This window comes from Candoia aspera, chromosome 1, assembly GCF_035149785.1.
Source record: "Candoia aspera isolate rCanAsp1 chromosome 1, rCanAsp1.hap2, whole genome shotgun sequence".
Lineage (NCBI taxonomy): Eukaryota > Metazoa > Chordata > Lepidosauria > Squamata > Boidae > Candoia > Candoia aspera.
Genome location: NC_086153.1, coordinates 232,774,771 through 232,845,324, shown reverse-complemented (window position 1 = coordinate 232,845,324; position 70,554 = coordinate 232,774,771). Strand labels below are relative to the sequence as shown.

General features: G+C 42.5%; 4 protein-coding genes across 4 annotated transcripts in view; 1 reads left to right on the top strand and 3 right to left on the bottom strand.

The window, feature by feature from the left end:
- The first annotated feature begins 15,099 nt into the window (after positions 1 to 15,099).
- LOC134489941 (olfactory receptor 9G4-like) lies at positions 15,100 to 16,041 on the top strand. The gene has a single exon (XM_063292820.1). It carries the CDS (start codon positions 15,100 to 15,102, stop codon positions 16,039 to 16,041), a length of 942 nt encoding a protein of 313 aa, XP_063148890.1.
- Positions 16,042 to 32,020: 15,979 nt separating this feature from the next.
- On the bottom strand, positions 32,021 to 32,962 carry LOC134489930 (olfactory receptor 9G4-like). Its single transcript, XM_063292810.1, has one exon. It carries the CDS (start codon positions 32,960 to 32,962, stop codon positions 32,021 to 32,023), a length of 942 nt encoding a protein of 313 aa, XP_063148880.1.
- Positions 32,963 to 41,361: 8,399 nt separating this feature from the next.
- On the bottom strand, positions 41,362 to 42,303 carry LOC134489920 (olfactory receptor 9G4-like). Its single transcript, XM_063292799.1, has one exon. It carries the CDS (start codon positions 42,301 to 42,303, stop codon positions 41,362 to 41,364), a length of 942 nt encoding a protein of 313 aa, XP_063148869.1.
- Positions 42,304 to 66,329: 24,026 nt separating this feature from the next.
- Positions 66,330 to 70,554, bottom strand: part of LOC134506356 (membrane-spanning 4-domains subfamily A member 8-like) — a 14,617-nt gene continuing 10,392 nt past the window's right edge. The window contains exons 4-5 of the mRNA XM_063316557.1: positions 70,377 to 70,433; positions 66,330 to 66,576 (exon numbers count right to left, since the gene is read on the bottom strand). Coding sequence (XP_063172627.1) covers positions 66,376 to 66,576; positions 70,377 to 70,433 — 258 coding nt within the window. The 3' untranslated portion in view covers positions 66,330 to 66,375. The remainder of the gene's footprint in view (positions 66,577 to 70,376; positions 70,434 to 70,554) is intronic.

Genomic DNA, 70,554 nt, shown 5'->3' with positions numbered 1-70,554 from the left:
GAGAGACACTTTGGGTCTTGGGAAAGATGGACACTTATGAATTAAAGTTGTACTTAATTATCTCCCAAACTCTACCCACAATTTGAAAATTACTTTGGGGCTTTTCTCACAGCCATGTCATATGCTTGTTACTCCACTCCTGTGATCATAAAAAGTAGTATTCCAGCCAAAATTGCACTGCCCCAACACCTGAGTCCTATCCTGCCTCAGCAGACTGGGGAGCAAGCCCTTCCAGTTTCACATGGGATAATTTAAGGGCAGCCTTTGGTGGATTCCCCCAGCTTCACTCCCTCCTCACCAAGGGTCACCCAGTGGCAAGAGAAAAAAAACAATCAATCACTGTATTAACTGGGGGGTGGAGTGGGGCTGCTTAACTGAAGGAAGGTACCTGAGATATAGGGCTTAGCCACCTTTCAGGTTACCAGAGTGGCAGAATAGAGCCATGTCCCTTAATTATGTCCCTTAATCTCTGGCCTGACACCTTTCAGTTTAAGGTTAGAGCCACAGTGTGCTCAGTGTCTGCAACCTGTCCCTGAGTCCATGATGAACATGGTGTAGCACCCTTTCTTTTGGGTGAAGCCGGAGGGAGCCTCCTCCAACTTTTCCCTGCACCCTTCCTCCTTCCCAGAGACCGGTCAGCCTAGCTAGGCCGCTATTGGGGAGGGGGGTTGAGGAGGTATTTTCCACCACTTACAGGTAGTCCTTGACTTACAATGGCAATTGGGACTGGAATTTCTGTCGCTAAGGGATGTGGTCGTAAAGTGCGACTGCATCGCTTAGTGATGGCAATCCCTGCAGTCCTGGTTGCCATTGTTAACTGAATCCCACGGTTGTTAGGCGAGGCAACTTCCTGCTGGCATGTGGCACATGGAGAAACCTTCCAAAGGGAGAAAAGGGGAGAAAGTTACAGGCAGCACCTCCATCTCTCCACACATACCATAAGCACACACACTTCCATGGACAACAGCTTCGCCAGGAGAGGGCTAGTCCTGTTTCTTTAACTACAGATCTCCCACTCTTTGAAAAGAACAGGAACTGGGTTTATCAGGAACCCACTTAACATACAACAAGTGTGTCACAAAGCAAGTGGCAGGCATGACACAGGCAGATGCCACAGTGAAACCAGGCACCCCTCCCTCCTGCAACACAAGACAAAATGGCTGCAGAGGGGAGATGCCAGTGGCCAAAGGGGAAGGGCAGCCTGAAGGAGGCAGAGGGGGAGGGACAGTCCCCAGCCCCTACTGCCTCATCAACCAGGTTGGTGATCAAATGCCCTGGATCACATTGGTGGCCAAATGGTGTCAGAAGAGGAAAACCACTACTTTTAAACCAGAGCTGCTGAAGACTAGTTTTAGCTACCTCTTTCGAGCTGGGGATGGTGCAAGGGCAAGATCATGAGTCAGGGGTGAACAGCCCTTTGGTGGCCGAGAGCTGCTTTTAACATTTTGTGGGAGTCAATTCAGACTTTTAAAATTGTTTTTGCAAATTAATTTTGTTGCTGTCATTCTTACTGTTGTTGTTGCATGATTGTTATTGCTGCTGGTCTGGGATTGTGAGCCACTAGACATGTTTGGCCCTGCTAGGTCATAGATCCAGTGTTGGTGTTCAGGCTCATGAATATTTAACTTTATGTGAAAACTCCACTTTCAAAGTAGGGGCAAAATGTTCTTTTGGAAATTGTGGGTGGAATGTGGAATACATACTTGAAATAACTGCTGTGCAATGATTATTTTAACAATTTTCTTTTTTTTACTATAAACAGGATTTTGCCACCCTAATTCATAGCGTTGGCAATAGAATCATCTTAAGCATCTTTTATTTATTTATCAAACTTCTTTATTGAACTTTATCACACCCATCTCCCCCACACAGGGGGACTCTGGGTGGTTTACAATAAAACAGGATTAAAATTCAAAACAATTCCAAATACGATAATACAATAAAAATAGAAATATAATAGAATCTAAACAGCTAAGAGATTTTAATCAGTCCATGAGTGTAATAAGCCCATCAAAATCACTTTAGGGCGCTAGCCATCCCCAGGTATAACTGTTCCCCCTCCCATTCCAAGCCTGCTGACAAAACCAGGTCTTTACTCTTTTTCAGAAGTCCAGGAGTGAGGGGGCCTGTCTGACCTCTGGGGAAAGGATGTTCCAAAGGGTGGGAGCTACTGCAGAGAAGGCATGCTTCTGAGACCCTGCTAGGTGAAATTCTTTTATAGATGGGGTCCGTAACATGCCCTCCCTGCATGACCAGATGGGGTGGGTTGATGTAATAGGGATGAGACGGTCCCTCAGATATCCTGGTCCCATGCCATGTAGGCTTTAAAGGTGATGACCAACATCTTGAATTGGACCCGGAAGCAAACTGGAACCCAGTGCAGCTCACGCAACAAAGTTGTTACATGTGCAAACCTTGGGAACCCAAGATAGTCCGTGCGGCTGCATTCTAGACCAGCTGTAGCTTCCGGATATTCTTCAAGGGTAGCCCCATGTAGAGAGCATTACAGTAGTCTATATGGGAGATGACCAGGGCATGAGTGGCTGTTCGAAGGGCCTCTCACTCCAGGAAAGGGCGTAACTGGCACACAACATGAAGTTGTGCAAAGGAGCAGGAGTCGTGAGTCCAAAAGGACCCCCAAGTTATGCACCAGGTCTGTCTGGGGCAGTGCAATCCCATCCAGCACTAAAGATGACAAGTTCCTGGTACCCAAGGTGCCGTTAATCCACAGCCACTCCATCTTACTAGGGTTCAGTTGAAGCCTGTTGCTTCCCATCCAGCCCCCACAACCCCCAGACATTCAGAGAGGGTGGTCACGGCATCACTTACTTCACCTGGGATGGAGATATACAATTGAGTATCAACAGCATACTGATACCTCAACCCATGGTGACGGGTGATCTCACCCAGAGGTTTCATGTAGATGTTAAAAAGGAGTGGAGAGAGTACTTAGCCCTGCGGCACCCCACAAAAAAGGGGCCGTGGGCTGGATCTCTCACTCCCTATCAACACCGACTGGGACCGGCCCTGGAGGAAGGAGGTGAACCAGCGCAAGTCTACGCTGCCCACCCGCAACTCCCTGAGCCGACCCAAAAGGATACCATGGTCGATGGTATCGAAAGCCGCTGAGAGGTCAAGAAGAGCCAGGATGGATGCACTGCCCCCAGCCCGCTCCTCCAGAGATCATCCATAAGTGCGACCAATGCTGTTTCCATCCCATAACCGGGCCTGAAACCTGACTCTTTTGATGGCTAAGTGTGGACTGGATGATTTGGCTGCTTCCAAGGAACCTGAGAAGCTCTCATCTTTGATGGACTCCATGTCTGAGGCTAAATCCACCTCATATTTCTATCAAAAACTTAATCATATTATGTATGTATGTATTTGAAAGACTTGTAGCACTGCCCATCTTATGTATTACAACTTTGGGTGACTCCCAAAACCATAACAAAGCCAAAGGAAACAATAAAACTAACTTCCAGAACAGCCAAAAACAAATCACAATCACAAATCCCATCACCAACCAGAAACATAATTGTTGGGCTCCAGCTTCACCTCGTTGCAGCAATATTCTTAAAATTGATACTTTAATTTTTTTTTTTTTAAATTAACTAAATGTATAAAAAAATGAAAAAGAATACACACAATTATAGAAGAAGAAAAAAACTGAAAAAAAAGAAAAACATATATATATTTACAGACATATATATGTTGATAAATTTAAGCCACAATTCATTACAGTCATCCATGGTTGATCTCTATAAATAAGTTCTGCAAAATGCTGACTAGTTGGTGTTGGTGTTTCCAATGCTGAACAATACATCTTTTGATTATGTATTCATTTTTCTGTCCAAAAATGTGATTGAGATCAAATATAAATATCTAAAAATATTAAATCTCAAGGTTGAGTTAATACATGAAATTGTCTCTTACCAAAATGGAACAATATATTTCAATAAAGTGTTGGTTTCACTGCATCTCTAAAAACATAAATGCAGTAATATCATTTCTGAAATTTGGTTTCTTGTTGAAAAGGATGCAATCAAAAAATCTATTGAAATTTTTGTTTTTTTTAAACTCTTTTTTATTGGTTAAATAAAATGTACATGCAAAAGAAAGCGAAAACAAAAAGAAAAGATACATATATACATACATACACATACTTAAAGGGATTTGAGGGAAAAAAAATTAAAAAATCAAAACAAACAAAAATTATAAAAAGGGCATTCTGGTAGCCCCCCTTTTCTTTCTCCCCTTCCCTTCCTCCCCACAGCCATTATTTGGATATTTTTTTATAATTTAATTTGGACATTATTACTCATTTCTGTTTGGATCATTTTAATTGCTATCATCATCATCATCATCATCATCATCATCATCATTAAAAACAGTTTCTCTTTTTCTTCAAAAAACTTGTGGCTTAAACTGTCTTGCTGTCTGATACATTGTAGGGAACCATTCCTGTCTGAATTTAGTTAGACTTCTGCTGTGAATGTACTGTATATCATCAGTTTTCTATTGCGGCATATTCTCCAATTTTAGTCTCCCAATCCTGTGTGGTTAGCAAAGTTTCTGTTTTCCAGTATCGTGCCAGATGGACTCTTGCCACTGTCAGCATATATCTTCATAAATTGTGATGCTTTTCTTTATATTCTCTGGGATTATACCTAATAAAACTATTTGTGGTTTTAATTCAAATTTTATTTTCAGAATTTTCTGGATGTTTTGGTATATTTCTTTCTTGTACTGTTGAGGAATTTTTGTATAACCCCCACACATGCTAAAATATTCCTTCCTTTTTCTGGCATTTCCAACATTTATTGTCATATGATTTGTCCATCAATTGTTGATGGAGTTATATACCATCTGTAGAACATTTTGTACCAATTTTCCCTCAGATTGTAGCTTGGTATAAATTTTACTGATTTTTTCCATAAATCTTCCCATTGATTCATTATTATTGCTTCTTTGAAATTTTGCATTCATTTTATCATACAGTTTTTTATTTGTTCTGTTTCTGTATTATATTTAAGTAGCAATTTGTAAATTCATCCTATTAAATTATCTTGATTCAGTTTCAGTATTTCAAATTCTAACATATTTCTCAGGGTCCCTCCTTTTTCTTTTGATTTTTATTTTCCCAGTTTTTGCAAATACACTAACCATGGTACTAACCATTTCTTCCTTTAAAATTGATATTGATGGCACTTATAGCTCATGTATGGTTCAAAGAATTGGAACATCCAATAATGGAACATCAATAGTTACAGGTCTTTCAAAATGTCAAATTTGTTTTTAATTCAAGATTAAAACTGATTCATCAAAACATTTTGAATATATTGGACACCCAAAAGAATACATTTGAAAGGATAAGCATCAGATTTTTTAAACTGGCAATATAAAAAAATTAAGGGGTCATTGATGTTGGAATTATGAGGGGGTCAACTCAACATTGTCTCATAAGCATAAAAAAGGGGGGGGGCTCTGGTAAATGCATCTCTATTGTGCTTGTGGGATGTCACATGGGTCACCTGATTTCCACTTCCTTCTTCTTGAGTTTGGGGATTAACAATCTCCATTACCTTCTGGCACACCTGCAAGCAGGAGGTGCTGCAGAATGCAGCTCTCATCCTTTCATCTCGCTTGCATGCAGACATTTCTATTTCCATAGAAAATGTCTACAAAGAACCAGTGATGAATAAGTGCTTTCTACTATGAAGTTACTTGTATCCAGATCTACTGAATAAATGTAAGCTACCTTTTTTTTCTCTTCATCTAACTACTTTGTGAAGACTGAATTCTTTTCTGAACATTATTAAGTTGAATGTGCAAGTTTCTTTCTTTTTTTTTTGGTTCATGCTTCTACTTTGCAAGATTGTTGTTAGCTGCTTGGAGTTCTTTTATTAACCTTTAAAAATTCCATCAATTGAGTCATTTGGTTTCGTCAAAATATTTTAATGTTTATAAGTAGATTTATGGGTACATCTTTTAATGTAAAAGATGTTAATATTATATTATATTATGACCCAAAATTTTGGAATAGGATTATTTTAGAGGTATTATGGTTATATTGGGCCTGCGGTATTGCTGAGAGAATTATTTTGAGAAACTGGAAAAGTGGTATTATTTCTAATATCAAGGACTGGATTTAAGAGATGTATAACTTATTTATTTTTGAAAAGACAATTTTACCCATTAATGAAAAATAATGCAGTAGGTTTTCCTCTGACAAAGATTTCATGACATTATATAAAAATAATTATTTATTATTCTCTTTAATTTAGATTTAGAAAAGTTTACATATTGATTAATATTTGATGAATATCTAATATCTGTAGTAAGTTAGTCAATCTTGTATTATTTTATATCCTTTTATTGATTCAATACATTATGGTATTCTTTTCTTTGTGTGTATACTATATATATATATATATACACACAAACACAAACACACACACATACTGTATATATATTGTTTTCCATTCTTTTTTTGTATTTTGTATTTTTTAAAAAATGTTTTCAAGTAAATAAATAATGATAATTTTAAAAGGCTCACTATGATCAAATCTATATTTCAGAGCTTTTTTTTTTCAGAAAAGGCCCTGAGACAAGCGATGATTGCAGCTGAACTTCTAAGGGCCCTCTGATGATTGTTTACCTGAAGAATTCAGTAGCCTAAGGGAACACTTTTTTTTTCTTCTTACATGAAACTCCCTTTGGAGGAGTTAGGAAAAAACTTTTGGCATGATACTAATATTCCCATTTCAGATAATCAAGAGGAACAACTTCATCTAAGTGCTTCCACAGGGAACTGAGATTGTCTAATTTAAGGGTGTGATGTGGACAACTTATTCAGGAAAAAACAAGACTCCCATATAGGCTGATCTGTTGACTTCCCCAACAGACTTACCAGGAAAATGTACTTGGCTTCATTCAGGTAAGTCTGGCATATCTGGGAATAATTTGGAGAGATGCCTACAAAGATTCTATGATTCCCACAGTTGGGACTTGACCAATGCTCACATGGCCCTCTTTATCACATCTGACTGCCAAGGCTATCACAGCCATGCTCAAACCCATCCATTCTTGTCCTTCTGTAAATAGAAGTTCCAAGGTATTCAGAAGTGGTCCATTTTTCCAGTTACTGCTTCCCTCCAGAGCAGCTCCATGTATCATGTGCATGGTGGCCACTTCTTCTCACTTTCTCTAAAAGAAAGCAGGAATTAATCCTGCCACTGACAAGGGCCTTAGAATGAGAGATAGAAGACAAAGTTCAGGTGTATCTCTGAGAACAAGACAGGGAGAGCTTTTCACAACACTTCCTTTGAAATGGTTAATTACCTAAACCGCTGGCCTCCATGAAGTGGAAAGAGAACTGTTCGCACCTCTCAGGAACGGGGATAGTAGCCTGGATGTAAGCAGAAGATGGCAACCCCCTGATGAGATGAGTCTCAGGAAGAACATTGGCTTGGCTGAAAACATGCAGTTGCACAAGGGGGGTGAGAGCAGATCTTTTCTGCTGCTCCACTGGCTGGAAATGTGGTCACTGAATGGCACCAGGGAGGGGTGTGGACATGCTCTTTGGGCCACAAGAAAGGTATGTCAAAGAAGGAAGCAGTTTACAAAACCACACCAGGCACCGTCCCCTGTTACTGCTTGTCCTTAAGCGATGTATTTTCAGGGATAGTTTGAATGGCAGCCAGGTAGCAAAGCCAACTTCAGGTAGCCAGTTTGGGACTTTCATTAAAAGGAAGAATATTATGAATGCTTGGGTAAAGTATTTGTTTCTTCAACACTGGAAAGATAATAGTGCAACAACAGAACATTAACTGAATGAAATGTTGCTTATGAAATAAAGTTGTATATAAAGCTTAGCTGATGTATGAATGTCCAAACATCATTAATAATAGTGATATTGGCGGTAAATTGGAGGATGTTTGATGATGGAACACGGATGGCAAGGTTGAATGTATGGAATCCAGTACTAATGTTGCCAAAGCTGATTAAGGGGAGGAGAGCCATGAGCCAAAAAGCAAAGGCTGAGGATGGGGACTGGGAGCATCTGCACATACTAATTCGATGCAAGTTGCCAGTTTTGAGTGCCAGCTCCTTGGATGAGCTAATTACAGAGGAGTAGCAGTGAAAATCTCCTCTCAGTGAAGATGCTGGATAAGAGGATGTACATCCTCCCAATCTGAGAGTTCAATTGGTCTATAACTGGCATGGAATAGACTGTCAGGGTGCCATATGAATACAGCTAACGCAACGATCCAGGTTCATATCTTATTCAGTTATGGAGTTTACTGGCTTACGTTTAATTCTGTCACTTCCCCATAGTTTGTCCTACCTCACAAGTTTGTAGTAAAAATATATTGAGAAGAAACAGCTGTGCTACCTTGAGCTGATTGGAAAGAATTTAACTCAACCAATAAGTAAAATAAAGCAAGAATTCCCAGTTAGTACAATAATCAGTGGAGGATCATTTATGCAGATACAGACATTATTGAAATGATTAGAAGGTCATATAAATCTAGACATAAACTGCTAGCAGAACAACTTTTTAGGAAGATATGCTTATCTGTTTAAAAAATTATGTAATATTCACATACATTCTTTGCAATTTATGGGGAAATGTTCCTTCTGGTGGAGGGTTGCCACAATACATGATGGTCAGTTGTTTTTAAAACAATTTAAATGTTTTAAAACATTTAAAACAATTGCGCTAGTTTAGTAGCATTTTTCTCTATTCCTATGGGCTAAAGCAGTATTTATTTCTACAGTTTGGAAGTGCACTTCTTCAAATTAGCAATTCTGAATCATTCCAGAATAGAGTACATTTTTGACCTGCCTTGTAAGATGCTGATAGAAATATAGTGAGATCAAAGGGTTATACATCATGTTTTCCCTCTTTGTCTCTTGCAGACTGAAAATTCATCCATCATTTTAGAATTTATAGGTGCAAACCCGGGCCATCATAACTGACCAGGTATTTATCTATGACTCTGTTCAACAATTACTTCAAGCCAATAAATACATATAATATGCATGCTTTGGACACCTATGATTATTTGGATCGTTTTAATTATTTTTTAAACAGTTGCATTTTTTCTTTCAAAACCATATTCTAAATGTCTTAGATTGCCTTGCTGTGAGATTTATTTATTTGTTTGTTTGTTTATTTTTATTTATGAAATTTCTACCACCACCCATCTCCCCCCCAAGGAGGGACTCTGGGTGGTTTACAATAAAAATAAAATTTAAAATCCAATACCATCTATAGATAATACATTCAATATAAATACAAATAGAAGGTAAAAATATAAAATGCAATAAAATCCAGATGGCGATAAGGTTCAACTTCAGTCCGTGAACATATAAGGGGCCTTTCTAAGGTGCTAGCCATCCCCAAGAATGACTATTCCCTGTCCCGCCCCAGATGTGCTGACAGAACCTGGTCTTTGGCTTTTTACAAAAGTCCAGGAGAGAGGGAGGGAACCATTTCTGCTCAGATGTGATTAGGCTTCTGCTATGAATATGTACTGTCAATTTTGCCATTGTACTTATATACAACATTAATTTTTCTATTGCTGCATATCCTCCAATTTTAGTCTCCCAATCCTGAATGGTCAGCAAGGTTGCCATTTTAGAAATATTGTGCGTGATGGATTCTTGCCACTGTCAGCATACTGTATATCTTCACAAATTGTGATGCTTTCCTTTTATATTCTCTGGGATCATGCCTAATAGAAATATTTGTGGTTTTAATTCAAATTTTATTTTAAGAATTTTCTGGATGTTTTGGTGTATTTCTTTCCAGTACTCCTGAATCTTTTTGCATAACCACCACATATGCTAAAATGTTCCTTCTTTGTTGTGGCATTTCCAACATTTATTGTTGTATGATTTGTCTATCTTGACAATCATTGACAGAGTATATACTAACTGTAGAATGTTTTGAACCAATGTTCCCTCAAATTGTAGCTTGATTTAAATTTAATTGATTTTTTCCATAGTTCTTCCCATTGTTCCACTGTTATTACTTCTTTAAAGTTTTGCATCCATTTTATCATGCAATTTTTAACTGGTTCTGTATCCTTGTCACATTGCATAAGACTTTGTAAATATGTCCTAATAAATTATCTTTATTCTGTATAAACCTTTCAAATTCTGCCATTTTCCTCAGGGTCATACCCTCCTCCTCCTCCTCCTCCTCCTCCTCCTCGATTCCTTTTTATTTTCCAGTGTTTTACATACACATTAACCAGGGTAGATTCCTACCTTCATTAACCAATTCTTATCACGTCTTAATTTGTTTCTTGAGTCGAGATATATCGTATTGGTGTATGTGATCAGATTTTTCTTAATATAATTGTCCTTGAAATAAAGTGTTTGACCGTGATGCTGGTGATGCAATTGTTGGACTGATTCTTGCATTTAACAGGCTTTCTCATATAATACATTCTTGTCTTCAGATTCTTGTCTTCTTTTGTCTCCTTATATCATACATATCTCTCACTGAGCCTGCTCCTTCTGTAGTTGATATTCTGCTGTTAGGAAATTTTATCCATTCTCTTATCCATGATAGACAGCTTGCTCTGTAATATAATCTGAGACCGGGAAAAGCTAGTCCACCTTTCTCTTTCAGGTCTTGCAAAATTTTGAATCTTACTCCTGGTTTTTTCCTACTCGGTGTAAATCTGTTAAATGTTCTTTATCAATCCTGCAGTTTTTTTTATCTGGGATTTGAATTGGTGCCATCTGAAATAAGAATTTCTTCTTGGGTAATACATTCATTTTTATTGTCACCATAAGTCCTAGCCAGGAAAGATGTAAGCTTTTCCACCTCAAGGTCTTGTTTTATTTCTTTTCAGAATTTGCTGTAATTGTTTTGAAATATGTATTTCTTGCATCCTGTCAAGTAAATCCTAAATATTTTACTGGATCTTTTGTTATCCCACAGCCAATCTCCTTTTTGTAAAAATTTCTTCCTCAGAATTTAAATGCCTCATTATTATCTTTGTTTCCTTTCATTGATTTTATCAACCAAAACCTTTGATTATTTTCATCAACTATCATATAGAGCTTTGTGGTTTCATAATTGTTAGTACTACATCATCTGCGTAACATTTTGCCTTACATTTCTCTCCTTGAATTTTGATCCCAATTATCTGTGTATCTTTTCGGAACTTGTGGGCCCAGACTTCGGGAACAATTACAAATAGTAAAGGGGAGAATGGACGTTCTTGCCTTGTGCTTTTGCTAATTAAAAAACTTGCAGAGAGTGTTCCTTTCATTGTGATCTTTGATATTTGCCTTTGATATATACTCACCACCCATGGTTTTAATTTTTCTCTGGGATTCATTTTATTCTTTGAATTTCATTCATTGTCAGTCCATCTGTGCCTGGTGCCTTACCCTTTTATATTTTCTTTATTGCTTCTTTGATCTCCTTAGTTGTATAAATCTGCTTAATATTTGCCTATGTTCTTCAGTAAATTCTTTAGAGACTCTGAGTTTTCAGTACAGGTAGTCCTCGCTTAACATCCATTCATTCAGCAACCATTGGAAGTTGCAGTGGCACTGAATGAATGGACTTACAAACGGTCCTTGAAGTTCCATCCATTGCAGCACCCCCGTGGTTACATGAACAAAATTTGGGCATAGCCCGCATTTACAACCACCACCCCACCGCTGCTGTCACCATCTCCCCAGCTGTCTTTCGTCATCGTCTTTGCCTGCCTGCCCTCTGCTGGGCTCACCATCCTGGCCACATGTGGGGGAGGCACCGTGGAAATGTCCTGCGGGCCAGTGGGGAGAGCTATGGGTGGGGGGTGCTATGGGCAGGCACTAGGGAGCATGGGTGGATGGGTGTGTGCTACACCATGTACTGCACACTACACACCACTACCGGCTGGGGCATTATTTTTTGCTGCCTTCTTTTGTAACTGACTTCTTTCACATGCTGGCTGGGGCCTTGTTTTGCACACCGACCAGGGCCTTCTTCATGAAAGGACCCGGCTGGCACTGGCACAAAAGAAGGGCCCAGCCAATGTGTGAATTATAGTTATGACTGGCCATTGCAGCACCCCCGTGGTAACATGATCAAAATTCAGCCACTTGGCAGCCTGCCTGTCTTTATGTCTGTAGTGGAGGCATCGTGAAGGACCAGCAGCTGCCTCTGCCGGGCACACCTCAGCAGCAGCAGGAGGAAGAAGATGATGAAGGACAGCTGGAGGGGTCAGGGGGCAGCAGGGGTAGATGGCAGCAGCTGACTGCAGGGCAGCCAAAAGGACAAATGGGGAGAGATAGGTAGGTGGGGGGAGTTGAAGCGGAGGCAACTGCAGTAGGGCGGCAGGGCCTTGTCTGCTGAAGGAAGTTCGCTGACCTGGCCAGGGGAGGAAGCAGTAGTACAGAGCTAGCAGTTCATGCAAGGCAGAAGTGTGAGGTCCTTGTCTAACAACTACAACAGGGACTACTGAAACTACTGTCGCTAAGCAGTGCAGTCATGTGATGTTTCCCCTAATGACTGCTTCACTTAGCGATTGAAATTCTGATCCCAATTGTTGGAGATCCTGGCAAATCCAGCATGCCTCATTAGCATGCAGGTTAAACCGCTGAGCTGGCTGAGAGGGTCCTTGACTCCTCCAGGTTGCACTTTATCATCAAGCATCCACACAGAAGTGGGTTTTTTCTTCAAAAGCTGACTGCCTGACTCTCAATGCAGTCATCCCCACTAACCCCCACCTTTTCTGGCAGAGGAATTTAAAGAATCTGTAAAAGTACTAACCATTGGATTATTGTTGTTTTGGATTACACAGTCAAAACCACCTACCTGTTTTGGATTACAACTATAACAATTTTGATTACCTTCTTAATGATTTCTGAGCTGTGCCAATGTAGTGGGAAGGGAAGAAAAAAGGGAGAGAGGACTGGATTGCAGCAATAAATGGCCATGGTGAAAACATTGCTTTTACAAAGGAACTTTTGGATAAGATGAGCTCCAGAATTGACAGCATTTGATCACAGATTCTGTTGAGCTCTCACAGCAGCTAGATGAACAACTGAATAATGAAGATTTGGACAATTAACACCATTTGTCAATTGGAGCAATTTTTGAGTTTTAACTAATTGCTTTTGTACATGATTATAATGTACAGTGAACTATGATACTGGAGTCAACACATATAAACACAATCTGTGTATAGTTTTGTATGTGTGAAAGGTGAAAGGTCCCGTGTGCAAGCACTGAGTCATGTCTGACCCTTTGGGGGGACACTGCTTTTGCAACGTTTTCTTGGCAGACTATAGAGCGGGGTGGTTTTCCATTGCCTTCCCCAGTCGTCACTTTCCCCAGCAAGCTGGGTACTCATTTTACCGACCTCGGAAGGATGGAAGTCAACCTGAGCCGGCCACCCGAGAATCCAGCTTCCGCTAGGATCGAACTTGGGTTGTGGGGAGAGTTTTGGCTGCAATGCTGCCACCTACCACTCTGCGCCACACAAGGCTCTGCATAGTTTTGTATAAATTGGTACAATTTGATGGGGTAGCAATGGGGTAGAGGTGAAGGGAAGAGAAGAGAAGAGGAACATGTAAAAGGATTCTGGAATGGATGGTTTATAGGAAAATGACAGTAGAAAGCAGATTGTAAAGAAGGTTTAAATAAGTGGACAGAAGGTAATAACATGGTGGAGACATTGGCACTCAGCTCAGAGATTCAAAAAGATCTCTAAAATTCTTTTCTTTAACAAAAGTAACTTAATGTATTTTGTTTTTTATGATTAATTTTTCATCAACAATATATTGCACACTAACTATAAATTCTGTAACTTCTTTGTCCATTTACTGATATTATATTTTTGCATCAATTTTCTTTCTTTCTTTCTTTCTTTCTTTCTTTCTTTCTTTCTTTCTTTCTTTCTTTCTTTCTTTCTCTTCTTCATTTTTTTCTTTTTCTTAAAAAAGGGATTAATAAAAATGATTTAAATCATTAAAAAATGTGGACAAAAGGTAAGAGTAAGACACCTTACCATCCCACCATCATTTCCAGATATTGAAAATGTTTTCAGGATAAATTCTACGTTGGCACAAAGGAGAAAAATACCTCAAGACATCCTTGTAAGATTCCTAGATAAATGAACAAGAGAAGCAAATTTACAACTGCAGACACCCTTAACCAGTGTTTCTCAACCTTGACAACTTTAAGAAGTGTGGACTTCACCTCCCAGAATTCCCCAGCCAGCAGAAATACTGCCCTTAACTACAGAAGGGAAGCAAATCCAAATAATTCAAGATGTCTCTCCAAGTATGCTAAGAAAAAGGAAAGAAATTGCATTTCTCAAAGGAATGCTAGGAATTAAGTAAATGGAAAATTCTGTTTGCACTGGAAATCTTTTTAGGAATGAAAAGAATAACCATTAGGATAACTAAAGAGGTCTCATCCTTGTACAAAAGAATGCTAGAGAAGAAGAAGAGGGGACACTTGGTATAGCTTCAGCAATAACCTAAAACTAAAATGGACAAGGCAACATTGATCTCACTAAGTGCCCATGGATACATTAAACTTTTACATGAAAGCAGAATGTTAATAAACACAATATATGCCTCCTTTGTCCTGCTTCCTGTCAAAACAAGGACAAGTCTTTCAAATCTAGAATATTACGGTGTCTATATGAGCAAGCCCATGCAGTTTTCTTGGCAAATATATAGAAGTGATTTGATATTACCTGTCCTAGGAGGTTTCTGCAACTTCATAGTCCAGCCTTCCTTGGGGTCTTCCTTCCAAATTCTACTCAGCCCCAACCCACCAAACATCTGAGTCTGATAAGGTCAGTCAAGTACTGCCACATGATGAGACCTCCCTGCAAAACACATAGAGTACATCTAATTTAAGCATGCATCCTGTACATATTTATGGAATGTTTAAAACTAGAAGTTAAACTAAAATACGTTTGGGACAAAAATAGCAACAGCATACCAAATATGTCAAAGGGTTTTTGACACATGCTTCAAAATCATAGCATGAATTATCTATTCTTGGGCTGAAAACTGCTGAATTCTGACTTATCTTTCCTCTGTAAACAGGTTATGCTTATGAAAACAATGGATGTGGAAGGCAATCGGACATTGGTTACTGATTTTATTGTGGTTGGGTTTACAACAGATCCATTTCTACGCATAATCCTCTTTGTGCTGTTCTTGGTCTCCTATACCCTAACACTGATGGGGAATCTGGGCCTCATGGCACTGATCTACCTAGACTCCTGCTTGCACACACCCATGTACTTCTTTGTGGGCAACCTTTCCTTTCTGGATATCTGGTACTCCTCAGTCTACACTCCTCGCATCTTGTCTGACTGTGTGTCCAGGAACAAGCACATGTCCCTTGCTGGTTGTGCAGCCCAATTGTTCTTCTCTGCTGGATTGGCCTACAGTGAATGCTTCCTACTGGCCTTCATGGCCTATGACCGCTTTGTGGCCATCTGCAACCCACTCCTTTATACCACAGCCATGCCCAAGAAGCTCTGTGTCCAGCTGGTGGTAGGAGCTTATGTAGCAGGCTTTGCCAATGCCATTGCACATATTAGTAACACCTTCCGCCTACGCTTCTGTGGGAATAATATCATCAACCACTATTTTTGTGATGTGCTACCTCTTCTGGAAATGTCCTGTGATGATATTGGGGTCTATGAAGTCATCCTGACTGCTCTGATAGGTTGCAATTGGCTGGTAACCACAGCTATCATTCTGAGCTCCTACATTGGTATTGTGGGAGCCATAGTCCGTATCCGTTCAGCCGCAGGGAGACGCAAAGCCTTCTTCACTTGCTCAGCCCACCTTGTGTCAGTCACTCTCTTCTATGGCTCCATTCTCATCATGTACTCCAGACCCAATTCTCAGCACACCCCAAATTGGGACAAGGCAAATGCGTTGTTCTATACAGTAGTCAACCCTCTGGTCAACCCTTTCATTTACAGCTTACGCAACAAAGATGTGAAGGCAGCCTTCAAGAAAGTCTGGGGGAGATTCCTAGCACTGAAATGAATGGCATTGATACTGTCTTTCTCCAGATTGGATTTCAGATGAAAAATTAACCCCCTGCCTGTAGTGTCTTCCTCCCTCCCTCCCTCCCTCCCTCCCTCTTAGTAAGAGATGGCTGAGAGAGCCAGTAGACCAGAGAGATAACTTCAAAGATCTGCTATCCTCAAAATCTCCACATTTATTTCTCTTAGTGGGCAATTGTTTCCCATGCACAGATCTTCTAAGTCCTCTTCTTACCAGGCAGCACCCTCAAAGTATGATACACAAGGAGGGAAAGAGAATGAAACAGAGCAGGCATGATGAGAATGAAATCATTGGACAATGATAAACTAGAAAGTAAGTTTGGGCCTTGGGAAAGATGGACAGTTATGGATTAAAGGTGTGCTTAATCCTCTCATAATCTCTACCCACAACTTGGAAATTACCTTAGGGCCCTTCACACAGCCACGTTCACATACTTATTCCTCCACTTCTTGCATTAAAAAAAAGAAGTATACTGGCCTAAATTGTACTGCCCCAACCCCTGAGTCAGCAATCTGGCTGGCCAACCTTTCCAGGTTTCACATGGAATGATATAAGGGCAGTCATGGGTGTACCTCCCCCTGCTTCATTTCATCCCCCAAGAAATATCACCCATTGCCAGCAACGAGGCCCCTGGAGGAATCTTGAAAGGGGGAGAAATGTACAGGCAGCACCTCCATCTCTCAGAGACCAAGCGAGAGACACACGTACCATAAGCACACACACTTCCACTGATGACAGCTTCGTCAGGAGAGGGCTAGTCCTGTTTTTAACCTCTTCGAAAAGAGCAGGAACTGGGTTTATCAGGAGCCCCCTTAACATACAACAGGTGTGTCACAAAGCACCTGGCAGGGATGACCCAGGCAGATGCCTCAGTGGAAACCAGGCACTTCTTTTTCCTGCAGATGGGAGATGCCAGTGGCCAGAGGGGAGGGGCAGCCGGAACAAGGCAGAGGGGGAGGGACAGACCCCAGCCCCTCTGCCTCATCAACAGATTAGCGATCAAACGCTCTGGATCATACTGATGGCCAAATGGTGTCAGAAGAAGCAATTAAAATCATGGCCCAGACCGTTTTATAACTTTCACCATTTAGCAATCCAGAATGAGTTCAGAATATCTGTTATGTGATTGGAGGATTCCACCATGATTCATCTTTTTCCCCCCCGTAGGATGATATTCTTCTTCACAGATGCTGGTTGCAGCATAAATAACATCTCATCTAAATATAAAAAGGAAAGCTTTTTCTCTTCAGAATTTTTTTTATTCTGTTACAAAAGCATACAGTACGTATTTTATTGTTTAAACAAAAAGACCAATAGATCACTAAACATGCTTGGGAAGGGCTGATGATGAATAGTGAGTGGAGTATTATGGGCAGAAAAAACTAGGCACTTCTTTTTATTCTAGATTCTTGGACAGAAGGATTTTTCATTTATAAAGAACTACTTTAAACCCACTTTATGGCTTATGGTGCTGTTCTCAAGGGTTTCATGGCTCAGCAGGGCTGGCAATCATGCTGCCAGTTTTCAGCAGTGATGGTCAGAAGCTGCAGGACTGGGGTTCAAACAGTGCTTGCAGGCCAAACCCCCAGATTTCTAAATAAGGATGATGAGCAAATGGCAGAGCCTCCCAAATGACAAGCTTTCAGCTTTCACAATCCTACAGGATAATCTGAAGGAATGGAAACCGTAGCTTGCTTTTCCCAATCACAAAACTCCACAAAGAGGAAGGGATGTGGCAAATAAGTTCACTCATTTAAGTTATAGTGAAAAGTTTGCACTAGAAGTGTTTTGCCCATGTTCAATGCCTGTTTCCCCTACAGGAGATACATCCTTTAGGAGCAATCAGAAGTCCTGGACTTCTGCAACAGCAACACACCAGCTCACAGGGTGACTTTGGACCACCTTCTCTTAGCCCAATCTATCTCACAGGGTGGTGGCGGTAGGGAGAAAGAGGAGGAGGAACATTATGTATGCTCCCTTGAGCTCCTGAATGAAAGGAAAGGAAAGGAAAGGATAAATCAAATAAGTAAGTCAACACCCAGAAGGAAGAGCACTTCTCAGTTCTGCTTTGATTTGACTATGAATACCATGCCTATTGCTGGGCACCATTGCTCTGAAAGCTTGCCAAACTGGACTCAATTCTTAAGTGGTAATGTTGGAAAATCTCTGGGACACGGTGGCGCTGTGGGTTAAACCGCTGAGCTGCTGAGCTTGCCGATTGGAAGGTTGGTGGTTCGAATCTGTGTGATGGGTTGAGCTCCCATTGCTAGTCCCAGCTCCTGCCAACCAAGCAGTTTGAAAACATGCAAAGGTGAGTAGATTAACAGGTACTGCTTTGGTGGGCAGGTAACGGCATTCCGTTTAGTCATGCCGGCCACATGACCACGGAAGTGTCTATGGACAAACGCCGGCTGTTTGGCTTTGAAACAGAGATAAGCACCGCCCCCTAGAGTCGGACACAGCTGGACTTAATGTCAAGGGAAACCTTTACCTTTACTAATGTTGGAAAAAGCTGGTAATGTGAAGGTCTAGCTCTCTGGAGAAGCCTCCAAAGCTGGGAAAGGTTGAAGGAAAGAAAAGAAGAGGATGACCAGCAGAAAGGTGGATAGACTCAGCTTGGTGATGGGTGGACTGAAGGACCAGGTTAGGGACAGATCATCATAGAAAAAAATCTATCTATGTGGTTGCTAAGAGTCAACAGTAACTTGATGGCACATTATCAGTTAATCAATTCAAAACAGTAGCAATATAATCATCCTAAGCCTATTCTGATGGTTCAATATTAACCAGATGTTTGGCTGCTTCCAAGAACCTGGCATACTTTCATCGTTGATGAAGTCAACATATAAAACTAAACCAAAACCAAAACCAAATTTCTAGCAAAAACTCAAGAATATTTATTTATTTATTTTATTTAAAAGACTTGTATCACTGGCTATCTTATGTGTAACAACTCTGGGCAGCTCACAAACCATAATAAAATTAAAGTAAAAAATAAAACCAACATCCAGAACAGCCAAAAACAAATCCCAATCACCAATCCCATCACCAATTATAAACACAATAATTAGCTCCAGCCTCACATCATCTCAGTAATATTCCTAAAGTCAATATTCATGACAGTTATAGCTCATGGATTAAAGAATTGGAACATCCAACAATAGGCCATCACTAGTTGCAGATTTTTTAAAAATGTCCAATTTGTTTCAGTGGATTCAAGATTAAAATTGATTCATCAAAATTTTACTCTGAGTTTACTGGATACCCCAAAGAATCAACATGAAAGATGGATGTCAGATTTTCCTTTTTGGTAATGTAAAAAAATTGAGGGGTCATTGACTCTTATGATTTGGGCTTGTGAATCACTGACATATCTTCGGAATAATATTTTAACATGCATAAGTAGATTTATGGGGAAACGATAATTATGTTAAATTGTCAGGTTCCTGTTATGAACATACTGTGTATACACATTTTCTGTTTAATCCTTGTCACAGGCTGAGGACATGAGACCATGTACCACTTCTAAACTGAACTGATTTGGTGGAAACAAATCATCATCTTCAAAGGAAGAAGGAAGGCCCTCCGTAAACTTAATAGATGGAAATGTATTAAGCAGTTCTTCATATAGAGGATGGCAACAACTGTAAAACCAAACAGTGTTGAAAGGCATTTGAGACAACACAGCATCACCGTGTTCTAACATTTGTCTGATAAAAAACGATTGTCCAGAATTGGATGTCCCACTTCTAATATAAGGAAAAGGTTTTCCAACTGTACCAGTTTTCCATCACGTTTGATAGCCGTAAGGAAGCATTCAGCAACCCTCATCCCTTAGTGCCCTTTCAGTATATACTACTGTATCTGGAGAGTTTTTCTGAGTACCTGTCTCTCTTGTGCCCCCTGTTTCTTAACCTAGCAATCCCGGGGTGTTCTACCTGTATCTGTTTCTTACCCTCCTCCTCAGAAGGCAGTAATCGTCCACCAAATCTTTCAGGCTGTCAGAATTAGTTTCATCATAATCAACACTGTTCAGTGTAAGACCCTTCACCTCTAGCATGATTTCCCATTTGATAAAGTGTACTCTTACATTTTGGGGCCTGCTGACACAAGCTCTGTGTTCGTGGTGTCTGGTGGGACCTCACTAAATGATCACCTAGCGGTGGTGTCCACATCCCTTCTCTACTAGTAAAATGACTGAATCGGTGTAGTATGGTAGAATGGTACAGACACCTCTCACCCAAACCCTCTAGTAGTCTGTACAATTCCAACTGTGCAGAAAGTATGTTAGTACGTGTGGATTTGTTTGGATGTTTTCCACATCTCAACAGCTGTCTCTGTGTCTACACCTTCACAGGAGGAAACTTCATAATAGGGCACAAAAGATATTTGAACAATTTCTCTGGGATTGTCACCATGGATGTCAGCTCTTCAAGGTAGTTCAGACGAGGAAACCAAAGTCATGTAGACCAATACCAGTTCTATTGTAAATTATAGTAACAGCCCCCCTCCAATTTTTAGGGTAAGACTGGGAAATAGAAACTACTTGGTGGGAAGACTTTAAATTTAGCAAGTCCAAAATAATGCTTTATGTCCCCAAAGTTTTGATAGAGGATGTGCGGTTAACCAATCAGGCACCCCTCGTTTTTGTTCACAAAGAAATACATCTGGTGAAATCCTATTTTAAGATTTTTTTCACCAGGTTTCAGCTTGTAGTAGAGGCACGTAGCATTTGTTACTGCCAAAAAGAGCATCTCATGGATTCAAGAGAGTTGGGAGCTTCTTTTCAACAGAAAACTGCTTCAAAGATGTGTTGGTCACCAGCATATCATCCCACCCCTGTTTCCAGATGCTGCATACAGCATAACCCTGGCCCTTGAGGTACTCTTCTTTAACTCTAGTACAGTTGTACAGAACCCCATAGGTTGAATCAAGCAAACTAATGTATGTCCTTTGCAGAGTAGCAGATGGGGCAATGGTGAAAAAATCAACTGTTAAATTCAAAGTCTGTAGGGTACCATTTATGACTGCAAAGCCATCCAAAAAATAATTAACTACTAGTTTTTACCTCCTTGCAGAGAATGCTGAATATTCAGACTCTTGGTATATCTATATACATCAGCCATTGTATGGAAAGTGCAGAATACCTTTTCTGTGCCTGATGATAACTGTCCAAAGGGGCTAATGCAATGGTAAGGTAAAGGTAAAGGTTTCCCTTGACGTAAAGTCCAGTCGAATCCGACTCTAGGGGGCGGTGCTCATCTCCGTTTCTAAGCCTTGGAGCCGGCGTTGTCATAGACACTTCCGGGTCATGTGGCCAGCATGACGACTCGGAACGCCGTTACCTTCCCGCCGAAGCGGTACCTATTGATCTACTCACATTTGCATGTTTTCGAACTGCTAGGTGAGCAGGAGCTGGGACGAGCAACGGGAGCTCACCCCGCCGCGCGGTTTCGAACCGCCGACCTTCCGATCGACAGCTCAGCGGTTTAACCCGCAGCGCCACCGCGTCCCCAATGCAATGGTATTCTTCTCCAAATACATGAAGTGGTACTGAGCCATGCAGACCAAGGTCAATGTAACATAGTGGAAGGATCACTACTCTGAATCTCAGCTTCTTAGCAATGTCTCCTCTGTGCCTGTGAGAAACCTGCATTGTGTCATTTTCATCACTTGCCCCCTAAAATGATGACACACCTCCCTCAGAATTGGCAAAGCCCGCTACATAAGATCCTGCTACCAGATGGACACAGAGATTCTTGGGCAGGCGGTGGTATACAGAAGTGGGTTGCAAATGACCACAAAGTGGTCAAAGGCCATGAAAGTTAGCAGGAAGCATTCACTGAAGGTAATCCAAAAGTGAAGAAGAACTAGGTTGTACAACCAGCAAGACATGTGCTGGTTCTCACGTAGACAATCAGCAAGATCTGAGGACTGTAAACAGAGGAGTGACAGACTTCCAGAAAGGAAAGGTGGTCCACAAAAAAATACATGGGCATGTGCAAGCAGGTAGATCAGTGCCATGAGGCCCAGGTTCCCAGGGGGTGTAAGGGGGCACCCTAACCATTGGAGTTCTTTGGAACACATTTGAAAAGCCACCTGGTGAGTTTACCTTTCTTCTTGAACAAAAGAAACATTAACTATAAGTTTAAGAATTGAAAGGATTGAAAATAAAGTGCAAAAAGCTAAGTAGGATCTTGATCTAAGAACGTTATAAATGAATTAAGGGTCCAGACAACTTTGGAACATTGAGACATTGGAAAAAATTAAATAAATTGAACAGCATTTTGTGGGAACCAGAATGTTTTGCCTATCTTAAGTCAAAACAGAAATTGGAGATTTCATGTTTTTAGAAATTGGACACTGGAGGGGACTAAAAATTCCAGGCAGGAGAAACCAGTGTAAATGTCTTTGGATTTCAGTAGTATGGGAATTTACAAAATTACACAAAACACTAGAATACTAGAAATACTTCAGGAGATTTTTGAAAAATGGGGCCAGACATTAGTAGCCACATCAGAAATGTCAGCATTGTGTCTGCTTCTATGGATAGACTATGTCCAAAAGATATTAAATCTGACGCAGAAATACTAAAACCAGAAATACTGGATAATAAAAAAAGTGGGGACTATAAGATAGAAAAGGCAGTTAAAGTGGAATTACAAGCAGAAATACAAATGCCAAACCAAGACAATGAACTGGGTAATGACTTTTTACTGGAGTTATAAAAGAGGTCTGTTAAAGCCTCAAAGAAGCCTCTGCAATGGGAAAAAGAAAAATTGAAGAGGGACCAAATCCTATGGCAACATCTGAATGAATTAAAGATCAACATTGTTAGAAGTAAAAGGAAGGAATATATAGTTGGTTTGTTTGATCGAGGTTAAATTAAGATGTTTTTATAAAGCTCTGGTAACCCTTTATGGACTTTCAGCTGACACCAGGACTGAAAAGTTGATGATTTATGGATTTGCATATAGATAAGGGATAGCTCATGGGAAGAAGAAATATTTGTTTGGAACCTTATAGGGGGTGAAGAGTTATCAAATTTGTTTTTACTTGTTGTGATGAAGTCATATATATATGTGTGTTTGTGTGTGTGTTTGTGTACACGTGCGTGTGCATGTGTGTGTGTATATACTGTATATACACTGTACTGTACTGTACACTTATACATACATACATGCACACACACACATACAGTATACACACACAGAGACACACACACAGACCTTCAGCAAAGGATCGTTACCTTGTTGTGGTGCTGGAGCTTGAGCACCTCAGTGATGCCATGAGCTAAACCGTGAAGGGCCACCCAAGACGGGAAGGTCATGACAGAGAGGTCAGGCTAAATGCGATCCCTGGGGAAGGTAATGGCAACCCACCCCAGTATTCTTGCCATGAAAACTAAATGGATCAGTACAACAAGAGATAAGTCGGTATACCATTGGAAGATGAGACCCCCAGGTCGGAAGATGGTCAAAATGCTACTGGGGAGGAACAGAGGATGAGTTCAACTAGCCCCAGACGTGATGACGCAGCTAGCTCAAAGCCGAAAGGACGGCTAGCGGCCGAAAGTACTGGTGGTGAACGGCGAATCCGATGTTCTAAGGATCAACACACCATTGGAACCTGGAATGTAAGATCTATGAGCCAGGGCAAATTGGATGTGGTTATTGGTGAGATGTCAAGATTAAAGATAGACATTTTGGGCATCAGTGAACTGAAAAGGACTGGAATGGGCCACTTCACATCAAATGACCACCAGATCTACTACTGTGGACAAGAGGACCACAGAAGAAATGGAGTAGCCTTCATAATTAATAGTAAAGTGGCTAAAGCAGTGCTTGGATACAATCCAAAAAACGATAGAATGATCTCAATTCGAATTCAAGGCAAGCCATCTAACATCACAGTGATCCAAATATACGCCCCAACCACAGATGCTGAAGAAGCTGAAGTAGAGCAGTTCTGTGAGGATCTGCAGCACCTACTGGACAACACGCCTAAAAGAGATGTTATTTTCATCACAGGAGACTGGAATGCTAAGGTGGGCAGTCAAATGACACCTGGAATTACAGGTAAGCATGGCCTGGGAGAACAAAACGAAGCAGGACATAGGTTGATAGAATTTTGCCAAGACAATTCACTCTGCATAACAAACACTCTCTTCCAGCAACCTAAGAGACGGCTTTATACGTGGACTTCACCAGATGGACAACACCGAAATCAGATTGACTACATCCTTTGCAGCCAAAGGTGGTGGACATCTATACAGTCGGTAAAAACAAGACCTGGAGCTGACTGTAGTTCTGATCACGAACTTCTTCTTGCACAATTTAGGATCAGACTAAAGAGATTAGGGAAGACCCACAGATCAGCTAGATATGAGCTCACTAATATTCCTAAGGAATATGCAATTGAGGTGAAGAATAGATTGAAGGGACTGGACTTAGTAGATAGGGTCCCAGAAGAACTCTGGACAGAAGTTTGCAACATTGTTCAGGAGGCGGCAACAAAATACATCCCAAAGAAAGAGAAAACCAAGAAGGTAAAATGGCTGTCTGCTGAGACACTAGAAGTAGCCCAAGAAAGAAGGAAAGCAAAAGGCAACAGTGATAGGGGGAGATATGCCCAATTAAATGCAAAATTCCAGAGGTTAGCCAGAAGAGATAAGGAGTTATTTTTAAACAAGCAATGCGCGGAAATGGAAGAAGACAATAGAATAGGAAGGACAAGAGACCTCTTCCAGAAAATTAGAAACATCGGAGGTAAATTCCAGGCTTAAATGGGCATGATCAAAAACAAAGATGGCAAGGACCTAACAGAAGAAGAAAAGGTGGCAAGAATATACAGAAGACCTGTATAGGAAGGATAACAATATCGGGGATAGCTTTGACAGTGTGGTCAGGGAGCTAGAGCCAGACATCCTGAAGAGTGAGGTTGAGTGGGCCTTAAGAAGCATTGCTAATAACAAGGCAGCAGGAGACGACGGCATCCCAGCTGAACTGTTCACAATCTTGCAAGATGATGCTGTCAAGGTAATGCATGCTATATGCCAGCAAATTTGGAAAACACAAGAATGGCCATCACATTGGAAAAAATCAACGTATATCCCCATACCAAAAAAGCATTAGATATAAAAATAATGAAACCCCGGACCAGAGATCTCTGAAAAGGAACTTACTTTATTTGAGCGGTTTGCAAAGCGCGGTGGGCACCTCGACCAGGCTACGCAGAGTCTGATCGAAAGGAGAGATGCCACACCCGAAATTACAAATACACACTTTCTTATACCTTTCCCTGTTCCCCCCCCCCTTTTTCTGGCCTGTTTCCCCATTGGCTGGGTACTTCCAGATGCACAATCTTCCGACCGTCTAAACCCCTGGACCCCTCAATCTTATTTTGCTTATACTTGTTAAAATTCTTATCTCCTTGTTTAGCACATCCTGGAGGAGCCTCCGTTTGATGTTGTTCTTATCTCACATTTGGTATATGTCTCGTCTCTTGGTCATTGTTAGGCTACAAGACATCTGAAGGCTAAGCTTTTAATTACTTAGAGTTAGAGGCCCATTGCTTCCCTTTGTTCCTTTTGAAAGTGTTCCAAGTTGTTACCTTATTTGTAAGCATGCCAGTCTCCACCTCATCATTCCAAGGCTTTTACACATTTAAATCTTTACCTGTGTTAGTTCTTATCATTTGATGAGTTTTCCCCACTATCTCCTTCGTGTTGGTTTAAGTATTTAACATTGTGTTGCTCACTAGCTTGAACTTATTTACACATATTGCTTCCCCTTTGCTCCTTTGCTATTAGCTAATATTAGTATTTACACCTTAAAATCTCCCCCAACCACGATCTATATGATATTGCCTTATATGGCTATATATATATATCTTCCTTATTTCTTTACAAATTGTATTTTTCCATATCTTACAAAAGGGGAACACTAAAGAATGTTCAAACTATCGAACAGTGGCACTCATTTCACATGCCAGTAAGGTAATGCTCAAGATCCTGCAAGGGAGACTTCAGCAATTCATGGAGCGAGAATTGCCAGATGTACAAGCTGGGTTTAGAAAAGGCAGAGGAACGAGGGACCAAATTGCCAATATCCGCTGGATGATGGAAAAAGCCAGGGAGTTTCGGAAAAACATCTATTTCTGTTTTATTGACTATTCTAAAGCCTTTGACTGTGTGGACCATAAAAAATTGTGGCAAGTTCTTAGTGGTATGGGGATACCAAGTCATCTTGTCTGCCTCCTGAGGAATCTGTATAACAACCAAGTAACAACAGTAAGAACAGACCATGGAACAACGGACTGGTTTAATATTGGGAAAGGAGTACGGCAGGGCTGTATACTCTCACCCTACCTATTCAACTTGTACGCAGAACACATCATGCGACATGCTGGGCTTGAGGAATCCAAGGCTGGAGTTAAAATTGCTGGAAGAAACATTAACAATTTCAGATATGCAGATGATACCACCTTGATGGCTGAAAGCGAAGAGGAACTGAGGAGCCTTATGATGAAGGTGAAAGAAGAAAGTGCAAAAGCTGTCTTGCAGCTAAACCTCAAAAAAAAAAACAAGATTATGGCAACCAGCTTGATTGATAACTGGCAAATAGAGGGAGAAAATGTAGAAGCAGTGAAAGACTTTGTATTCCTAGGTGCAAAGATTACTGCAGATGCTGACTGCAGTCAGGAAATCAGAAGACGCTTAATCCTTGGGAGAAGAGCAATGACAAATCTCAATAAAATAGTTAAGAGCAGAGACATCACACTGACAACAAAGGTCCGCATAGTTAAAGCAATGGTGTTCCCCGTAGTAACATATGGCTGCGAGAGCTGGACCATAAGGAAGGCTGAGAGAAGGAAGATCGATGCTTTTGAACTGTGGTGTTGGAGGAAAATTCTGAGAGTGCCTTGGACTGCAAGAAGATCAAACCAGTCCATCCTCCAGGAAATCAAGCCAGACTGCTCACTGGAGGGAATGATATTCAAGGCAAAACTGAAATACTTTGGCCACATAATGAGAAGACAGGACAGCCTGGAGAAGATGCTGATGCTAGGGAGAGTGGAGGGCAAAAGGAAGAGGGGCCGACCACGGGCAAGGTGGATGGATGATATTCTAGAGGTGACGGACTCATCCCTGGGGGAGCTGGGGGTGTTGATGACCGACAGGAAGCTCTGGCGTGGGCTGGTCCATGAAGTCACGAAGAGTTGGAAGCAACTAAACGAATAAACAACAAATACATACACACACACACACATACATACACACACACAAATACACAATATGTTAAAGGTGAAAGGTCCCCTGTGCAAGCACCGAGTCATGTCTGACCCTTTGGGGGGATGCCGCTTTCACAACATTTTCTTGGCAGACTATACAATGGGGTGGTTTGCCATTGCCTTCCCCAGTCATCACCTTCCCCAGCAAGCTGGGTGCTCAATTTACTGGCCTCGGAAGGATGGAAGGCTGACTCGACCTTAGCCAGATACCCAAGAATCCAGCTTCTGCTGGGATTGAACTCAGGTCGTGGGGAGAGTTTTCGGTTGCAATGCTGCCACCTATCACTCTGCGCCAGACAAGGCTCCATATAGATAGATAGATAGATAGATAGATAGATAGAGAGATAGAGAGATAGAGAGATAGAGAGATAGAGAGATAGAGAGATAGAGAGATAGAGAGATAGAGATAGAGATAGAGATAGAGATAGAGATAGAGATAGAGATAGAGATAGATAGAGATAGATAGAGATAGATAGATATTCTTTCTTTCTCTTTCTTTTTCTTTCTCTGCACTTTTTATTCTTTCCATTTTCTTTATCTGAGTTTAGTTTGTATTAGCTTTTATTACTGTAATTAAAATCTTTAATAAAATTATGAAATAAAGAACACCACAAAGAAGATCATCTGTAGAAATGGGTCTGTTGTAAACCCACCCAGTAACCAGTGTGTGACTGCCCTTGACTTCCATTGTTTTCATAACCATAACCTGTTTACAGAGGAAGGAGAAGTAAGAGGTTTGAAGTCTTCAGCACTGGAATAGAGATTTGTGCTAACATTTTAAAAGATGCATTGAAACTCCTGTAACACCTTCAGTACAATTTTGCCAGTTTTGCCCCAAACTGATTTTGCTTCTGCTTTTTGAACATTCTGTAAAAATTTACAAGACGCAGGTTTAAATTAGGTGTACTCTATGACAATTTCTAGCTGGGGGACTGGTAGTCAAGGGGTAATGCTATTTGGGGTGGTATATTGAGATAAAAGACTGATGGAGGGAGGTCCATATAATTGGCTGTAAAACTCTACCCATCTCTCCGGTGGAATTGTCACTTCTGGCCAACATAACGTCTTGGCTGAAATACTTGCAATTATCTTCCAGAAGAGAAGTTTTTGTCTCTTGTAGCTTGGAAAAATTGTTCCAAAGTATTTTGTGTGCATATTTGCTTCTTCCTTTTTATCAAGTGTTTATAGCTTCTTTTAAGATCTAGAAACCAATTCCTAGTGACAGGGCAGGTACTAGATTTACAACATTTGAAGGCTGCCACTAAATCTGCCCTGGCTGGTATACAGGGTTTCTGACTAGGATGGGGAGATTAGCCCATGGGATGTTGATGTATAAATAGAGACCTCTGAAGCTTCTTTATCAGTGTGTTATCCATGGCAAAAGTCTCTTCAGGGTTTGAGCTCTCACTCAAGTCCTTACAGAGCTCTAGGGTCTGATCTGAGCTAAGAAGTAGTGTGCCACTCTTGCTGTCTAGCTGGGATCCTTGGTACATCTGAGCCTGTATCATTCATTGTCTGTAGTCTAGGCATGAGTGTCCCAAGAAGTCAGGAAAGGAAGCAATAGCAGAGAGTGGTTACTGTCTGGCCATAGCCCAACTTTAAATAACAAATCTGGAAAAACCTTAAGAAATTAACACATAGTCAAATGTGCTAGACCCTCTGGCATCCCAGTAGGTATGCTCGCCAATAAAGTCACCATCTATTCCCCATTCAGTATGCAAAACTTGAATCTTCTGGTGATGCACCATAGCTGCCATGTTGCTAGATTAATGCCTTCGTCCCTTGAGTGGCACAGTTGGCCCCTGGGATGACCTGTTAGTGGGGAGATATGGGGGTTAAACTAGGGGAAAAGTGCCTAGTGTGGCATTAAAGTCACCTGCTAATATAAGACTAGCATTTGGATAAGCCTGTGTGAGGTAATTTTCTGTGCCAGATAATTCTCTAGTTTATCCCAGCTGGTGTTTGTTAAGGGAAACAACCTGCAGGGAGGAGAAAAAAGATGTATAATTAGGGAATCATGTCCGGGGAAGCTGACCATAGAGACTAGTGCCATTTGCTCATATGTCTCTAATTCACATGAAAATGCCTCCAATTCTCATGAAATTGGAGGCAACAGGTCATTTGATATACAGGTAGTCCTTGACCTATGACCATTCAGTCAGCCACTGTTTCAAGTTATGATGGTGCTGAACAAATGGTGGTTATGACCAGTCCTCGGAGTTCCTGAGTCCCAGCAACCCCATGGTCACATGATCACAATCTGGGTGCTTGGTAACCCATTTGCACTTATGACCAGTTGCTAAGTGCCCTGCGATCATGTGATCGCCACTTGCAACCTTCCCTGCCAGCTTCCCAAGAAAGTCAGTGGGGAAGCCAGCAGGGAAGGTTGCAAGTCACTAAAGTAAGTCTCCCCCACTCGTACACCTTCCTCAAGCCTCTCTGCACTTGCACCACACCAGCCACTCACACACTCTTGTGCACCCTCCCCAACCCATGCTGCGCCTCTTGCACGCCCTAATGCACCTTTGTGTACCCTCCCGACCCTCCCTGACCCACGCCATACCTCTCACACACTCCCTTGCACCCTCACTCACCCTCCCTGATCCACACCACACCTCTCATGCACCCCTAACACCCTTGCACACCCTCCCCAACCCTCATTGTGCCTCTTGCACACCCCTTGTGCCTTCACGCACCCTCCCCAACCCATACCATACATATCACACACCCTATGCATCCTGATGCACTGTCCCAACCACATGGTGCCTCTCATGATCCCCCTCACACTGTCCCCAACCCTCTCCTGAACCCACACACACCGTCTTGCTCCCTCCCCTACCTGGCAGCAACCACTTACCTGCCTGCGGGCCTGGGACTTGCAAATTCCTGCTGGCTTCCCCAATGACTTTGGTTGTGGAAAGCCGGCAGGAAGTTGCCTCACCTAACAACTGTGGGATTCAGTTAACAATGGCAACCAGGACTGCAGGGATTGCCATCACTAAGCGATGCAGTCGCACTTTACGACCACATCCCTTAGCGACAGAAATTCCAGTCCCAATTGCCATTGTAAGTCAAGGACTACCTGTAAGTGGTGGAAAATACCTCCTCAACCCCCCTCCCCAATAGTGGCCTAGCTAGGCTGACCGGTCTCTGGGAAGGAGGAAGGGTGCAGGGAAAAGTTGGAGGAGGCTCCCTCCGGCTTCACCCAAAAGAAAGGGTGCTACACCATGTTCATCGTGGACTCAGGGACAGGTTGCAGACACTGAGCACACTGTGGCTCTAACCTTAAACTGAAAGGTGTCAGGCCAGAGATTAAGGGACATAATTAAGGGACATGGCTCTATTCTGCCACTCTGGTAACCTGAAAGGTGGCTAAGCCCTATATCTCAGGTACCTTCCTTCAGTTAAGCAGCCCCACTCCACCCCCCAGTTAATACAGTGATTGATTGTTTTTTTTCTCTTGCCACTGGGTGACCCTTGGTGAGGAGGGAGTGAAGCTGGGGGAATCCACCAAAGGCTGCCCTTAAATTATCCCATGTGAAACTGGAAGGGCTTGTGTCATGCGCTGCCTGCCGCCGAGTAAAACACAGACACTGATTTCAGGGAAGAGCAGGTTCCGGTTTATTACAGCGTAGTGCTAGATGCGAAAAAAGCTGAGAGTGAAGGGAGCGCGCCGGTGCGGGGTTTAAATAGCCCGCACCGGTCAGCGCCCCTCCTACGTTGGTTTGCGTCATCCCCCCTTTGTCCTGCATGCTTCTGTGCCGGTAGGTGACGGGTTGCGGGGCCTCTGCTGGTGCCCCGGGCTTGCCCATGATCGGTTCCTTTCTCCGGTCGGTGATTGCTGTCAGCTGGGCGATCTCCGTGCGCTATGCTGACAGCTTCAGGTGTGCCTTGTGACCCGCCCTGTCTTTTGTCTTTCCTTCCTCTTCTTTTGTGACTCGATGGCTGAGTCGTCCGGCTGGGGACCTTCCCTTCTCCTCGGGGTCTGTGTCTTTTGTTGTGCGTGCTTTGCTTATCCTAAATCCCTTCCCCTGCTTGATAGGTATTGTCATGTGTGCCGTTGTGCTGATGCCTTCAGCTCAACGGCACTCATGACAGCTTGCTCCCCAGACTGCTGAGGCAGGATAGGACTCAGGTGTTGGGGCAGTGCAATCTTGGCTGGAATACTACTTTTTATGATCACAGGAGTGGAGTAACAAGCATATGACATGGCTGTGAGAAAAGCCCCAAAGTAATTTTCAAATTGTGGGTAGAGTTTGGGAGATAATTAAGTACAACTTTAATTCATAAGTGTCCATCCTCCCCTTTCTCTCTAATTTAGAACCTTTCTCTCTAGTTTATCATTGTCCAATTATTTCATTTTGATCATGCCTGCTCTGTTTCATTCTGTTTCCCTCTCCGTATACTATACTTTCAGGATGCTGTCTGGAAGGAAGAGGAATGGTGAGATGTGTGCATGGGAAAAAAGTGCCCACTGAGAGAAATAAATGTGGAGATTTTGAGGATAGCAGATCTTTCAAGTTATCTCTCTGGTCTACTGGCTCTCTCAGCCATCTCTTACTAAGAGGGAGGGAGGGAGGGAGGGAGGGAGGGAGGGAGACACTACAGGCAGGGGGTTAATTTTTCATCTGAAATCCAATCTGGACAAAGACAGTATCAATGCCATTCATTTCAGTGCTAGGAATCTCCCCCAGACTTTCTTGAAGGCTGCCTTCACATCTTTGTTGCGTAAGCTGTAAATGAAAGGGTTGACCAGAGGGTTAACTACTGTATAGAACAACGCATTTGCCTTGTCCGAATTTGGGGTGTGCTGAGAATTGGGTCTGGAGTACATGATGAGAATGGAGCCATAGAAGAGGGTGACCGAGACCAAGTGAGCTGAGCAAGTGAAGAAGGCTTTGCGTCTCCCTGCGGCTGAACGGATACGGACTATGGCTGCCCCAATACCAATATACGATCTCAGAATGACAGCTGTGGTTGCCAGCAAATTGCAACCCATGAGAGAAGACAAAATGAATTCATAGATCCCTATGTCATCACAGGCCATCTTCACAAGTGGTACCACATCACAAAAGTAGTGGTTGATGACATTATTCCCACAGAAGCGCAGGCGGAAGGTATTACCAGTGACTACAATGGCACTGGCAAAGCCTGCTACATAAGCTCCTACCACCAGCTGGACACAGAGCTTCTTGGGCATGGCAGTGGTGTAACGGAGTGGGTTGCAGATGGCCACAAAGCGGTCATAGGCCATGAAGGCCAGTAGGAAGCATTCGCTGTAGGCCAAGCCAGCAGAGAAGAAGAACTGGGCTGCACAACCAGCAAGGGACATGTGCTTGTTCCTGGACACACAGTCAGACAAGATGCGAGGAGTGTACACTGAGGAGTACCAGATATCCAGAAAGGAAAGGCTGCCCACAAAGAAGTACATGGGTGTGTGCAAGTGGGAGTCTAGGTAGATCAGTGCCATGAGGCCCAGATTCCCCATCAGTGTCAGGGTATAGGAGGCCAAGAACAGCACAAAGAGGATTATGCGTAGAAATGGATCTGTTGTAAACCCAACCAAGACAAAGTCAGTAACCAACGTCCGATTGCCTTCCACTTCCATTGTTTTCATAAGCATAATCTGTTTACAGAGGAAAGAGAAGTCAGAATTTTGCAGTTTTCAGCCCTGGAATAGAGAATTCATGCTTACATTTTGAATTATGTGTTGAACCCCCTTCCCTGACACATTTGGTATAAGTTTGCCAATTTTGCCCCAAAATGCCTTTCCTTCTTCTTTTTGAATATGCCATAAATATTTACCAGATGCAGCTTTTACAAGGAAAGGACAACATAAGCCCCTCATTGCTTAGGAGTACTCCATGTATTTTGCTAATGCTTTCTGAAGGTGGCCTCAGCAAATGTGAGTGCTTGACGGGCTTCATTGGGACTCAGACTGTTAAGAGGGTTGGGGATGAAGAGAAACTGGATGGAAGACCATGAAGAAGGCCGGACTGTGAAGTTGGAGAAACCTCCTAGGACAGGTAATAGCAGATCACTTCTACATATTTGCCAGGAAAACTGCATGGACCTGCTCATGGAGGCACCAAGAGTCAACCTGGACTTGAGGGACACATTTCCTTTTTTAAATGAGATGCAGGGCAAAGGAGGTATACGTTCAGTAGTGAGCTGGAGGTAGCTTGCACCAGTTCATGAGAGCCGATTCATAAATTTTCTGGCATTTGTGAGCTGATTGAAAGTGGAGCTAAGCTGCAATGCCTCGTGAACGAATCAGTAGTTTGGCAGCTAGCAGCATGGTGCAGCAGTGGCAATGGAGCCAGCAGGCCTAGCTGTGAGGAATTTACTAGCATACCGCTGCATGTATTCCCCTGCTCTTTTTGGATTACTTTCTCCATACTTATCACTGCAGCTTGCTAGAATCCTTAGTAAGTGTTGTGGATCAGCTTTGAGGGTCAGGGGGAGAGAATTTTCCTGCTAGCCAGCCCCCTTGATTGCAAGCTTTGTCAACTGGAAGAACGATACTAAAATATTGTCAGTCAGCTGAGGCCTTTGACAAGCCTCTCCCTGATTCCACCGGAAAGCTCTTCTGCCAGGAATCCCTCCGTCCACCCAGGTTCTGGGAAAATAGTAAAAAAGGCGATGTTTAAAGACTTAATGGCCTGAAGTCCTAAGGACAGGGCCTTGTTAAGAATGCTCTATATCCAATGCTTTTATTGATACTGTAGCCTAGAGACATATACATTTTGTAGAATATAGGACTGTTTGTCCTCTCTTCTCCTCAACTTTTGACCCTGGTTGAGTTATTGTAATAAATGTTGTTGCAAGCATAGGAAATGGTTCCCATTTAGAGAAATGCTACAGTAGATGGGTGATAGTAGTATTTTGTTTCCCCTACAATATTTCATATTTAGTTCTAATTTGTCTTCCTGTTGCAGTCAATTAAGTAAAACTCTTGGAAAACAGTTCTAGTGTGTACTGGATTTGCTGTTCTGACACAAAAGGGAAATAAGAACAATTGGGCAATGATTTCCCAAGCTAAAGTTGTAACTGAAGGATTTAAGGGAGAACAACATGTTGCAGTCCCTTTAGTGAATCCTGGACATTTAGATTAGCATATTTGACATCGTAAATTGGGATGAGGTTACTTCAGTAGGCACTCGGGGCTTTTCTCAGATATCAACAAGAGTTGGTTTTGCAGTCTGTCCTTCCTGGTAACAAATTAGGTTCAATCCACTACATACAAAACAAACCCCAAGGCTTTACCAGGCTCCAACTGGAATGGATGTAAATCTGAGTATCTGCACAGAGGGAGCCCCCCTGTTCTTAACAAGGTTAACAAAATGACATTTAGACAGGAAATACAGGGTCACTGTGCAACTGCACAGTTTCTGAAGGAAAACTACTTTAATTATAAACTCACTTTTAAATCAAATATTCAAATGTCCAGATATCTTTAAAGGTCTATTTCTTGGCAGGAAGGCAAAAAGAAAGGGAAGAATGAGGGATTGCAATGATGCAATAGAAAGCATCCCAAATTAAAACAAGCAAAATCATCCAAGCACATTTTATTGGATCAAGATGGAGAAGAATGTTTCTTGATCACCTGGGAAAAGAAACAATGAAGCCTAGAGGCACTCCTGCTGCAATGAAGTATGGACTAGGGGTGGACTTCATGGTTGGGAGGGGAAGCATAAAGCTATTTGGAGTCTGGGCTCCAAACAAGATGTGGCCACTGTCACATGTTTGGGGAACAACAGATTTGGCAGGGCCTCCAGCTGCTAAATAAGAAAAGGGGCATGGATCAGTTCTGAAGGCCCAGATTTGCACATATGAATTTTACAAAACTGGATGTATTCTCAGTCTGTAGAAAACAAAAAGTGAAAAAATGATGTATAACTCTTTGATCTCATCTATACTTGTATCAGCATCTCACAAGGCAAGTCAAGAATGGAGTCTATTCTGGAAGAATGGAAAAACTGTAATTGTTGAAGAGGAGAAATAAGGTGCACTTGTCAGCCCTATAACTTTAGCTTTAGTCTTTGGAAACAGAGCCAAAGATGCCTCTAAACTAGCCCAATTGTTTTAAATGTTGCAAAAACAACTGAACACCATGCACTCTGGCAACTGAGCATCAGAAAGAACATTTGCCCATAATTGGCAAGGAACTGATGCATATGTTGGATACATTCTTATACAGATAAACATATCTTCCTAAAAAGATTTTTTACCAGCAATTTTTCTCTAGATTTATATGACTTTAAATTTTGTTTGATAGAGTCTACGTCTGCATAATCAATCCTGCAATGATCACTATATTAACTGGGAACTCTTACTTATTTAAATGATTCATGGAGCTAAATTCTTTCCAGTCTTCTCAAGGCAGCACACCGATTCCTCCTGATACCTTTTTACTAAAATCTTGTGAGGTAGAACAGAGTATGAGAAAGTGATGGAATTAAATATAAGTCAGTGAACCTCTTAACTGAGCAGCTGGATGTGAACTAGATCTCTGCATTAATTGTAAAATACAGCATCCTGCTAGTCTATTCTATGCCAGTTATGGACCAACGGAAGTCTCAGATTGGAAGGATGAAGGTCATCCCATCCATGTTCTGCATTCAGAGAAGATGGTCTCTGCCATATATACATAATCAGCTCATCCAAGGAAGGTGCACTCACCAAATGGGCAACTTGCATCAAATTAGTATGTGAAGATGCTCCCAGCCCCCATTCTCAGCCTTGTTTTTTGTCTCATGACTCTCCTCCCCTTAATCTGGTTTGGCAACATTAATATTGGATTAAATGGTTTCAACCTTATCATCAGTGTTCTGTCATCAAACATCCTAAAAATTATCTGCCAATTTCATTATTGTTAATGACAGTACATTAACATTACATCAGCTAAGCTGTTTTGCATTGTTACTTTTGTATTGTTAAAAAACCAATACTTCCACCAAGCTTTCCTATCCCGGTTCTACCCTCCCCACTGATATACTGGATGTAGTTCCCATGATGCTCATCCATAATAGTAATTGCATGGTCAAAGTGACTTGAAGTGCAACATGTCTGGAAGGCAGACTTAGCTGATACATTCCCTGGAATGGCCCTTGGTCCATCCAAGAAAAAGAAGGGCATTGTGGCAGCCAGATGGCTCCATCTGCTGCTTTTGGGTGATGGCTAAAGTGTATCCAAATATCCAGACCATCTCTTGGATTATTTTCTTTTGTTCATATTTGCTATGAGAGCCAGTCTGGTGAAGTGGTTAAGACATCAGACTAGAAACCAGGAGACCTGGAGTTCTGGTCCTGCCTTAGGCACAAACCCAGCTGGGAAACCTTGGGCAAGGCACTTTTTCTCAGCCCTAGGAAGCAGGCGATGGCAAACCACTTCCAAAATCTTGCCAAGAAAACAGCAGGGACTTGTCTAGGCAGTCACCAAGGAGTCAAGACTGACTCAAAGGGACCAAAAACAAAACAAAGCAAAACAATCCGAGTTTATTGAAATATCCAAACCATCTCCTGGATTGTTTTCTTCTGTTCTTATTTGGTGTGGTTTGAACCTGTTCCTTTTTCATCACTTAGTTAATGGTGCACTAAACCTGCAGCCATTAAAAAGTGGAGAGGACAATTGTGTTGACATTAATGCCAATTGTATTGACACCCCTGCTGATCTTTCAGGCCTCCAAGGAGCTGTGGCTTTTGTTAAAGGAAGGCTAGGTGGCCACATTTAGTTTACAGTCTTACGCACTTTCTTAGGCATAAGCCCCATAATGAATCCAGTATGAATTATTTCCACATGTGTGAGTATAGAAGAGCTTTGAAAGAGAATGCCTGGAACCAAAGATGCTAGGTCACCATAAGAATTTTTTTCACCCTCAACACAATACAGTACACTGGAAGGCAACTCCAAAAAAAAAAAAAACCCAAAACAAAATCCAGAATTATTTCAGAATAGCAGAGTGTGAAGACTTGGGCTGTCTGGTAATTGTGGGCACTGGAATCCTATCACACTTAGTAGGCACCAAGTTGGGGAAGACAGAATTAATGTATTTCACAAAACTGGAGCAGTATCAGGTACAGTACCATCTTTAGAATCTCCACTTGTATCTCTACTGCTAATGCTTGTATCTCTACTGTGCAGCTGAAATTAGCTCCTTTGTTCTGTGATACCTTCAGCATTCAACCTTTTCCATCTGAAATGTTTAATGCGTTTAAACTTCTTAGTCAGCCTCAGGCATCCCTTTCCTAAACCTCTCTCTTTCCCTAATCCGTAAAGTATCCTGATCTCCAAATTATCTGATAATTGAAAAATAAATTGAAAAGCTTTATTGAAAAGCTTCTCATTCTTCTGGGGGTACTATATACCTTGAAATACAGTACTTCTCCAGAAAATAAGACCACCTGAACATTTCTTGTATCTTCTCTGAAGCTTCTCTTTATCATACAACCCTCTAGCTTTCCAGAGCACTGGGGCTATAACTTGGTTTCACTGTCATGCACCAGTCCTTGTGCAGAAAATTTCAGACAACTACATATATACCAACATTTCTTTAATTGTTCTGTTTGATTGTCCCCAAAGTTTATGGCTGAGGCACAGCTTCTCTCCTGAAATTTCACCAGAATAACCAGGTATACCACAGGCAGAAAACCCAAATAGGATTCTTCACAAGATTAGGGAAAAGAAAGAAGCAGAAGGATTTACTTCCTTTTAACAAGAGTCCTAAACTGGCTACTTGAAGTTGGCTGAACTGGTCTGACTGCCATTCAGGCTATCCCTGAAAACATATCGTTAAGCACAAGCAGCAACGGAGGAGGGTGCCCAGTGTTGTGTAAGCTGTGTACCTCCTTGAAAGAATTTTCTGTGGCCCAAAAAGTGTGTCCACTCCCCTCCCTGGTGCCACTAAGTGACCACATTTCCTGCCAGTGGAGCAGCAGAAAGGCCCTTGTCAGAGGAAGGATTGACTCCTGCATTCTTTTAGAGAAAGGGGGAAGAAGAGGCCACCATGCACATGATGCGTGGAGCTGCTTCTGGAGGGAAGCAGAAATTGGAAAAGTGAAGCAATTCTCAACACTTTGGAACTTTGTCTTCTCATGGGAGATGGGAATGGACGAGTGTCAGCCTGCCTCTGACAGCCCTGACAATCAAATGTGAGAAGAAGGGCCATGTAAGGACTGGTCAAGTACTAGCTTGCAGGAATACTATAAGTTTAGGGGGCATCTCCTAAATTATGTCAGAGACATCAAAAACTTACCTGAATGAAGCCTAGTACATTTCCTTGCTCAGACTGTTTGGGTAAGTCCATATATTGGCTTATATGGGAGTCTTGTTTTTACCTGAATAAAGTGAGCCCAGCGCTCCCTCAAATTAGACAATTTCAGTTCTCTGTGGAAGCACTTAGATTAAGTCTTTCCTCTTGATGATCTGAAATGGGAATATTAGTCTCATGCCAAAAAATTTTTCTTAACTCCTCCAAAGGGAGTTTCATCTAAGAAAAGAAAGGGGAAAAACCACCATTCCCTGAGGCTACCTAAGAATTCCAGGTAAACCATCAATTTCCTTGAGGACACTTAGAATTTCAGTTACAAACATCACTTGTCTCAGAGTCTGTTCTGGAAAAAAACTGTGAAGTGTAGACTTGATAATGGTCAGATTATTATTATTTAATTATTTATTTTAACAAGTTTTACGAAAAATAAAAGAGAAGGAAAAATGAAAAGAAAACATAAAGAAAACAACAAAAGGAAATAATAACAATCTAAACAGAAAAAAGGAAAAAAACAACAATAAAGATTATTAACTATCTATAGATATTAATTTTAGGAATAATACCAATTTTGGAATTTCTCAAAATAATTCTCTCAGTATCACCCCAGGTCTGATATAACCATAATACTTCAAAAATAATCCTATTCCAAAATTTTGGGTTATAATTTAGTACAACATTAATATTAATGTTGTATTAAATTATTTTAATAGATTGATTTTATATATAATTATATATATAATTTTTATATAATATTTTTAAAATTATTTTATTAGATTAATTTTTAAATTTTTTTTTAAAGTTTTGTCTTGCTTCCCAACCAAATGCTAAGGAGGATTGAGAATAAATAATTGCCTCACTGCTATTATTTCAGCACTGAATTTGAAGAATGTAATATTTTCCTACACGTTGAATCTGCTGTTTTGAATCTTCAGCTTTCTGCTGCCACTTTCCCTGGGGAGATGCCCACTATCATACTTTTACTTGTGTAAACATCTTGCAAAAACTTTCCATTAACTCCTACTTTCACTAGTTAAGTATCTAGGGGGCGCCATAATCTGCTGCCTGTGGCATGGAGGATTTCAAGCAGACTTTCTCAGAGTTCCATTGTGAGCTTAAACAGATTTTTTTTAATTATTCCTGTCAAGTTATTATGCAAGATATTTGGGACATTGTAGAAAACATCAGCTTTAAAATGTGTCATTGGCTGGGGATATTGTGGAAGAAGTTGAAGAACTCAACAATGATAGAAATGTTTCGACTGACAGTGAGACTGAGGCTTCTGTTGAAATGCCAGATGACAACCAGATTGTGGAATTGAAGGAATTAAAGGGACAGATTGAATTGCAAACTATAAATGAAATTGTTTTTCTGATGGAATGTTATGGGAAGGAAGAGGTCTTTTTCTATGGGAGGTTTTCTGCTGAGAAGTCGGGAGTTTTTAAGGGGGGCAGTTGGGCTGTCTGATTTTTTTATGAAAAATGCTTTGTGTGTACTGTGGAGATATGTAAATGCTTTGGTATATTTTGAAGTGGGATAAGGACTTAAGAATGTTCATTTGGATTGCTTTTAAAGCTTGTTTGACTTGATTCCTTTTTAATGATTTGGATTAAGGTTAATAAGGTATAATAATAAATGTTTGGTTTTAGGTTTAATAGGATTAAGATTGTTATAATTGTAGTATTATTAATTATAAGAGCAGACAATTTATATGTTTTTTTTAAGTTGGATCTTTATTATAGTGGACAGAAATGTATAGAATAGTGGTAGGAAGGAAATAATTAAATAAATGTTGCCTTTGGGGGGGTGGGAACTGGATTAGGAGGTTTATATATTTCTTTTCTTTTAATATAAAAGAAATGTATAAATATTTCCTGGAAACTGAGGACTGTGACTCAGGCTGGGCCCCAGAGGAGTCAGCTGGTGCCTGGGAGGAGGCTGCTAGTGATGAAGAGGCAGAGAAGTTGGGAGAAGCACTCAGAAGCTCCAACGGTGAGGAGGTACCTTCAGAAGACACAACACTGTACCAGCTTTGCAAGCACAGTCTTAAACTGCAACATGTCCATTTATGTTGTTAAACACACCCTTTGATTTGTTTTCTCCCAAACATATGCTTCCTGCTTAAATAATGCAGGGCCATTTACAGGAGGGCATCTAATCAGGGACAGGGAAAGTACAGTTGAGCACCACGATGGATCTAACCTGTCACTCTTAAAAGGTGGCTAAATCTTCTATCCCAGGTTCCTACCTACAGTTACCCAACCTCAGTCAACCACCCATTAAAGAGAACAATTGGTGATTGTCTTTCCTGCCAGCAGGTGACACTTGGTGGGAGAGGAAATGAAGCAGGGGGAATCCATCAGCTGCTGCCCTCTAAGGACAGCACCACTTGCCAGCCAGATTGCTGAGGCAGGATAGGTGTTGCGGCAGTGCAGTTTTTGCCAACATACTTTTCTTCTGATTCAAGAAGTGGACAAATGCATGTGAGCATGGCTCTGAGAAGGGCACTATGCTAATTTCCAAATTATGAGATTGGGAAGGAGTAGGTACTCCTTTAACCCATAAGTATCTGTCTTTCCCAAGCCCAAACTTTCATGTTTCTGATTGAACGGTGATTTCATTCTGACTTCTGGCTTCTCTCCTCCTATACCTTAATGAGAAGGAGGGAGGGAAGTGGGCACTAGAGACTAAAGGTTAATTTCTGCATCTACAGTCTAATTTGAACAAAGAATATATCAGTGTCATTCGTGTGCTAGGAATCTCCCCCAGACTTTCTTGAAGGCTGCCTTTACATCTTTGTTGCGTAAGCTGTAAATGAAAGGATTGACCAGAGGGTTGACTACTGTATAGAACAACGCATTTGCCTTGTCCCAATTTGGGGTGTGTTGAGAGTTGGACCTGGAGTACATGATGAGAATGGAGCCATAGAAGAGGGTGACTGATACCAGGTGGGCTGAGCAAGTGAAGAAGGCTTTGCGTCTCCCTGCAGATGAATGGATACAGACTATGGCTCCCACAATACCAATGTAGGAGCTCAGAATCACAGCTGTGGTTGCCAGCACATTGCAGCCAATGATAGCATTCTGAATGAGTTCATACACTCGTGTGTCATCGCAAGCCATCTTTACAAGCGGTGGTGCATCACAAAAGTAATGGTTGATGACACTGTTCCCACAGAAGCGTAAGCGGAAGATATTACCAGTGTGTGCAATGGCATTGGCAAAGCCAGCTGCATAAGCTCCTACCACCAGCTGGACACAGAGCTTCTTGGGCATGGCAGTGGTGTAACGGAGTGGGTTGCAGATGGCTACAAAGCGGTCATAGGCCATGAAGGCCAGTAGGAAGCATTCGCTGTAGGCCAAGCCAGCAGAGAAGAAGAACTGGGCTGCACAACCAGCAAGGGACATGTGCTTGTTCCTGGACACACAGTCAGACAAGATGCGAGGAGTGTAGACTGAGGAGTACCAGATATCCAGAAAGGAAAGGTTGCCCACAAAAAAGTACATGGGTGTGTGCAAGTGGGAGTCTAGGTAGATCAGTGCCATGAGGCCCAGGTTCCCCATCAGTGTCAGGGTGTAGGAGACCAAGAACAGCACAAAGAGGATTATGCGTAGAAATGGGTCTGATGTAAACCCAACCACAATAAAATCAGTAACCAACGTCCGATTGCCTTCCACTTCCATTGTTTTCATAAGCATAATCTGTTTACAGAGGAAAGAGGAGTAAGAATTTTGCAGTTTTCAGCCCTGAATAATGAATTCATGCTATGATTTTGAAAGATGTGCCCAAAACCTGACATATTTGGTATTTATTTATTTATTTATCATATTTTTATCACCTCCCATCTCCCCCACATGGTATGCTTTTACTAATATTGCTCCAAACTGATTTTGCTTCTAGTCTTTGAACATCCTGCATATTTTTAAGGGATGCAGGTTTTACATGTAATTGACAACATTAGGTCCTCCTTGCATTAGGGGCACTGGACTCTATGTGCTTTGGAAACCATTTCCAAAGATAGGTCTCAACATGTGACAGTACTTGAATAACCTTATTGGGCTCAAACAGTTGGAGGTTTGGGACTGAGTAGAATTTTGATGGAGGACCACGAGGAAGGGTAAACATGGTAGTTGAAGAAATCCCCTAGCATAGGTAACACATCAATTCTACATGGTTGCCAAGAAAACTTCCTGGACTTGAAGGACACATTACCTTTTTCAATGGGATGTAGGGCGAAGGAGGCATATATTCCACATGGTTTCCTTCTTCCCTGCTCTTTTTGGATTATTCTGCCCATATGGTTTTCATTGCAGCTTGCTAGAATCCTTAGTAAGTGTTGTGGATCAGCTATCAGGGTCTGGGGTGATAATTTTCCTCCTAGCCTTTGACTGTAAGTTTTATTAAGGGAAGAAGGATGCTAAAATTTTGTCAATAACCTCAGGCCATTGACAAACCTCTCCCTAGAAAAGCTCTTCTGCCAACAATCCCTCCATTTACTCATGTTCTGGGAAAATAATAAAAAAGATAATGCTTAAAAGTGTAATGGCCTGAAATCCTAAGGATAGGGCCTTCTTATATCCAATGTTTATAACAGTGCTATAGAATTGAATCTGCACTGACGTTAGGAAAGAGTTTTATGTTGCATGGACACATGTACGTTGCACAGAACATAGGATCGTTTGTCCCCTCTTCTCCTCAACTTTTGACCTTGCTTGAGTTATTGTACTAACTTACCTTGCAAGCATAGACAATGGTTCCCATTTAGAGAAATGCTACAGTAGATGGGCGATAGTAGTATTTTGGGACTTGACATAGATATTTTGCATGCTTTTTGTATCCTTTTCTTATCTGTTTCCTCTACGATATGTCCTATTTAGTGTCTTGCTGTTGCTGTTTAAATAAGTCCTTAAGTAAAACTCTTGGCAAACATTTCCAGTGTGTACATTATCTATATTTGCTGCCATAACAGAGAAGTACAAAAGATTGGGCAGTGATTTTGTTGGAATTTCTTTGTTTTTGCCGGGACAAGCCATTAGTTACCATGGTAATTGAGTACTTCCTTAAGTATCGGCAGAGTGAAAAGGTTGAATTTAATTGTCCTCAGTTTGGGTGTTAATAGCTGCATTGCCCAGGGGAGGGCAGCTTGCTTGTTACTTGGTTAGTTTTCCCTTTTGCAGCCGAGTAAGCCGCCCAGGTCTGTGTGTGTGAATGCACAGGCCTGTAAATATGTTTTTGTGCTTTCTGTAAATAAATTTATTTTTATAGAAATGCCTGGTGTGTGATTTTTTCTGATCTCTCTGGGCCAAATGCTTTCCAACACTCTGCAAGAGATTTTTCCATACTGAAGTTCTGCCTGAAGGATTTAAGGGAGAATGATGTTTAGGAGTTCCCTTAGTAGATCCAAGATATTTAGATTAGCTGATTGGGCATTGTCAATTGGGTCAAGGTTCATTCCATAGGCACCATGGGGCATTGCTTTTATGTGAGTGGTAGCAGAGACCATCCTGCTTCTGCCAGGTATCCATCTGCAGCCACACATTGGCCTTGCCTTCTATCCTTCCTGGTGACAAATTAGGTTTCACATGCACTACATAAAAATAAATAAATAAATAAATAAAGAAAGAAAGAAAGAAAGAAAGAAAGAAAGAAAGAAAGAAGGAAAGAAGGAAAGAAAGAAAGCCCAAGGCTTTACCAGGCTCCAGTTGGAGTGGATGTAAACCTCAGCATCTGCACAGAGTGAGTCCCTCTGCTGTTAACAGGGTTATATATAGACAGGAAATACAGGGCAACTTAGCAGCTACAGGATTTTTGATGGAGAAAGATATTGATTATAAAATATCTTTTAAATCAATGTACTCAAATGTCCAGTTATTTTAAAAAGGCTTTTTATTGTAGGGCAAGAAGGAAAAAAGAAAAGAAAGAATAAGGGATTACAACAATCCAATAGATAGCATCCATAATTGAAACAAACAAAACATAATCCTAGTATATTTTGTCAGATTGAGATGGAGAAGGCGGTCTCTTGATCACTTGGCAAAAGAAACAATGAAGCCTAGAGGCACTCTAGCTGCAACAGCATATAGGTGGGGGTGGATTTCATGGGAGGGGAGGCATAATACTGTTTAAGTTTGGGCTCCTGGCAAGATAAGGCCGCTGTTGTGTGATGGGGGAACACTGGATTTGGCAGGGCCTTCCACAGCTAACCTAAAGTGAGGAAAGGGGCATGGATAAATACCTGGTCAATTCCAAAGACTCAGTTTTGCACAAATGGGTTTTACAATGGATGGAATTTCAGTCTGCAAGAAACAAAGAGGGGAAAAAACAATATTTAATCCTTTGATCTCAACTGTACTTGCATCAAGCAAGTCAAGAATGGATTCTATTCTAGAATAATGGAAAATATGTAATTGTTAAACAGGAGAGATAAAATGCACTTCCAAGCTTTAGAACTAAATACTGCTTTAGCCCATAGGAGTAGAGCAAAAATACTTCTAAACTAGCCCAAATATTTTAAATGTTGCAAAAAGAACTGAACACAATGCAGTATTGCAACTAACCAACAGAGAGCACATTTCCCCATAACTGGCAAGGAATTAGCAAGGATATATTGTGTATTCTTAAAACAGATAAGCTTATCTTCCTAAAAAGTTGCTCTGCCAGCAGAATCTAGTAGCTGTACTAGATTTCTACGTCATTGAAATACATTTTGATAAGATCTGCATTCGGGTAAATTAACCTGCACCAATCATTGTGCTTGCTGGGAATTCTTACTGTATTTAAATTACTTGTTGAGTTAAATTCTTTCCAATCACTTTAGGCAGCATACCTGGTTCCTCTCCATTTATTTTTACTACAGTTTTGTGAAGTAAAACAGACTAAAGAGGAAGTGATGAAATTAAAGATAACTCAGTGAACTTCATAACAGAATGAGATACAAACCTAGAACTTTGTTGTTTATTCGTTTAGTTGCTTCCGACTCTTCGTGACTTCATGGACCAGCCCACGCCAGAGCTTCCTGTCGGTCGTCAACACCCCCAGCTCCCCCAGGGACGAGTCTGTCACCTCTAGAATATCATCCATCCACCTTGCCCTTGGTCGGCCCCTCTTCCTTTTGCCCTCCACTCTCCCGAGCATCAGCATCTTCTCCAGGCTGTCCTGTCTTCTCATTATGTGGCCAAAGTATTTCAGTTTTGCCTTGAATATCATTCTCTCAAGTGAGCAGTCTGGCTTTATTTCTTGGAGGATGGACTGGTTTGATCTTCTTGCAGTCCAAGGCACTCTCAGAATTTTCCTCCAACACCACAGTTCAAAAGGATCTATCTTCCTTCGCTCAGCCTTCCTTATGGTCCAGCTCTCGCAGCCATATGTTACTACAGGGAACACCACTGCTTTAACTATGCGGACCTTTGTTGTCAGTGTGATGTCTCTGCTCTTAACTATTTTATTGAGATTTGTCATTGCTCTTCTCCCAAGGATTAAGTGTCTTCTGATTTCCTGACTGCAGTCAGCATCTGCAGTAATCTTCGCACCTAGAAATACAAAGTCTTTCACTGCCTCTACATTTTCTCCCTCTATCTGCCAGTTATCAATCAAGCTGGTTGCCATAATCTTGGTTTTTTTGAGGTTTAGCTGCAAGCCAGCTTTTGCACTTTCTTCTTTCACTTCATCATAAGGCTCCTCAGTTCTTCTTCGCTTTCAGCCATCAAGGTGGTATCATCTGCATATCTGAGATTGTTAATGTTTCTTCCAGCGATTTTAACTCCAGCCTTGGATTCCTCAAGCCCAGCATGTTGCATGATGTGTTCTGCGTACAAGTTGAATAGGTGGGGTGAGAGTATACAGCCCTGCCGTACTCCTTTCCCGATCTTAAACCAGTCCGTTGTTCTGTGCTCTGTTCTTACTGTTGCTACTTGGTCGTTATACAGATTCTTCAGGAGGCAGACAAGATGACTTGGTATCCCCATACCACTAAGAACTTGCCACAATTTGTTATGGTCCACACAGTTAAAGGCTTTAGAATAGTCAATAAAACAGAAATAGATGTTTTTCCGAAACTCCCTGGCCTTTTCCATCATCCAGCGGATATTGGCAATTTGGTCCCTCGTTCCTCTGCCTTTTCTAAACCCAGCTTGTACATCTGGCAATTCTCGCTTCATGAATTGCTGAAGTCTACCTTGCAGGATCTTGAGCATTACCTTATTGGCATGTGAAATGAGTGCCACTGTTCGATAGTTTGAACATTCTTTAGTGTTTCCCTTTTTTGGTATGGGGATATAAGTTGATTTTTTCCAATCTGATGGCCATTCTTGTGTTTTCCAAATTTGCTAGCATATAGCATGCATTACCTTGACAGCATCATCTTGCAAGATTTTGAACAGTTCAGCTGGGATGCCGTCATCTCCTGCTGCCTTGTTATTAACAATGCTTCTTAAGGCCCATTCAACCTCACTTTTTAGGATGTCTGGCTCTAGCTCCCTGACCACACCATCAAAGCTATCCCCGATATTGTTATCCTTCCTATACAGGTCTTCTGTATATTCTTGCCACCTTTTCTTGATCTCTTCTTCTTCTGTTAGGTCCTTGCCATCTTTGTTTTTGATCATACCCATTTTTGCCTGGAATTTACCTCCGATGTTTCTAATTTTCTGGAAGAGGTCTCTTGTCCTTCCTATTCTATTGTCTTCTTCCACTTCTGCACATTGCTTGTTTAAAAATAACTCCTTATCTCTTCTGGCTAACCTCTGGAATTTTGCATTTAATTGGGCATATCTCCCCCTGTCACTGTTGCCTTTTGCTTTCCTTCTTTCTTGGGCTACTTCCAGCGTCTCAGCAGACAGCCATTTTGCCTTCTTGGTTTTCTCTTTCTTTGGGATGTATTTTGTTGCCGCCTCCTGAACAATGTTGCGAACTTCTGTCCAGAGTTCTTCCAGGACCCTATCTACTAAGTCCAGTCCCTTCAATCTATTCTTCACCTCCACTGCATATTCCTTAGGAATATTAGTGAGCTCATATCTAGCTGATCTGTGGGACTTCCCTAATCTCTTTAGTCTGATCCTAAATTGTGCAAGAAGAAGTTCATGATCGGAACTACAGTCAGCTCCAGGTCTTGTTTTTACCGACTGTATAGATGTCCTCCACCTTTGGCTGCAAAGGATGTAGTCAATCTGATTTCGGTGTTGTCCATCTGGTGAAGTCCACGTATAAATCTGTCTCTTAGGTTGTTGGAAGAGAGTGTTTGTTATGCAGAGTGAGTTGTCTTGGCAAAATTCTATCAACCTATGTCCTGCTTCGTTTTGTTCTCCCAGGCCATGCTTACCTGTAATGCCAGGTGTCATTTGACTGCCCACCTTAGCATGCCAGTCTCCTGTGATGAAAATAACTCTCTTTTAGGCATGTTGTCCAGTAGGTGCTGCAGATCCTCATAGAACTGCTCTACTTCAGCTTCTTCAGCATCTGTGGTTGGGGCATATATTTGGATCACTGTGATGTTAGATGGCTTGCCCTGAATTCGAATTGAGATCATTCTATCATTTTTTGGATTGTATCCAAGCACTGCTTTAGCCCCTTTACTATTAATTATGAAGGCTACTCCATTTCCTCTGTGGTCCTCTTGTCCACAGTAGTAGATCTGGTGGTCATTTGATGTGAAGTGGCCCATTCCAGTCCATTTCAGTTCACTGATGCCCAAAATGTCTATCTTTAATCTTGACATCTCACCAATAACCACATCCAATTTGCCCTGGCTCATAGATCTTACATTCCAGGTTCCAATGGTGTGTTGATCCTTAGAACATCGGATTCGCCGTTCACCACCAGCACCGTCAGCCGCTAGCCGTCCTTTTGGCTTTGAGCTAGCTGTGTCATCACATCTGGGGCTAGTTGAAGTCATCCTCTGTTCCTCCCCAGTAGCATTTTGACCATCTTCCGACCTGGGGGTCTCATCTTCTGATGGTATACCGTCATATCTCTGGTTGTACTGATCCATTTAATTTTCATGGCAAGAATACTGGGGTGGGTTGCCATTACCTTCCCCAGGGATCGCATTTAGTCTGACCTCTCTGTCATGACCTTCCCATCTTGGGTGGCCCTTCACGGTTTAGCTCATGGCATCAAGCTCCAGCACCATGGCAAGGTAACGATCCTTTGCTGAAGACCTAGATCTTTACATTAACTGTAATCATATACCACCCTGGCAATCTATTCTGTTCCTGTTATAGACAAATTAAAGGATGAAAGATTGGAAGGATGAAAGTTATCTCATCGAACTTCTTCATTCAGAGAAAATTCTCTCTGCTATACATCCATAATTAGCTCATCCAAAGAACCTCCACTTTCAGAACCTGAATCAAATTAATATGTGAAGATGCTCCCAGGCCCCATTCTCTGCCTTGCTTTTTGGCTCATGACTCTCCTCCCCTTAATCTGCTTTTGCAACATTAGTATTGGATTTCATACATTCAACCTTGCCATCCATGTTCCATCATCAAACATCTTCCAATTCACTGCCAACATCACTATTATTGATGACGTTTGGACCTTTGTACATCAGCTAAGCGTTATATACAACTTCAGCTGTATTTCATAAGCAACAATTCCATTCAGTTAATGTTCTGTTGTTGTGTTGTTGTCTTTCTATTGTTGAAGAATCAAATACTTCGACCAAGCTATCCTAACCTGGTCCCATCCCTCACCAGCAATAGACTGGAGCCAGTTCCCATGATGCTTATCCAGGGTCAGAGTGACTCGAGATGCAACATGGCTCTAAGGCAGCAGGCTGGGGAAGGCAGTTTGGCTGAGAGACTCCCTGAAAGGGCCCTTGGTCCTTCCAAGGAAAAGAAGGACACTGTGGCAACAAGATGGTTCCATCTCCTGCTTTTGGGTGATGGCAAAAGTGTATCCAAAGCATCTCCTGGATTGTTTGCTTTTGTCATTTTTTTTCTCGCTAGCTTTAACTTGTTTCTTTTTCATCACTTAACTTGATGGTACACAAACATTGGGGCCATTAAAGGTGGGGAGGATAATTGTGCATTGAAATTGGGATTTGCACCTTAATTTTTCTTGTTGGCATTGATGCCAATTTTGTCAGCATCCCTGCTGACCTTTGGGGTCTCCAAGGAGCTGTGGCTTTTGTTAAAGGAAGGATAGGTGCACATGGAGGGATACAGTTTACAAAGTTATTTTATTCCTTAGGCATAATGTAAGCCCCATATTGAATCCAGTGAGAGTTAGTTGCAAATATGTGGGTATAGGACAGCTCTGAAAGAGAATGCCTGGTACCAAAGAGGCTAGGTCAGCAAATGAACCTTTTCTGCCCTCAAAACAATCAACCGGAGGGCAATTCCAAAAAAAGAGAATTACTTCAGAATAGCAGAGAGAAAAACCTTAGGATGTCTGCCAATTCTGGGAGTGGTAATCCTAATATACATAGTAGACACAAAGCTGGGAAAAAGAGTGGATTTCCAGGGTAATATCAGGTGTCATCTGTAACATCCGCCCTACAGTAATTATTTTATCCCTCTGGTCAGCTGGAATCTGCTACTTCGTCCTGTGATACTTTCAGGGTTCAACCTTTTACAGCTTACCTGCATGGTGAGTTCAGTTCCTTAGTTAGGGTCCGTCACCTCATGTCTTAATCTCTCCCTTCCTTCTGTTCTCTAAAATATCCTGATCTCCAAATTACCTGATATGAAGATGCACTTCAATGTTGAGGAGCTTTTTTCAAGAAAAAAGTTCCTCAACATTCCAGAGCCAACATAAGTTTCTTAGAAGGACCCAGCTCTGCCTGCAAATCATAAAGAACTTCCAGCCATCGAACTTTTTATTATATTTATTGTATTATGTATTATACTGCTTTACAGTTTTATATTTTTATTTATGTTTTATTGTAAACTGCCTAGAGTCCCTTTTGGGAGATGGGCGGTGATAAATTTGATTAATAATAAATAAATAAATAAATAATCCTTGAAATCCTTCTCTAGAAAATAATACCATCTGAACATTTCTTGTATCTCTTGTTTCTGCCATACAATCCCCAGTTTTCCAGAGCACCTGGGCTATAACTTGGTTTCACTGTCATGCACTGCTGTTTGTCTACAAAATTTCATAAAACTATATTTATACCAACTTTGACTAAGTTGTTCTCTTTGATTGTCCCCAAAGTGTATTGCAGCTTCCCTCTCCAAATTTCACCAGAAAAACCAGGCACACCCCAGGTAAAAGAATCCAAACAGGATTCCCCGCAAGCATGGGGGGAAAAGAAAGAAGCAGAATGATTTTCTCCCTTTTAATGAGAGTCCCAAATTGGCTGCCTGAAGTTGGCTGCTCCACTCTGCCATTCAAGCTATCCCTGAAAACACATCACATAAGCACAAGCAACCACAAAGGAGGGTGCCTGGTGTGGTTCTGTAAACTGCTTCTTTCTTTGACATACCCTTTTTTGTGGCCCAAAGTACAGGTCCAACCCCCACCCCAGCCCCATCCCGGTGCCACTGAGTGACCTCAATTCCAGCCAGTGGAGCAGCAGAGAAGATCTGCATCCTTTCCCTTGTGCGACTGCAAGTGTTCAGCCAACATTGTTCTTGAGACTTATCTCACCTGGGGGGGGGGGGGGTTGCCATCTTCTGCTTACATCCAGGATACTATTCCCTTTCCTCAGAGGTGTGAACAGCTCTCTTTCTACTTCATGGAGGCCAGCAGTTTAGGTAATTGAATATTTCAAATAAGTGCAGTGAAAAGCTTTCCCTGTCCCTTTCTTAGACTTACTCGTGGAATTTGTCTTGTCTCTCACATCCTAAGTTCCTTGTCACTGGCAGGATTGATTCCTAATTTCTTTTAGAGAAAGTGTGAAGAAACTGGATGGCCACCATGCACACAATGCATGTACCTGCTTCTGGGGGAAATCAGAAGTTCGAAAAGTGAACCACTTCTGAACACCTTGGGACTTCTGTTCACAGAAGGGCAGGAATGGACGGGTGTGAGCATGGCTCTGACACCCTTGACAATCAAATGTGAGGAGAAGAGCCATGTAACAGTTGGTCTAGTCCTAGTTGCAGGAATAATAGAAACTTAGTGGGTTTCTCCCTAAATTATGCCCAGAGACATCAAACTTACCTGAATGAAGCCAAGTACATTTTCCTACTATGTCTGTTTGGACAAGCCAACAGATTGGCTTATGTGGGAGTCTTGTGTTTTCCTGAGTAAGGTGACCACATCACTCCTTCAAATTAGGCAATCTCAGTTCCCTGTGGAAGCACTTAGATTAAGTCTTTCCTCTTGATGATCTGAAGTGGGAATATTAGTATCACGCCAGAAGTTTTTTCTTAACTCCTCCAAAGGGAGTTTCATCTAAATAAAAGAAAGGAGAAGAAAACCACAATTCCCGGAGGCTACTGAGTCCTCCAGGTAAACAATCAACTTCCACCTTGAGGGCACTTAGTAGTTCAGCTGCAACCATCACTTGCCTCTGGAAAAAACTCTGAAATGTAGAATTAATAAGTTGAGAAATAGAACACAAACTTAACAATCCATTTGTGTACCATTTCTCAAATAGATGGTGCCAAATCCTATGTTTAGCAAAGTCTAATTATCTATATTTTAAGCAGGCTTTCAAAACAACCCAATCAAGATGGCGTCCAACATTCATCTAATATAGTATCTCTAAATAATTATACAACAACAACTCAGCTGTAAGGAATGCCTAAGACTAAATAAAAGACTCAGACTCTAAATCAAGTTTAAGCTCTGGCTTTTATTTAGAATAGAATGCACACCAGTAAAAAGCTGAGAGTGAGGGAAGCATGCCAAAAGTTGAATTAAATAGTCTCGCGCCAAACAGCGCTCCACCCCCACACTCCCCGGGTGTGCCCCACGAATTCCACGGAGTGACAGGCCATCAATACTTGATAGGTAAGAGGTCGTCCAGCCCCATTCGCCCCGGGCATTGCCCCATTTATCTTCCTGTGAAGTAATGGTCCATTACTGGGCGATTAGACTTCGATATTCCTCGAAAGCCCAGACGCACCCTTCCGAACCTCGCCCTGATCATTTCTTTGACAATGGTGTCAATGGTCGATTACCAGGCGATGAGACCTTGTAGATCTCCCAAGCCCATTACCTTCTTTGTCTGGTTTATTGCCCACCCTTCTCCAGTCATTGACATGCCTCCGCGCTTTGTCATGCGAGCCGTTACGATGTCGCAAACATTGCAATGGCGATCATGACATACCGCCCCCCTAAAGAAAATCAAGCCAAGGGCTTGGAGGGATATGCAACATGGAAGTTGCGGATTAGCTCGGGGGCCTGAATGTCGCGGGCAGTGACCCACTCAGGGTGGGGAAAGTGTTTCCAGCGCACTAAGTATTGGAGAGAGCTACGAAGCTTGCGAGAGTCGAGAACCTCCTTGACTTCGAAGTGCTGCTGTCTGTCGATCATGACGGGTGGAGGGGGGGGAGGGGTCACTGGCCGGCTTGAGTAAGCTGCAGTGGAACACAGGGTGCAGCCGCTTCAAATTATGAGGTAGATCCAAACGCACCATGACCGGGTTCACAATTTGTGTAACCTGAAAGAGGCCAATAAATTTGGGGGCCAGTTTCCTGGAAGGCTGAGGTGACTTGATAAATTTAGTGGAGAGGTAAACCAGGTCCCCTACTCAAAAAGGCGGCTGTTGGCGCCTGTGCTTGTCAGCCTGAAGTTTGTATGCGGTCTGTGCCTCCTTGAGAGCGTCCTTAATGACGGGCCAGGAGTCTGCGAGTTTAGAGCCCCAATCACAGGCCGCCACTACTGGAGACGGGGGCTGTGGAAGCTCGGGAATGGGGACGAAGTCCCGACCCGACACCACCCCGAAGGGGGTTTGTCCCGTGCTTTGATGCACAGCGTTATTGTATGCAACCTCCATGAAAGGAAGCAAATCCACCCAGTCGTCCTGGTGGTAGTTGATGTAGGAGCGGAGGAATTGTTCAAGGGTGGCATTGAGGATCTCAGTAGATCCGTCAGTCTGGGGATGCCAGGAGGTTGACAATGCTTGCTTGGTGCCAATTAATAGCCTGCCAAAACCGTGAGGTAAATTGTGTGCCCCTATCGGTCACCAAGCGAGAGGGGCAGCCGTGAAGGCGGTACACATGCACCAAGAAGAGCTTCACCGGCTGTTGCGCCGATGGGATAGAGGCACAGGGGACAAAATGAGCTTGTTTGGAAAAGTAGTCTTTGACTACCCAAATGACTGTTTTCTTTTGACTGGGCAGTAAATCCACAATGAAATCCATAGAGCTTTCATCCCAAGGGCGTGAAGGGTTAGCCATGGGCTGCAGCAGCCCCTGGGGTTTACCGGACGGTCGCTTAGACATTGCGCAAACAGGGCAGGATGCCACATACGTTTTCACATCCTTCCTCAGTGAGGGCCACCAAAATTGACATCGGGTCAAGTGGAGGGATTTGAGGAACCCGAAATGACCAGCCTGTTTGCTGTCATGAGACCGGCTGAGGATAGTTGATCATCGTGAGTCAGGGACATATAAACGACCCTCCACCCAGGCGAGGTCTTGTTCCATGGAGACCTTGTCAGGGTTAGCAAGGAGCCAGGGATCAGATTTTAATGCAAGGGCAAAATCTGCATGCAACCCACCCGGCATCTGTGGTTGCCTGCGGCCCGGGGCGGGCTGCGCCGGAGTCGTTCGCGGGGGGGGGGGGCTGTTCCCGAGCACGGCTCCGGGTGACAGCGGCCAAACCCAATTGAGACTCAGAGAGCACAGTCCCCACGACATCGGAGACAGGCTCCATGTCCTGGGGCAGTCGGGAAAGTGCATCTGCCAAAAAATTCTTCTTCCCTGGAATAAACTTCAGCTGAAAGTTAAAACAGCTGAAAAATTGAGCCCAGCGAATCTGCTTAGGGCTGAGGCGCCTGGGCGTGCGAAGCACCTCGAGGTTGCGGTGGTCTGTCCAGACCTCAAAAGGGCAAGTCGCCCCTTCTAAAAGGTGACGCCAAGCCTCCAGTGCCGCTTTTACTGCAAATGCCTCTTTTTCCCAGACATGCCAGCGCCTTTCCGTCTCAGAAAATTTCCGGGAGAGATAGGCACAGGGCTTCAAGAGTCCGGCAGAATCCTTTTGTAATAGGATAGCCCCAATTGAAAAATCAGAGGCATCAGCCTGAATGACAAAAGGCCGTTTGGGGTCGGGATGGGATAGAATTGGCTCTGCTGTAAAGAGAGCTTTCAACTGGTCGAAAGCAGCCTGACAGGCGGGAGTCCAATTGAGCACGGCCCTTGGGTTTTTTACCTTGCACGTCTCCCCGATGCCTTTGGTCCGCAACAAATCAGTCAAGGGCAGGGCAATTTCTGCGAACCCTTTTGCGAAGGATCTGTAGAAATTTGCGAATCCCAGGAAACTTTGGAGCTGGCGCCAGGTGCGCGGGCGCTCCCAGCTCAAAACAGCCTGAACCTTAGCAGGATCCATTTTGATGCCCTTATCTGAAATCCTGTAGCCTAAGTAATCCAGGCACGACTTATGGAATTCGCACTTGGAAAGCTTAGCATAAAGTTTAGCGTGCCGGAGCTTGGTGAGAACCTGTCTTACCAATCTTTCGTGTTCTCTCTCAGTTTTGGAGTATATCAGGACATCGTCCAGATAAACCAGTACCCCTTTAAACAAATGGTCATGCAGAACCTCATTAATTAGTTGCATGAAAACCCCCGGGGCCCCTGCAAGACCAAAAGGCAGTACCTTATACTGGAAGGAGCCCAAGGGACAGTTAAAAGCTGTTATCCATTCATCCCCCTCCCTGATGCAAATGCAGTAATATGCCTCGCGGAGGTCAAGTTTGGAAAAAACCTTTCCAGTCGACAAGTGTGCCAACATGTCTTTCACGAGGGGGAGGGGGTACTTGTTTGACAAGGAAGCTGAATTTAACCCGCGATAGTCTGTACACAGTCTTAGGGTACTGTCCTTCTTTTCGCGGAACAGAACGGGCGCTCCAACCAGTGAGTTTGCTGGTTCGATGAAGCCCCGAGCAAGGTTTTTATCAAGGAAGTCCTGCAATGCCGCCAATTCCTTTTGTGTCATTGGGTAAATCTTTGGCTTAGGCAATGGGACATGAGGGAGCAGTTCGATGGCACAGTCCGTCTTGTGATGGGGGGTAACTGGTCCACCTCCTCCTCCCCGAAGACGTCCGCGAAGTCCGCATATTGTTCCGGCAACCCCTCCATGGGGGAAGCGTGAACTTGAGGGTCGACAATCTCCGCCCTCCCTACAGTCAAAGTGAGGGATTACCCCTTGGCAGGTGCTTGGTAGAACCCATCCTCAAACGTTATCGTACGGGTCCTCCAGTTAATGTAGGGATTGTGGCGAGTTAGCCAGGGGATTCCCAGAACCACTATAGGCTTGCCCTCCAGGGTGACCACGAATTCTATGGTTTCCCTGTGTGTTCCCATTTGTAGGGTAATGTTCCCTGTACCCTGGGTGGCCGGCCCACCCCCCGCTGTGGAACCATTGAGTTGCTGGAAGATCAGCAGCTTCAGGAGAGGGAAACAGGGTAAATTTAGCGCATCGACTAGGTTGGGGTGGATCAGGCATCTGGAACACCCAGAGTCCACCCAAGCCCTGACTTCGATGGTCTTGGAGCAGTAGCTCAGTTCAATTGTTATGGCCAGGATGGGACAGTCCACACTCACCCTGGTGTTATCGCGCCCATTCTCCACCACCTGTCCAGCGGCGCTGTTTAGGACAGGTGGAAGGCGTTTTCCACTGGCTGCTTCAGGGCAGCCAACCCGTCCTCCACAAGGTAGACGTCCTCTTCTTCATCCTGGGTCGCTAGTGCCGCTGTCGCCATCAGGGGCGGGGGGGGGGGTTGGGCAGTTTCTGTGGAGCCTTCTGCGTCAGTCTAGGTTGGCGATCCGCCGTCCTAGCCTTGTGGCATTCTGCCGCATGGTGACCAGCCGTACCGCACTTGATGCATTGCCCACGGGCAAAGCGACATTGTCTTTCGGCATCCCATGTCGGGCCCGACTGTGGCACTGGCTCTTTCCCGCTGGAAGGAAGCCTGTCTCTCTTAGCTGCCAGCATGAAGGTGCGCTGGGCATGTTCAGCCTTCCCGGCAAGACAGATCCAGTCATGCAGTGAGTCTGGATCATCTCTGTACAGTGCCCATTGCAACATCTCTTGATTGAGGCCATCCTTAAACATGTCAATCAGGGTGGCTTCCGACCATTCAGGGACCTTCCCTGCCAAGACCTTAAATTCTAGGGCATAATCCGCGACCGATTTCTGCCCCTGATTAAGTTCTTTCAGTGCGCCTTTAGCCCTCTCCTTCGCCAAGGGGTCTTCAAAGTACCGTTTCAAGGCAGTCAGGAAGGTGTGGAAGGTAGCCAGGGCTGGGGCTCTGGACTCTGACATTTGTACGTACCAGTCCGCGGCTTTGCCCGTATGTTTTGTGGCAATAGCCGAGATTTTAGCCCCTTCCGATGCAAAACAATGTCCGTATAGCTGGATGTAGTTTGTTGCATTAGTTAAAAAGAATGACAGGTTCATGGGGTCGCCATCAAATTTTACTGGAAAGTCTTTAGCGATCCCACCAACTGGAGAAACTCCAACCTGTGTGAGAGTAGGGGTGACCCCCACTGGAATAAAACCACGGGGCCCTGGGAGCAAGTCCCGCGCCTGGCCCCTTCCTCTCGGGGCTGGCGATAGGGTGGGTGGGATGTCGAGACCCCTCCCTGCGCCCTGCGCGGCAGCACTCTTCGTGAGCTCACTCACCACAGTTGACAGGGATTGCAGCAGGTGTTCTAATGATTACACCTTGGATTCCAGAGCCCTGATCCTGTCCGGTGTGATGGGATCGTCCATCCTCAGTGCTGCCGGTTGTTGCCCGATCGGCAATCCTGCGAATTCCCTCTCAGGCGTCTGGGGGTATTGGAGTCTCCAAGTGGTGTGGGATGTCCCTGGCCGGGGGTCCGCGACGCCATCCCACCTGAAGTGTTGTTGACTCACAACTCCCTCTTCCATTGGGGCCCTCCACTCCGGGCTGGGGCTCCAGGCTCCAAACTGGGGTGCGGTGTGGGTAGGGAGGGGGCTCGTGTCCCATCTTGGGAGCACCGATTCCAGAAGCTGTCTGGTCGCCTCCCCCCCCCTCGCGTTGAGTCCTTTGCGTCTCCGCTCTGAAGCACTGACTCCAAGATCATCCCCGGTTCAGTCATCGCCAGCTGCTTCTCTCGCAAGAAAAATTTTTCTGGTAGAGTCTGGCGAGGTTTGTCCTTGAAAGACTCTCAGCTTTATGTAAGGAATGCCTAAGACTAAATAAAAGACTCAGACTCTAAATCAAGTTTAAGCTCTGGCTTTTATTTAGAATAGAATGCACACCAGTAAAAAGCTGAGAGTGAGGGAAGCATGCCAAAAGTTGAATTAAATAGTCTCGCGCCAAACAGCGCTCCACCCCCACACTCCCCGGGTGTGCCCCACGAATTCCACGGAGTGACAGGCCATCAATACTTGATAGGTGAGAGGTCGTCCAGCCCCATTCGCCCCGGGCATTGCCCCATTTATCTTCCTGCAAAGTAATGGTCCATTACCGGGCGATTAGACTTCGATATTCCTCAAAAGCCCGGACGCGCCCTTCTGAACCTCGCCCTGATCATTTCTTTGACAATGGTGTCAATGGTCGATTACCGGGCAATGAAACCTTGTAGATCTCCCAAACCCATTACCTTCTTTGTCCGGTTTATTGCCCACCCTTCTCCAGTCATTGACATGCCTCCGCGCTTTGTCATGCGAGCCGTTACGATGTCGCAAACATCGCAACGGCGATCATGACATCAGCCCTTAAAACAGTGATAACTATGATACAACAACAAGAAGAACCAAATTAGAAACTGCTAAAACAATTTAAAAGTCTGAATTAAAAACCAATGGTGCCCAATGTTCTGAGGGGAGAGAGGGGAGAGATGAATGACTCTTCCAAAAGATGCCATTGGGAGCTGCAGGATGGCAAGGCGTCTGTTTCTTTCTTCGATTCGGAAAGGGATATTTTGCAGAAATAAAATACCAAGCAACTGTGGTGGAAGCTGTTCCTTGGCTGTGGACTTCACTGTCTGTACACACAGTGTGCCTTTTCCCTGGTGAAGAAGGTTGAAGGAATTCTTGAGAGCATTAAATCCCCTTTAGAGTCTCACATAGCTTCCTCTCTGACCACGATTTCCCCCCCTCAAATCAGATTTGATTCCTGGTGACTGCACAGACACATGTAATTTCCTAGACAACATTCTCAGAAGTGGCTTATCTTTGGTTATAAACCCAGAAGTATTCCTGATTTTCCTGTTTATACTTCATCTGCATGTTGATTAACTCATGATTAATTTAAAAATTTCTGGGAAGTTCCAGAAATGTTCAGATCACTGAGATTATGGAAACCTATCCCAGCAGATCTCTTCTCATGCAAAATTCAAGGGCATCTCCCCAGGACCACCTACAGCAATTTGTGTTGAGGCCTGATTTCCGCTTCAAGAAACAGAGCCAATAAATCAGGTTAGATACTCTTCTTCTAGGTGGCCTGCATTCACCATGCCCTGTCAAGTATTTGTTAATGAGATAGAGGCTTTGAAACCCTTTCCCCTTTATTTTTAAGATATTATAAATGGACTCAAAAATATTAAAAGACTTTGATGTTCCAGTAACAGAGATGGCATATCACCCAAACAATTTTTGGACTTTTACTTTCTGGATACTACATGTGTTGATAGAGGGACAGAGCAAGGAGTGAAGCCAACATCCTCCTTCTCCTTACGTTACCTTTATATTTACCCTTTGTTCTAGGAAATCAGGTGATGGATGTAGAAGTCTCCCCTCATTTCATCCCTGTAACAACCACCCCAAGAAGTAGGTTAGGTTGAGGTTTACTGGATCCAAGTCACCCAGGGAATCCCATGGTGGAGAATATAGTTTTACGTGGGTTTCCCCAGTCCCTTTGACACCGTTACCAATTGCACCACACTGTCTCATGTGTCAATATCCCCAGGAAGAGAAGTGAAAGGTGCCCTGCTAAATCAATGGAGAAATCCATGATTTTATTTAACTTGGGATTGGTCATCCATTTGTATATTCCCAAAATAGGGACTGGCAAAGAGAAAAAGTTCCTCTGAGTGCTAATTTTCTTCTTGTTAGCTGTAAACTAGTTTTAAAAATACCCCTGCAATGCAAATTCCAGAATAAATTCATTTTCCCTATAATTTTGGGCCATAGATTCTTGTATTTTTGTTATTTACATATCCTTTTTCCTCATATGCATTGTGCCTCTTTTATTTCTTATATTAATGGTCCCATTCCATCTGAGTTTGTGCAGTGGGGACTATATGCCACTCAGAAGCAGCTTCAGTTGGAGTGGCTTATAAGCCTTGTAAAACAAATGAAAGAGTGGATGGGTGGATGGATGGAGGTATACACAAATGAATAAGATTAGAAGATCCCATTGGGACTAAAATAGCTTAAAACCACCTTGCACTTTATTTGTTACTAAAGGTGCAGTTTAAGGTCTGTGTGATTCACAGCAACTCTTCATTGTCTTCTAGCGTATTTGATCCCTTCCAGTTTGGGTCTGAGTTGAAGCTAAAGTATTATTTTACAGTCTCCATGCAATATTACTCCCAAATTGTAGGTTGGGCTCATAATCTCTGTTGCATTTTGGACAGCTGATCTGAGAGAGTAAGACTCGAGCTGGAGCAAGAAGCTCTGTACTCTACACTAATTTTGGCTGAGTTTTCAGCCATCTCAGTCACAGGCTCAAGTAAAGGACACGCCACCAAAAAGTCTTAACACCCCTGAACTGGAAGGAAAGTTGGAGGGCATCTAGTTTGCAATTGCAGGATGCAACTACATAAATGACAGATAGATATGAGGATAATTTGGAAACAGATTTCAGGAAAAATCCCCAAAGCAAAATGTACTATAGAAAAGAACTCCAAATAGAAAAAGGTATCAAACAAATCAGAATAAAGATAGGAAAAAGACCAGTGCCCACAGAAAGATGTTGTAATGGAGTTGGGCATCTTATAAATTTAATAATTAAAATAAAATTCATCAAAATGATGTTCGGGGATCCAAACAAAACCTGTCTTAAATGATCAGGCAGAGCAGGAACCCAGTTTCACGGTTTCATTATAACTTTAACAGGAAAAAAATTGCAGATATAAAAAGAACAGGACTGTCACCCATTAAAAAGTTGCATAGTTCATTTTAGTTATCTATTGATTTTAATGCGAATGCATTTGTAATTGAATATAAAAAATTCTGAAGATAAAAAGCTTTCCTTTTTTGCTTAGATGAGGTGCATTTATGCTTCAACCAACATCTGTGAAGAATTTCATCCTACGGGGAAAAGAAAAATGAATTATGATGGAATTCTCCGATCACATAAAAGATAACTCATTCTAGATTGCTAAGTGATGAAAGTTACAAAATGGTCTGGGCCATGGTACAGCTGTGGCTGCAATATTTGTACCCCGACATGAACCTTCTCTGATTGACCGCTCCCTGACCCTTTTTACAATGGCCTCTTTATGGAAGAAAGGGATTATTTGTATTGACTGAAGATACCAGAGAGCTATCACAAGTGAGGAAAGGGAACACCTTCACTCCCTCACAAGTATAAGCAAATGAGATAAGAATGCAAGAACATCCTCACTGGATCAGAATCTTAGTCCAACACTTGGTTTCTCAAAGGGGCTATCAAATGGTTGTTGAGTACTCCAAGCATGAGATGGAGACATACCTTTCTCCTATCACTGCTCCCCTGCAACTGCTATTTGGAACCATTCTGCCTCCAACCCAGGGAGAACACTGAGTTTTTAAGATTAATTTCTTTTGATAGACATAATTTGATGAACGCCCAGGAATTCATCCTAATCCCTTTTTAAAACCAGCGGAATCCATGGAGGGTAAGAACCACAGGAACTCTATTTCTCATGGTTTTGAGTGGCTATCAACATATTGAAAAGGCCCTCCTTGCTGCTACCATACACGTTTGAAAAGTTTGGGGCCAAGAAAGGCATCTGGAAAGAGATCACTTGAATGACTGTAAGCTCTGGAGTGATCAGAGTTTAATCTGAAATTCCTGTCCTCATCCCATTTTCAAAACTTGCTCCATCTACTTTCTGATCAATTGATCTAAACCAGTGTTTCTCAGCCCTGGGAACTTTAAGATGTGTGGACTTCAACTTTCAGAATTCTCCAGCCAGCCATGTTGGGAGTTGAAGTCCACACATCTTAAAGTCCCCAAGGTTGAGAAACACTGATCTAAACTGATGGACCTGTTTAGAAGTTAACAAAGCCATAGACCAAACAAAATTGTAGACCCAGAAGAATGGAGGATGGAGATATTTAAAATAGTGAAAGGAAAGGGTAACATTTTATTTCTGATGTTTCTTGGGAGTGCTTGAGACGGGTACCTTCCACAGAGTTTTTCCTGCAAAGCTTCTACATGACCATAGGATGATGGATCAATTCCTCTGTTAGGAGAATGTAGGGCACTAAATTTGCTTCCTAAAATACAGGGGTGGGGAAGTCATTAGGTTGCTTCAAATTCCTCTAAAGCTCACAAAAACTGGGACCATTTCCGAAAAAATACGTCTTTACCACTCTAGGAGTTCATGTTCTCACGACATCTACTGGCTCTTCTGCAGGGCAGCCTTAAGCTGCTTGTCTCCCTTGCTGAAACAGGCTAGAGATGAGCCTGGTTTAAGAAATGCCTCTCTGAATTTTAATCTGATCTTCACAGCATTCGGTAACAATGGTGGCCAGTCCTGTCTAGATGGTTGTTACTATGGTTCCTGACTGGTGGATTCTGCAACTTTCTTACCTGATTGACTCCCTCATACTTGGACTGGACAATTAACACACACACAAACACACTTATACAAGCAGAAAGCTTTAATTATGGCCCTAAATTGACAAGAGTTCTGCTGGTTTCTCCTCCTTCTCCACTGATAAGAAATCAGCAGAACTCTTGTCAATTTCACATTTTTAAAGGCACATAAGCAAAGCTGTTTTTATTACTGTTGTTGCTGTTCAGTATTTCACTGGGTTTCTAGTGGGAGGGGTAACATGTCCAATGGCTTAGCCTCTGATTAATGCCACTGCTTGCATTAATGATTGACACTGTGACTGCACTTATGGAAGGGAGTCAGTGAATTGGTACTTCAGAGCACTACTTACTGGAGATGCAGAAGGAACTCATGTAATACCGGAGACCTGCCTCACGAAGCACAACAGAATAATTCAGGCTTTACATGGGCATTTCCTCTCCTTGGCTGCAGACACCCCAAAATTAGCCATGAAGGTGTGACGATCCCAGTACCAAGATCCCAACGTAGAAATTTCTCCAGACAGTCCATCAGAAAGCTTAAAGAATTCTTTACTAAGGATCCGATTAACACAGGGTAGAAATCAAAGCTCCAAGTGAGGATTTGGCGCCAAGATGTTCAAAGTGATTCTTTCCCTCCTCTGATCTCCTCTCTCCTCCCTGTCTTGCAAACAAGCTGTTTCTCACTCCTGAGTTCCCCCCTCCCATCTCAGCAGCTCCTCAGAGTGATTAACAACCCAGGTGCCTTATCAGCAGCAAGCCTGAAAAGCCTGAGGCAAAGGGGCTGGTTTTCTGGGCTTGTGGAAACCCCTAATGGCAGGCGAACCAAGAGGAGCCTGACAGAAGGAGAGTGATTACCAAACAGAGGGGAGAGGCCGTGTAACGTCGGCTAGAGGAAAGCACATCAGGCAAATTGAGCTTGTGCTGGTGCAAGTGGGAAAACATGACATTTGAAGTGGAGCAGGAAAACCCAACTGCACGCTGCCCCCACACTAGCATAGGGTCTTGCTGAGGGTGAAACCACCCATTCAAGCCCTTTCAGTGTGATTGCTTTGATGCATTACCCACCCCCAGTCACCACTTTGTGCAGAAAAACCCCAAGATGATGGGAAGCAGCTTCACACTGAGCCAGATTATTGGTTCATTCAACTTAGTTCTATAGGGACCAGCAATCTTTTTGGACAGCCCCTCCCCCCACCCCACCCCCATCATCTTATGGTCTTGGGCAGTGGTGAAGGTTTTTCCCCTTATTACTTCCTCAGGCGGTTCAGTGAGAGCTGCTTAAAATCTGAATCCGTCATTTCTATGCTTACTGTCCTATTGGCAGATGACCGGCACCCCAAACGTGCTATCCAAACAGTAATGCAGAATTCCGAGATGCTGAACAAGAGGTACAGGATGGTGAGACCGGTGCCTACAGCCTGTGGAGCAAAGAAATGTAGCAGGTCAGAGGCCAGGCAAGGAATGTGGTGAACCAATCTGTTCTCAAGGAGGCTTCAAAACAGAGCTGGATCCCACCTCCTGAACTACTTTACCCCCAGGAGTGCTAAAATCCTCTCACCTGTCCTTCCCCAAGGAAGAAAAAGAAAACAAATGGCTAGTCTCCCTCCCAGCTCATGTTATATTCATTTATTTGCTGTTTTAGAGAGGGAGGGTAACAGGTGGATAGGTGATACAGGAGAGGAGAGTGGCTATTCTGTGAAGGTGCCCTTCCTTCTGTTTTCATTAAAAGGCCTCTGCTAGCTGATGCTGGAAGGGTAACATGGCTGCTTTTTTACAGCCAGGTGCTTTTCATAATTGTCTTGACCATTTTTGCAATGTAGAGCCTCTATATATGAAAACATGGGTGTCTGGGGTGGTGGGGGCAAGGGCCATCAGATGTCATAACATCCTTACACAAATACAAATGATGCAGTTATCAGTCTCAACACAATTGACATATTGTAGCATCTGTACAATGTCAAGCCCTTCAAGTCCAGCAAACTCATGGAGGAACCACTTGGATTTCCTGGAAGATCTTTGTTGCTGGTAGGGAAATGTAGCCAAATCTTAAAAACCTGTCAAAGCCGTTCTCCAGTTCAACTTATACCTACCATAATTAAAGCAAAGTTACTCTGAGTCTCTTTCTCACATTTCCTCCCCACTGCCCTAAGATGCAGGATTCTTTTCTGAAATGACCCTGCTTCCTCCAATAACAATCTTGCTCCCTCCCCATGTTCTCAGGGTCTCTTAGACATTCTGTCATAAGTGGTGTTGTGACACATGACATTATTGTGGTGCATACTGGATGCCTATGTACAAATGTCTGTGTGTGCGTGGCAAGAGAGACCAATGGCTTACTTAAGCCCAAAGGCTGAGAGGAAGGGTAAGGCAAGAGTCTGGGTCATCCTTCTTATGGAAGATCAAGCTGGGCAGCTTTTTGCATGACCAGAGGAATTTTATTTGGGTTCACTAATCAAATTGCCAGTACTTATTTTCCAGTAACATCAGGCTACAGGAGACCCTGAACAAGGGCTTCCTTTTACCCAGGACCTGGGAAGCATGAAAAAACAAGAGCAAAGCCAGTAGAAAAAGAGACCATTTACCCTTACCCTCCACCCTAAAACAAACAAACAAACAAAAAACCTTCCAATTTGTTTCTGTTTCAGATAAATTGTCACAGAGTAAACAAACAAACAAAAAAATCAGGTTTAACTTTTGAATGTCCAGAGCAGATCCAGGAGCAGCATGAAATGTGTCAGGTGCATATATGTGATCCCAAAGTGTTGTATTCCGTCTGAAAGGAGGTATCAGTAGGACACTGAAATAGATGGGAATTTGTTGCAGCTTAAGAACTTTGCTAGAGCTGGGGATCCAAGCCAACTGTAGCCCAATTTCCGTTGCGCAAGATTAACAGTGGATTACAGGACATTGCCTAAGCTCCTTTTTCTCAGCCCAGCTTCATCCACCCTGAAACAAAATATCATAGCCAAGTTTACCAATAGCTTCACTTTAGCTCCCACCTACAGTAGGGCTGCACTAGTTCTGGAAAACACAGGAAGTTTATTGTAAGCTGAGTAACTCCAGGCAACGAGAGAGCACTCTCAAGTTTTTCTGTGTCCCTTTCTCTACCCTTTTGTCACTGTTGTTGTTTCCCCGTTTTTCAGAAAAGGAATGAGATGGAGAGAAAGGACATACTTCATGGATGTCCTTCTCTTTATCAGCCACTTCCAAAGAGAGGATTCTAACCCTGTCCCATGCACACACTTCCTACCATGCCTAATTTTCTTTTCCAATCTGCTAGGAGTTTCATGGCTAGAGAGCATTTTCACTGAGCAATTGGGAGGGGGAATATCATCACCCCTAGGGTTTTAATTCCCCCCACAGAAAATCAAGACCACCTCCCAAGCCTCCTACTGCTATCTCCCTTTTGAATCAGCACCTCCCTGTTGACCACATTAAAATCAGCATTCATGGCTAAATTTTTCAAAAGAGAAGGAACAAATCAAATACTCCAACAAGGTATTGCAATATAGAGTGCATCTGTTCAAGATTCTATAACTCTGTTTCATTCTTCCTTCCTCAAATTTTCTGTTTCCTGTTCTTCCCAAGATAATTCAGCCTTGACCAAATACAGTGGGCAAAGTCTTTGATGGGTGTCTAAAGATGACTTGTACTTTTGTTGATATCTGTTTCTGAAATGCAGCTGTTGTCATTTTGATTACACAAAGCAACAATATACCAAGCCATAATCAAAATCAGAACTTAGGATGATTAGGAACCAAGAAAAATTATGCAGTTGGAGTTTTGCTCAGTATTCTTTCATAGGCATTTGCAGGGCCAAAGACATAATCTGCTTTTAGAAACAATGGTGGTCTCTTTGGCAGTAGGAACTACTGCAGTGGAAGCAAAGTTCAAGATCTGTAGAATTTTATTTTCTTCGTCAAAGTATGTTGTCTTCTGTGAATAGCACCAACAAGAATATTTTCAAACTATATTCACTTACATTTATGAAATCAGGTTGGAATTCAAAATAATCAGGAGCATAAGAATGTCGGTTGAGAAACAGCTGAACGCTAAGGAGAAACATGCCAATAAATGCCACCACAGCACTTGCGATGTTTACCCTTGCACTGCACTGAGCCTGAGAAACACAAAGAATTTGGTTATCAAAAATACAGAGAACTTCCATGCTTCTGGAATGGATAAGCCAGTGAATAAGTCCGAAAATTTTATTTATTTATTTATTATTCAAATTTAATTTATTATTCAAATTTAATTACCGCCCATCTCCCCCCAAAGAGGGGGGAAAATACTAATTAAGTGGAAGACATGTCTAAGCTATGCTGAGCTGTGGTTTTTGTTTTTATTTTTTAAAGCGAAATTGAAATCCAAGGATGCACAAAGAATTTAAAATCAGAAATGAGATGTATTTATATCAAAAAGATGTTCTGGTTAAAGAAATATCATTTTACTAACCTCATGGAACATCCCTCTAGAAGAATGCTCCAAAACAAGCATATGAATACCAGCAATAAAAAATCTGAAAGACTCATGGAGATTTTTAAGGAACAACAAAATCAAAACAAGGGAAGCAGGACTGACTCAAGGGTGACGGATACCAGGGAAAGATGTTCTTCACAGATTTGATTCTGGGCCAACTTCCCTGCTTTCAGATGTTGGTGGTGATGGAAGACAGCCACTGCTTGTGCTACTGATTTGTCCCTTTCTCTTTCCCAACACCCCACTGAGAGAAGTCCCTATAGGCTGCAATCTCACTGGAAGCTAGATTAGGCCAAGTTGGACAACTGATCCACCAACCTCAGTATTGTCCTCACTAACTGGCAATAGCTCTTCCTCTTCCTAAAGAGCATTGATCTCTAATCTTTTTTCTCTTCCAAGTCCTCCGTTAGAACTAGTAATAGGTGGTTGGAGCGCGTTTTTTTTCCTTTGCTAAATGGTTGTTTCTTCAGCAAAGGATCATTAGAAACATTGGAGGTAAATTCCAGGCAAAAATGGGTATGATGAAAAACAAAGATGGCAGGGACCTAACAGAAGAAGAAGAGATCAAGAAAAGGTGGCAAGAATATACAGAAGACCTGTATAGGAAGGATAACAATATCAGGGATAGCTTTGACAGTGTGGTCAGTGAGCTAGAGCCAGACATCCTGAAGAGTGAGGTTGAGTGGGCCTTAAGAAGCATTGCTAATAACAAGGCAGCAGGAGATGATGACATCCCAGCTGAACTGTTCAAAATCTTGCAAGATGCTGTCAAGGTAATGCATGCTATATGCCAGCAAATTTGGAAAACACAAGAATGGCCATCAGATTGGAAAAAATCAACTTATATCCCCATACCAAAAAAGGGGAACAATAAAGAATGTTCAAACTATCGAACAGTGGCACTCATTTCACATGCCAGTAAGGTAATGCTCAAGATCCTGCAAGGTAGACTTCAGCAATTCATGGAGCGAGAATTGCCAGATGTACAAGCTGGGTTTAGAAAAGGCAGAGGAACGAGGGACCAAATTGCCAATATCCACTGGATAATGGAAAAAGCCAGGGAGTTTCAGAAAAACATCTATTTCTGTTTTATTGACTATTCTAAAGCCTTTGACTGTGTGGACCATAACAAATTGTGGCAAGTTCTTAGTGGTATGGGGATACCAAGTCATCTTGTCTGCCTCCTGAAGAATCTGTATAACGACCAAGTAGCAACAGTAAGAACAGACCACGGAACAATGGACTGGTTTAAGATCGGGAAAGGAGTACGGCAGGGCTGTATACTCTCACCCTACCTATTCAACTTGTATGCAGAACACATCATGCGACATGCTGGGCTTGAGGAATCCAAGGCTGGAGTTAAAATCTCTCGAAGAAACATTAACAATCTCAGATATGCAGATGATACCACTTTGATGGCTGAAAGCGAAGAGGAACTGAGGAGCCTGATGATGAAGGTGAAAGAAGAAAGTGCAAAAGCTGGCTTGCAGCTAAACCTCAAAAAAACCAAGATTATGGCAACCAGCTTGATTGATAACTGGCAAATAGAGGGAGAAAATGTAGAAGCAGTGAAAGACTTTGTATTCCTAGGTGCAAAGATTACTGCAGATGCTGACTGGAGTCAGAAAATCAGAAGACGCTTAATCCTTGGGAGAAGAGCAATGACCAATCTCGATAAAATAGTTAAGAGCAGAGACATCACACTGACAACAAAGGCCCGCATAGTTAAAGCAATGGTGTTCCCCGTAGTAACATATTGCTGCGAGAGCTGGACCATAAGGAAGGCTGAGAGAAGGAAGATCGATGCTTTTGAACTGTGGTGTTGGAGGAAAATTCTGAGTGCCTTGGACTGCAAGAAGATCAAACCAGTCCATCCTCCAGGAAATCAAGCCAGGCTGCTCACTTGAGGGAATGATATTAAAGGCCAAACTGAAATACTTTGGCCACATAATGAGAAGACAGGACAGCCTGAAGAAGATGCTGATGCTAGGGAGAGTGGAGGGCAAAAGGAAGAGGGGCCGACCAAGGGCAAGATGGATGGATGACATTCTAGAGGTGACGGACTCGTCCCTGGGGGAGCTGGGGGTGTTGACGACCGACAGGAAGCTCTGGCGTGGGCTGGTCCATGAAGTCATGAAGAGTCGGAAGCGACTAAACGAATAAACAACAACAAACAAATGGTTCTTTACATTCTGAAGAATTTCTAAGGGAGCAGGCATAGAATTCAAGCACAGCTTGCTGGATATCCTAATTTGGCTCTGATCAAGCCCTACAATGCTAGTAAGGACCAAAGGGTCCATTTCTGGAAAGTGCAGCCATTCAGGATATTCATAGCCAATCAGTGTATCTAAGCATGCTGAAAGTAATGACCAACCAGTTCTGTACTGTTGCCCAGAAAGCTACATGGTCGTGTCTATGTAGTCATCAGAAGTCCAATACAAGTCAATGCAGTCTTTAATACTTATGCTTGCTGAATATAAAAACTTCCAGAGAATAGCCTTCATGTAAGTCTGTAAGAGTGTGTGTGTGTATGTGTGTATCAGCTGTAGCATCTTCCCTTGCAATTTCATCTTTTCACCTCTTAATCTCTGCATCAAACAGGTCCAAACAGGTTGGTAGGGAGCTTTTACAGAGGCAATGCAGTGGAGCTCAGATGCAGTCAGCTGCAAGCAAATGAACTGTCCTTCAAACCTTCAGCCAAGCATCTGATTTCTCAGTCAGCCAGAACTACAGTTGAAAGTAAGGCCATCAAACCCTGCCTTGGTCCCACTCCATACATTCTATACAGAGATTTCTTCTTAAAGAAGAAAAACCTTGGGGCAATCTTGGACAGATGTCGTGAAGGACAGGAAACAGAACTTGATGAGACCATGGCAACACCCTAGTCTAGGCTGGGGAGAGAGTAGCACCAGACAGAGGAGGAGGAAGAGGAGAAAGTCCATCAAAACTATGCCAAAAATGGAAGGGAACGTGAATTAAATAGTAAATTGCCCAAGATGTTTCAGGTGAAATGTTTTTCAGGATTACTGAAAGTACCACAATCCATTATTTAAACAATATAAACGTTATTCTCAATACAAATTATATTTAATATACACTGCTCCCTTATATAATCAGACAAACTATTTAAAAATGAACGTAAAACATTATGCTTTCTTTATTCATTTATGGCCCCAAACCAATAAAATTGCTTGAAGATCCAATCAGCCCTTCAATTGAGCTAACTATGATTTATTTATTACTTATGATTGGTCTGAGTTTCAGTGCCTCTGGGGAAGATTTTCATGAAAACATCTGCCTCTTTTTTATCCTTTGTTGGCTGAACTCTAGTCACAACTAACAATTTCAGCTTATGACATATGGATTTATCTCTGGAAGCATGATAAGAAAGAAATGATCTCCTGCATTAAAGAGTAAAAAAAAGTTTGGTTTCAGTCTTACCAAACTGTGCTTGAAACTTTTTCCAGCTGCCACAGTCAGGGACCCTGAAGCAATGAACTGTCCAAATTAAGGAAAGAAAAGTGCATTTTAATTAAATATTCACAGAAATGTTATCTCTATGTGGAAGAGCTTGATACCACACAGATGATATAGAATGACAGCACATTTTTATCTCCTG

Bases quoted from the DNA above. Each gene is read 5' to 3' on its own strand.
- LOC134489941 (XM_063292820.1), top strand. From the start codon at position 15,100: ATGGATGTGGAAGGCAATCGGACATTGGTTACTGATTTTATTGTGGTT.
- LOC134489930 (XM_063292810.1), bottom strand. From the start codon at position 32,962: ATGGAAGTGGAAGGCAATCGGACGTTGGTTACTGACTTTGTCTTGGTT.
- LOC134489920 (XM_063292799.1), bottom strand. From the start codon at position 42,303: ATGGAAGTGGAAGGCAATCGGACGTTGGTTACTGATTTTATTGTGGTT.